This window comes from Danio rerio, chromosome 5, assembly GCF_052040795.2.
Source record: "Danio rerio strain M-AB ecotype USA chromosome 5, GRCz13ab, whole genome shotgun sequence".
Lineage (NCBI taxonomy): Eukaryota > Metazoa > Chordata > Actinopteri > Cypriniformes > Danionidae > Danio > Danio rerio.
This window is the reverse complement of record NC_141025.1, coordinates 71,462,944-71,535,032: the sequence shown is the minus strand read 5'-3', so window position 1 is coordinate 71,535,032 and position 72,089 is coordinate 71,462,944. Positions and strand designations below refer to the sequence as shown.

Sequence of the window (72,089 nt, the reverse complement as noted above, 5' to 3'; positions counted from 1 at the left end):
TACTCTGAGTGCTGCATCCATCCTAAGGAAAACAGACAGGCACAGATAACAAGCTCGTGATATGCAGACACTTCTGCCACGTCTCCTCCTCTGCTGTGTGTCATGCCGGATTTGCCAGACAGTAAGTGGTGCACTGCAGTATTTCTCCTTGAGGATGGCATACCCTACATAAGTGTGTTGGCACTGCCTCTGCTTCCTGTACATGTGGGAGCTTGAACATCCCACTGCTTTTTCTGTGTAAGTGCACGAGAATTAATGACGGCACAATAGCGATCACACTTGCCTCCCTTCCTCTTTATCTGTGCTTCAAGCGTCTGGCTTAATCTCAGGCTGCAAACCACCCTCGTCCTCCTGTTAAAAAAAAACATCAGCATTTAAATCAGCACTGCTAAATGTGGCATCCGAGCATTATGGGTAATTAGCATAAGGTTTTGCACTTCTGTATAATCTATCATGTTTTTTGCAGCATCTGGGAAATGTTGCATTTGAAAGTTAACTTGAACTAAAAAGTTGATCATTTGGTTTATTTATTTTTTTACTTAATTGGTGCAATGAAAAGTTTTTCGGCTCCATTTTATTTAAAGTGGCTTTAACTACTATGTACTTACATCAAAACATACTGTAAATACAATGTACTTACTGTGTTCATAATGTATTGCAGAACACGTGGTGGAATATAGGGTTAGGGACAGGTTTGGTGGTTTAAGAGTGGTTAAGGTCAATCCAGGCTCATTCTGAAAACATAGTCCTATATACATCTCTGGAGAGAGCAAAATACACCCCAAGAGCTAGGTTTTTCTCTTTTTTTTTGCAGCGAATCCACCAGAGGCCGTTGTGTACGTTTTTTCAGATCTCAAAATTCTCTCGCGAGTGCCATTCGCAGCTGCTGTTCTTATGTAAATCCACCAGAGGCCGCTGTCGACTGACCCCCACCCTTCTCCTTCCCTAAACCCAAACCAATAGCGTTTAAAAAAGCCCAGATTGACCAGCCCACGCCTTCCCTAACCACAGTGTTTTGAAAAGCAATCTAGAAAAAGAAAAGCCCCCTGATTTTTACCACCTTTTCAGATTTTTCCACATTCTCACCCTGTTATCTACTTGTTTATTTTATTTTCCGGCTTTTGTCAAACCTAATTTTGTCTTTTTTTTTCCAGACTCAAACCTCATCATCATGTTCAACTCCGCTCCAGGTCACAAGTCTGCTCATGTACATGGTGAGCCACTGGACAAACTGATAACAGTGGAAAAGCCATCCATATGAAATGCAGCCATACGGAACTACGTTACTTTAAAATTGTTTATGGTGTAATGTTTTCAAAATAAGCCTGTGTTGAAAATAAAGCAGCTAAATATATTTTTAAAAATGCATGGCCCTATACAGGGTGCATATAGAGTGGATTACTGGTCATGCAACATTAATCTCAACGCATATTCAGTAAAAGCCTGTTTGAACAAAGCTACAATATACATTCTTTGTATTGATCAATACAACAAGGTGGTTTTTCTAAGGCTATTGTTGAAATTATTTCTTTTAGAGTTGTTTATTTTCAAAAAGTGGTGTGCACTCAAAAAAAGATTATGCCTTTAGTTGGTCTAAAAAAAGTAAGTACGTTTTAGTGAAGTTTATGTATAAACAAATTTCGAGAGGATCACGTGCTTATGATTGCTAGCAGCTGACCCGCATTATCCAATTCACTACGATCCAATCAGATGACTCATAAACTACTATAAATACCCTGGGGTTTATTCCATTGCTATCTTCGTTTTGAAGAGTCCCCCCTTCCTCCCCTACTCCTCCTTCTTAGACGTGTGACACTGTGGCCCAGTGCCTAGCACTGTCGCCTCACAGCAAGAATGTCTCTGGTTCCTGGCTTTACCAAAACTAGCAGACATTTCTGTGCGGAGTTTTGCACTTCTCCCCGTGCTCACGTGGGTTTCCCCCGGGTTCCCCGGTTTCCTCCGCCTAAAAACATGCAATTAAGTCAATTGAACAATCCAAATTGTCAACATAGACACGCTTCTAGTTAGTAATTAATTTCAAGAGCATTCACTTGCTACAGCAGGGGAGTTCTCGAGATCTACCTGAGCTCAAACTCCCCTCCCGCTTTGCAACGGGAGGGAGCCCTGGGCTCGAGGATCTCATGAGCTCAGGGCTCTCTCCCGGGACAGCATGCCAAACAAGCTTTATAATTAATCATCAGCTAAGTGTGAACTCTTGAAATAAAAAAAATTCACGAAAGTAAAGGTGGTTATCATTTTAAAGAAAACCCTTTGAATTTTCATAAACCACTATTGAAAGTGTTTAAAATAACTGTATATGTTGTCTGTGTTATAATAAACACCTTTAAAAAGAGGCGCTTTTTGTATTTTTTTTTAACTAAAATTTGAAAGTGTACCTTTTAGGTTCTGTGTGGTCTAGGCTGCTGTAATTAATTTTGGTGGTTCCTTGACCAGAAAAATGTCTCTACCATAATCTATGCAAAAGTTACTGTATTCCAACTGATGAGAGGTGCTGTACAAGCCACAGGGACCAATCATTGTTTTCATATTTCACTATTCTTTTGTTTGATCAAACATAATTCACTGTGTTTGGACCACGTCAGACATGTAAAAGGATTACTTATGCACATCACCTCAAAAACCGAGGAGAAATGGCCCTGAAGCACACAGCATAAGGTAAGAGATGACAGCTGTTTGTGCTATCTGGGGCTGCTTAGTGATCATAACTGTATTGTTTTCACTTCTGCACCATAGAAACACCGCGATTCATTCAGAAACTGTTTGATATGTGAATATATTTCAGTAAAAAGAATGCTAGAACCGTATGAGCACCGGCAAGAGCTTTCATTTGAGCTATAACTTGTACATGTGTCATATGAAAAATATATAAATGAACCAATGTTCAATACCCAGCTCGGGTATACAAAATACTGTGTATTTAAGTGTAAACAACTTTTGTACAGTAGAATAAAAACCAAAGTGATGCATATGTGCATAAAATATAGATTCTACACTTTCAAACGAAACCACTTACAGAGGTCTGGTGCAATGCTAGCCCTTTAAATCTTAAAGCGAAAGTCGATGACAGTACCCACTACCGGGTCCGCAGAGTTTAACTGATTTTAACAGTAATTAAAAAAGTTTGTACAGTATACATACTGACTTATATTTTCCATACAACAACAAACTAATTTATTCTTTGTTTCTTTTCTTTTTAAATACTTTTTTTTTTTTTTTTTTTTTAAATTAGTTTTTTTTTGCAATTTCAGTTTTACATTTACAGTACAAGGCATCGAACTGAGTGGAGTTGGCTGCTTGATTGTGTTTGACTCAGGATCGGCATGGGGTTTGTGAAAGCTGCCAGCTGCACATGTGATAATCAGCACACTGATGTGATAATCAGGTTCTGCCACTGCTAACATAATACCTTCTTTATAGAACCTGATTATAAATATCAATTCCTTATATATCCTGCTAGTAACCCCCATATTCACTAAATGCATCTGCAATCTGATTACAGCCTTTATAATGTAAATGTAACAGAATCTTTTTTTATACGTGTATGTGTGTGTACATTAGAGCATGCCCAGTTTTTTCAGCACATTGGGCACGTAGGCTGTGTTTCAACCTTAAATATGTGAAAATCAAACATAAAGACAAAAGCACGAGATGGTGCACTTAATGAAACTAGAAAAGTAAAGTTTGTAGACAAACCTTATGGTGTCTTGAGAAAGCCTCGTCTGAAAGTTTGAAGTAGTTTTAAAAGTTGAAATAATTAAAGTAGTTTAAAGGACGTTTAAAACAGTTGGCATAGAGATTGGTGTGTTTCTCACTAGGCGGATGATAGGAAGTTCTGAGTGGTTGCTAAGGCGTTGCTATGTTGTTCTGAGTTGTTGCTAGGCGGATGCTAAGGTGTTGCTAGTTAGTTGCTAAAGTGTTCCAGGTAGTTGTTAAGGTGTAGCTAGGGTATTCTGAGTGGTTGCTAGGCGGTTGCTATGCAGTTGCTAGGGTGTTCTGAGTAGATCATTTAACAAATGTGATCTAATGTTATTGAAAACAGCTGCTGTGAGGTATTTTCCCCTCGTTGTCAGACGGCATCTTCTGCTGTTTAAATGAAGCTTTGTCATCGCTAAGTTAACAGTTTCTCTTTCTTTCAAATATATAACCAATCCAACAGCTCACACGTAGCCTACTGTACTGTCTCACAAACACACTGATTTATGTGACAAAGTGAAAATAAGGTGACATTTTGAAATGACAGAAATACAAAAACCGTGGTGAATACAACACACTAATGAAACATAAACGGCTCGCGATTAGAATCAACAGCAAATCAGCCAGCAGTGTGTCAGTAAAACTTTTATTGGTCATTTTTGTATATTGAATGACTTACATAACGTTACCTGTTAAGTTTCATGCAAGTAATCTGGTTTGCTCTATAATGCAGTATCCGCTTGTTAAAGTACGTCATGCGAAGCGGCTTCCGGGTCCAAGCGCTCTATTCAACTGAATTGGGAGACCCATGAAATGGTAATAAAGAACGTCTACAAAGCGATTTAATACTTTCGAAAATCACAATCGCAATATATATGTCCATGCCTAATATCCAAGGGCTAGAAAGTGATTCATTTTTTAATAAATTAAAAAAAATGTTGGTAGCCTATTTGTTATGCAGCAGGCCCAGAGATTGTTGTGTACACTGTCTTTATGTAAAATTAACTTTAATGTGTGATATAAATAAAAAGTGAGCATAAACGAGTGATTTCTCAACTCAAATGAATGGTGGCTTTGACGTGGAAACAGTATTACACACGTCACCACTTAACAAGCGGATTGCGTGCGTGCGTGTGTTAGAGCCGGTGAGCTAACAGCTGACAAGCCGGGGAAACACAAACTGCATGTCTGACGCAGACACGTGAACTAGGAGAATGTTTTTGTCTCACGATTAAATCACATCTGACAGATTATAACGGCGTTAACACACACTTGTCACAAAAACACTACGTAATCCATGCAAAACGATATACTTTCGGAGCGCAAATTACCAGTTGAAAACGCTGTAAACAAAAGTTCTAAACATTCTACCTGAAGACGCTGGTCGCTAGTGCTCTCCATGCAGCTGCCAAGAAAAAGGTCTATATATGTCTGCGTTTCTTGTATTTGTCATGCTGTTGGGACCAAATTTGGCCACAACCATAGCTATAGTCATCATTTATTAACTTGTTGTGGGAACATTTTTGGGTCCCCACGAAAAAAAAAGGGTTATTTTAAAAATGAAAAGCTGCTGATTGTTTCCTGTGAAGATTAATTATAATATAAATCATAATAAATAATTATATCTATGGAAAAGTAATATCCATTCATTTATTGTCCTTCGGCTTAGTTTCTTTATTTATCAGGGGTCACCACAGCAAAATGAACCGGCAACTAGTGTACGGGTGTTTCCCAGTACTGAGTTGCAGCTGGAAGAACACCCGCTGCGTAAAACATGCCGTAATAGTAGGCGGTTCACTCTGCTGTGGTGACCCCTGATATATAAGAAACTAAGAAGAAGGAAAATGAATGAATGAATGTAACATTTTCAGCACCCTGGCTCACAGTAGCCCTGGATTTAAAATGCTGGCTATAAGTTCTTTTAAAAAATCCAATTCCCTGTGGAGAAAATGAATCGAGTTTTTACTTCTGGAAGCCAGCTGGTGCACTAGTAATATATCATCATCATTACAGGTCTTCCATTACTTACTGTTTGCAGGACTCAAACCAGTGGAGCACAGCCTGAGTTTTCCTGAAGAGGGCGCTGTGCTGTAGGCCACAGAGAGAGCTGGATCTATGCCAGGGAAATGTGTACGCGTGGAGCCGCTGGCTGTTCACTCTACTACAAATTTCATTAATAGAGGAGACAGACATACATTTGCAGTCTGTAAATCTACCACAGACTATGAGTCTATACCCTACAAACAGGCTAAGAACAATGACGGAATTGTGTGGTGATGGGTTATCTAATAAACACACGCTTAGCACATTGATTTTGCAAGGTAATTCAAATAGTATAGGTCTAGTAACACTTCTGAATTTCGAATAAAACGTTGTAATTTAGATTTGTTTTGTGACAATATTTTTATTTCATGTATAATAGGCTACATGTATGACTATGGTTCATTTATTGAACAATGCACAGCTTTGTTTGCTGGTTAACTGTTACTTCAGCCCAGCACACAGTCACATATCTAAAATAAGCATCACACGCTATATTTCTATCACAAATTATGTAACGTCTCAGTGAGGTCCTAGTCCTCTTTGTGTTTCTCATCTGTAATCCTATTTTTTTTTTGCAGGGCACTCCACTTTGGTTTGGAGTTTGGGCCCCTCAGATGTTCTGTCCGGGAGGCTGTTGGTGCCTGTGAGCCACTTTTTGGTGTGTGATTCTCAGCCAGGCCGTCTCATCATCATCCATGTGTGTGTCTGAAGCTCTGGCTGTCTTCCTGAGAGCCTCCACTTCTGTTTCTGTGAGCCGCCAGAGTGTTTTCAGGCTAATCTGCCAGCTTCAGCACCCGTCTGAAACCCGCCACACCTGCTCACATCTGCTGGATCACAAGCGCAACAGATGTGTCTGAATCAAAGGACACACAGATTACAGCTGAGAAGAAGGAATCAAGCATAGAAATCACACATAGCACTGTGGTGATACTAAAAGTGATCTACATTAACTGAAATACAGCTAAATTACCTTCAACACTGAAACTCTTTTTTAAAATGAGTTGAATTAACTCTGTCATCTACAGGTCATCTATGGAGACTACGGAGTTCATTTGCCCATCCCAAAACTCAACATTTATAATAATAGTCGCTGACATTATCTTTGGCAGATAACGCATAAAAACCAGCATAGACTCATTCTGAAAACGTAGCCCTGTATACATTTCTGGAGAGCGCAAATTATGTAGCCAGAGCTACGTATGGTTGTATTTCATATTTAAAATTAATGCTACATGGCGGTATGATGCAGTTCTTTTTTGCACTTAACAGCTGACTGCTTACATCCATATGGATGGCTTTCCTGCTTTTACCAGTTTATCCAGCCTGATCTCACGAGAAAACATAAGTACTTTACTTTTTGCCAGTTTAGTGGCTAATTCGTACGAATTTGTACGAGTTCAGTCGTATGAAATTGTATGATTTTAAAAAGGAGGCGTGGCACCTTACCCCACCCCTAAACCCAACCGTCATTGGGGGATGAGCAAGTCGTACTAAATTGTTCGAATTAGATCGTATGAATTCATACGAATTAGCCACTAAATCAAAAAGTTATGAATTGCAGTGAGATTGTGTTGACCGGTAGCTCGACATGTACATCAACAGACTTGAAACGCTGAGTGGAGTTGACTGCGACAACAAGGTATTTAATAAAGAACAGTTCCAGAAAGCAGGTAACACAAAAACAGAAGCCAACAAATAAAATAAACAAGTCAATAACAGAGTGAGAATGTGGTAAAATCTGAAAATGTGGTAAAAATCAGGCGAGGGTTTTTCTTTTTTGCTTTTTAAAACACCGTGTTGGATTTAGGGAAGGGGGTGGGTGGGTCAATCGTGCTTTTTAAAACACTATTGGTTGAGTTTAGGGAAGGAGGCGGGTAGGGGGATCAGTCGGTTGCGGCCTCTGGTGGATTTACATGCACGAATGACACTCGTGAGAGAAATTTGAGATGTGAAAAAGTGTACACAGCGGCCTCTGATGGATTTCACAAAAACTGCAAACTAGCTCCTGGGACGTATTTTGCTCTCTCCAGAAATGTATATAGGAGTACGTAATCAGAATGAACTGGCGTTGCACAAAACTCTACTGACAGAAGGATGCTTTTCACTCACGTCTGTCTATGCTAATAAGGGAGAGATCGTCAGTAATGGGCAGGACTTTCCCCATCCGATGACATATACAAAGAGAGAATGTCAGTAAGTGTTTCTGCAGACTCTTTTTATGAAGTGTGATTATAAAAAATAGAATTTTTACCATTAGAGGATTGTTATATGCCTCACAACTGTGTTTAAACCTCTTATAACCCTGCTGAAAACTCCAGCTTAAACCAGCCTAGGATGGTTGGCTGGTTTTAGCTGGTTAACCAGCCTGGTTTTAGAGGGGTTTCCAGCCATTTCCAGCCTGATCTTAGCTGGTCAGGCTGGAAAATGACCAGCTAAATCCAGCTAAAACCAGCTTGACCAGCCTGGTTTAAGCTGGACATAGCTGGTTTTGGCTGGACTCTCAGCCTGGCTAGGTTGGTCAAGCTCGTTTTAGCTGGTCATCTCCTAGCCTGACCAGCTAAGACCAGGCTGGAAATGGCTGGAAACCAGCCTGCAAATGGCCAAAACTCCTCTAAAACCAGGCTGGTCGACCAGCCAACCAGCCTTGGCTGGTTAAAGCTGGATTTTTCTGTAGGGGAAAGTTTTTATTTTTTATTTAACATCAACGGTGATTTTCTCAGTAGATTTTTTTAAACCCTCAGATTCCAGCTTATCAAATTCTATCTCTGCCAAATATCCTTCTGCCCTAACAAAATATACATGAACAGAAAGTGTCTTCATGCTGTATAAATCTCTGTTTCCAAAAATGGACATTTATGAGTAGTTTAGTGGTTCAGGGATGTTAAATCAGCACAAATGGGTGTGGTATCTCAAGTCCACATTTCTTCAGCATGTACAGTACAGCGCCTAAATCAGGATTGCTGACTCAATCCTGCCCTCTTGAGGCTTTAAGGAGGAACATTTGGCTCTGCAGCAAAACTCACACTGCCACACTTTTGCTTCTGTCTAGGAAAGACAGGCAATTATTCCTCAGTTGTGTCAGCCACATGAGCACATCTCTTCCGCTCCACGGACGCGCCACTGTCCTGTGTAAGTGCACATTTATATTGCATTACTATAACAGCATTTAAGGTGCTCATGCTTGAGTTCTTCATTTGTCTAGGTAAGAACATTCGCTTTTTCCAGACAACATTCATTTACATACCTGGTGCTCCTGTTGCTGTTCTTTCGTGGCCCTGTGGAGCGCTTGCATTTGCTTCTCAAGTACTTCATGCATATTTCTTTGCCTCTCACTGCTTCTTTACTCATTTCCTGCACCTTTTTCCATGTCTCAGTGTTCTGCTGATGCATATTCACACGTTTTGGATTATTGCACTGTTAACAATTTCCTGTAGAATTTACAGTAACTTTCACAGCATTGGGTTGAAGCTGGAAGGGTATCCGCTGCATAAAACATATGCTGGAATAGTTGATGGTTCATTCCGCTGTGGTGACCTCTAAAATAGAGACTAAGCTAAAGGAACATGAAGGAATTTACAGTAACTTGCAGTATTTACAATAACTACAGTAAATATAGTCAATTTACTGTAAATCAAACTTATAGAAAAGAGACTGTGTTAATATTTACTATACAATTTATCTTGCTGTACATGCATTACAGTACTGTATCCTTACTGTAAATATACAGTATTTATTTAGTGTTTTCACCTTCTCAATTAAGTTTTCATAAAAAAAGCATTTAATCCATTGTTAGTTTATCTATTTACTGTAAAGCAATTCAAACTGTAAGTTACCGTATTTCCAATGATTGGCCAGGTTTCAATGTCTTTTTATTTTTTACTGTCTTTTGATTCACAACATATCAAAACTAATGTTTTAATGATGCCCAAGAGGATATTTTCCAGAATGCAACTTTACAGTAACATATTGCATAGCTGTGATAGAGTTAAATTGCATGTAATTTACAAAAATCCTTAACAGTGTACAATTAATCTTGCTGTATAGCATTTACGGTACTGTATACTTACTGTAAATATAAAGTATTTTTAGTCTTCTCACCTTCTCAATATATTTCCATAAAACAAATTCTCTTTAAAATTATTTATACATTTACTGTAGAGCAGTCCAAACGGTAAATTATTGTATTTCCTATATGATTGACCAGGTTTCATGCTCTTTTTGTTTATTTTTTTACTGTCTTTCGATTTACAACAAATGTTTAATAACTAATGTTTTACTGATGCCCAAGAGCATATTTTCCAGAAAACAACTTTACAGTAACAAGTTGCATAGCTGTGATAGAGTAAATCCAATTTATATTACAGATAAATTGTGTGTAATTTTCTCAAATTTTTAACAGTGTACTGTTCGATTCATTTTTCCTACAGTACCATTTATCTTGCTGTACATGAATTACGGTATTGTATACTTACTGTAAATATACAGTATTTTAGTCTTCTCACATACTTAATATATTTTCATAAAATAAGTTCTCTTTAAAATAAATTATCGTTCATTTATATATTTACTGTAAAGCAGTGCAAACGGTAAATTACTGTATTGCCTATATGATTGGATAGGTTTCATGCTCTTTTAACTTTGTTACTGTCTTTAGATTTACAACAAATTTTTAATAACTAATGTTTTAATAATGCTCTAGAGGATATTTTTCAGAAAACAACTTTACAGTAACACATCACATAACTGTGATAGAGTAAAACCAATTCATATTATTGTTAAATTGTGTGCAATTTACAACAATTCTTAACAGTGTACTGTTCGATTAGTTTTTCCTACAGTACCTTTTATCTTGCTGTCCATGCATTACGGTATTGTATACTTACTGTAAATATACAGTATTGTTAGTCTTCTCACCATCTCAATATATTTTCATGAAATAAGTTCTCTTTAAAATAAATTATTGTTCATTTATATATTCACTGTAAAGCAGTACAAACGGTAAATTGCTGTATTTACTATATGATTGGCTAGGTTTCATGCTCTTTTTATTTTTTTACTGTCTTTCGATTTACAACAATTGTTTAATAATTAATGTTTTAATGACGCCAAAGATTATATTTTTTAGAATGCAACTTTACAATGACACATCGCATAGCTGTGATACAGTAAAACCATTTCATATTACAGATAAATTGTGTGTAATTTACTAAATTTCTTAACATTTTACTATTTGATTAATTTGTCCTACAGTACAATTTATCTTGCTGTACATGCATTTACGGTATTGTATGCTTACTGTAAATATACAGTAAAATTCCTTTCATATTAGAGCTAAATTCTGTTGTTAACAGTGTACTGTTTGATTTTCTTTAGCTGAAACCTTTAGTCTTGTTGTCTTTGCGATGATTTGAAGCTCTTTTGAGGCCACGTTTGTTGAAGTCTTAGATTAATGATGATTTTGGTGTGTCAATGGAGCTGATTTGACCATGAACTCTTAGGGAATCTAGCTGAGACTGAGCTCTTTATGTTTTCTGAATTGATTTTGACACTGTTCAACATTTGGCTGAGTATGTAAAACAATGCATGTTTGATCTATAAAGAAAATGCATGTGCGAGAGCTATACAAAAGTGCAAAGATGCTAAATATGATTTAAGCATGCATAAGATGCTGAGTTCGACTCACTCTGTGCAAGTAAATTAGGCCTCTATCCTTAGTGCTGATGCTTTCAACCAGTAAAAAAAGAAGGCAGTACATCGTGAGTTCAAAATTAGTTTCAGAAGCCCCTGGGCATTCCTCCAGGCGGATATGTACATCCAATGCTCAGCTGCGAGGTTAGGGAAAAAAAAGCAAAAAGGTAAAGATATGAGCACAACTCACACTTTTTTGTAGTGCTTTGAGAGCAGAGTAAAAAGTGAACAGTTGGATCACCTTTAAATGATTTGTTAACGCTTTAGATTAGGCCACTTAATAAACTTTAAATAACTGCTTAAACCTTTATAACTATGTCATGTCATGTTTTGAATATAAATGAGAATTTCTGCAGTTTCAGGACAAAATGTTATTAGTTCAGTTATGTCATTATAAATGCAAAGCTGATGTTTGAGATGTCTTTGTTATGAGAACTTGACGTTAACAAGACAACACAACGTCATAAATCTGTCATAAACATGAATGTCGGCCATTTTGATTGTGTCCTGAATTTTATAACAACGTCACTAATATTTTTCATGACCTCAACTACAGTGGTACTAGATGAAATATGTCATTAAATGTCCTATTATGTCATAAATATCAACGATGCTGTTGTAAAATAATTTGACAGGGTATTGATGCTTTAACTGTGAATTTTTAATGATAAATTTTGTTCTATTGAAAAAAGTGATCAGAAAAATATTCATGACACAATTATAGCATGTATTATCCTATTCAATTCACCTTTATTTGTAAAGCGCCTGCACAATGTAGATTGTGTCAAGGCAGCTTCATATAGACGATCATAGTAAATTGAAACTGTCAGTTCAGTTTTCAGGTTAGATTGTAGCGAGACAGAAGGTTGGTTAGATAAACAGGAGCTAGATTATTTAAAGCTTTATAGGTAAGAAGCAATATTTTAAATTTACTACTTAACTTAACAGGCAGCCAGTGTAAGGAGGATACAATCGGGGTGATATGATCATATTTTCTAGACCTGGTAAGAACTCTGGCAGCTGCATTTAGCTGAAGTTTATTAATAGAGAATGCTGGGCAGCCAGCAAACAGAGCATTTCAGTAATCCAGCCTTGAAGTCATGAAAGCATGGACTAGTTTTTCTGCATCTGAGATGGATAGCATACTTTGTAACTTAGCGATATTTCTCATGAAAGAAGGCAGTTTTTGTGACGTGATATATGATTTTCAAAAGTTAAATTGCTGTCTAGTCTGACACCACGTCTTTTATAGTAGAGCGAACACTAACTTTGTATCCCTCTAATTGCAGGTTGAGTTGTGAGATCTGCTGTGTACAGGATTTAGGTCCAATAAGTAATAATTCTGTTTTGTCGGAGTTTAAGAGAAGAAAATTGTTGGTCATCCAGTCATAACATCTTTAATACACTCAGTTAGCTTAGGCAGTTCAGATGTCTCATCAGGTTTAGTTAAAGTATACATATTAGCCCGGGTGTATTTTAAAGAGCGTTGAACATCTTAAAGACATTATTCGTTTTTTAATGTCCGAAAGGAGACGTCCAATGGACATACTGCAGATGAGCAAATTCTCTAATAAACACAAACATCAAATTTCTCCACAATCTGTATCTGTTCTATCAGTATGTTTTTATCTATTTTCACGATAGTAACACTATATGGAACTGCATGCCATTATTTTTGATACTAGATATTTTATAAACTGACAATTAACAGGCTTTTGAGAGCATAAGTGTTATGTGCTGCCAGTTTGGGGTTTTACCGAACCACAACACAAAATGTCTAGTTGAATCACGGCGCCATCTTGTGGTCTGATTGAGCACATTTTGGTTGGAAGCTAATATTTCAATTAAGATAATCCCACACCTTCATCGCACTGTTAAAGGGATAGTTCACCTCTAATTGTCATTATTTACTCACCTTTCAGTTGTCACACTCAAAGGAAGATATTTTGAAAAATGTTGGAAACTGGTAATCATGGTCTTCCATATAGTTTTTGTTTTTCCTAATGTCAATGGTTACCGGTTTCTAACATTCTTCAAAATATAAATCATTATTGAGTTCTTAAAAACGTAATGTATTTTAAATGTACAAAGCTAAATTGTAACTTCTTAATTGCTAATCTATAATCACAAATATGTTATTATATTACATTCATTCATTCATATTCCTTTAGTGTAGTCCCTTTATTTGTCAGGGGTCACCACAGCAGAATGAACTGCCAATTTATCCAGCATATGTTTTACACAGCGGATGCCTTTCCAGCTGCAACCCAGTAATGGGAAACATCTATAGACACTCATACACAAACACACTACGGCGAATTTAGTTCACCTAATTCACCTATAGCACATGTCTTCGAACTGTGGGGGAAACCCAACATGAGAAGAACATGCAAACTCGGAAACTGTGTCGCCCAACTTTTTAATTGCTAATCGATAAAACAAATAGGTTATTATATTACATTTAAGCATATTTTAGTTATCATAAATGCATTCGACAGTATGCTTTTCCAAAAGAATGAACACATAAATACATAAAACTCTGATCTTAGAGCAAACAAGCACTTTGAAGTGCAAACACTCTAAAATACAGCTAAGTGCATTTATCAAAATAAATGAAACTGTCCTAAAACATTCAGTTCTTGAGTATAATGTTTTGTAGTACATTTCTTCTTTTACATCAGGTCACGAAAAATAATCTTACAATATTAGAATAGATGTCTTTGAAAGTCATCAGCTGTAGTAACCCTATCGCCTTTTTAAGTGAGGTTTTAATGTTTGATTGAATTGCTCTGTTACGTAAGCCATTTAATAGGCCAAGGTGCCTTGAAACCTCAGAGACATTTTTATATTACATTCTGGGTCAGGAAGCATTATATTAAATCGTTTCCTCGTGAGTTCCACCCCGGAGATCTGATCTTGAATAGCCTGTGTTTGGTGAAAAAAGAGCTTTCAGGGTTTTTCCTCACAGCCAATCTGATTACTCCACCCGCTCCCGCTGATGCTTTTGCTTCTAAGAGAGATTACATCAAATTACATTTTAATTTAATTTAATTTAACGCACACTTGTAAAGTTTCAAGTCAACTAAATGACATCTGGTCCTCTATCTTTTTTTTTCCCTATGATTTGTAATTGCCTTTGTTTACTAAACTTTTATATTAAAAGGTTTGTCCTGTATATCTTATATAGTGCACTGATTGAGGGAACAGCCGTTTCAAGTATACAGGAATCAGATTCAACATTGTTTAAGACTGTTTTAACACTCTTTCCATACATCATACATTTAGAGCTCCTCCCCACTTCAGGTTTCAACAGGTAACACTGGCGACATTTTGACTTACAGTATATTTACTAAATACAGATGTAAGAAGGGTGACACAATGGCTCAGTGGTTAGAACTGTCGCCTCAAAACAAGAAGATCCCCAGTTCAAGTCCTGGCTGGGCCAGTTGGCATTTCTGTGTGGAACATTCTCCCCATGTTTTCCTCCAGGTGCTTTGGTTTCCTCCAGTTCAAAGACATGCGCTATAGGTGAATTGGATGAGCAAAATTGGCTGTGGTGTATGAGTTTGAAAGTGGGACTGCGTGGGTGTTTCACAGTACTGGATTGCAGCTGGAAGGGCATCTGCTGTGTAAAATATATGCCTGATATTTTGGCTGTTCATTCCGCTGTGGCAACCCCTGATGAATAAAAAGACTAATGCGAAGGAAAATTAATGCTTGTAAGAAACTAATCTTAAACAAAAAGATTATTCATATAGGCCCACTGAATAAAAATGCTTATTAGCAGGTGTTTACTCTAGTTACTGCAGTAAACAAAGCTACATTAAGTCAAGTCTAGCAGGATTTTCGATTTCATAAACTAAACAGCATCCCAATGTTTGCAGATGAAATTTTTTCAGATTAAACTAGCATATTGATACAAACATTAATAGCTTGTAAACTAGCATTTAAAACAACTTTTAAGGGCCTTAAATTAAATTTAATTGACTTACTTTTAATAATCCTCTTAAATTAAAATAAAACATGTGGACGTTAGTTTCAGATTGTTAGTTTTAAGGATATCTATACTTTGTTCCACTCAAAGAATGAATAAGATATTCAAGATACAATTATAGCGCATATTAGCATATTAGGGTGGGCAAACTCAGTCATGGAGGGCTAGTGTCCTGCATAGTTTAGCTCCAGCACTAATCAAACACACCTGAACATGCTAATCAGTGTTTTCAAGATTACTAGAAATCAATAAGCAGGTGTGCTTGATTAGAGTTGGAGCTAAACTCTGCAAGACACCGGCCCTCCAATACCGAGTTGGAACATCCTTGTCCTAAAGACATATTCGAAACATCTATTCAATGATCAAAAGGAGACGTCCAATATACATATATAGACAAGCATAAAGTTGGAAATTACTTTGATGTCCGACTGATGTTATACACTAATATCAGAAATGAACGACAAAACGGCATTGGAAATGAAAATCCATTTGACGTCAAAACCGAATTTCAGGCCAACATCAATGTCCAACATCCATCCTAAAATTAAACAAATGTAAACGGCTAATGATGTTACAGCTTGATGTTGTGTGGATGTTGGCATTGCATTTTGGTCACCTGACATCACAACTTAAATCTAACCTAATATCGTCTTATGACATTGTGCTGCTGGGTTTATTCAGGATGATAATGTGTAATATTAAGTAAATTATTTCTTCTTACAGTGACAACAATCAGTTTTTTTTATTTGATTCAAACGTTCAAAAACAGATAAGAGACAGTTGTTGTTCATTGGTGATCCCAAATAGGCTGGAAATCAGCCTGGAAGTGGCCAAAACCCCTCTAAAACCAGCTGGTTCATCAGCTAAAACCAACCAACCAGCCTAGGCTGGTTTAAGCAGTTTTTTTCAGCATATAATTTAATCGTGAGCTTGGCAAATGATGTCAATGAAGTCTCCTATTCAAAGAGATCTTGTTACTTGCACTTACATGCCCAAGTGCAAAGATGACCACAGACTTGTCTTAAATGGACTTTGGTCCAAGTTACACTCAATGGCTAGAAAATACCTATAATGCAGTGTTCGTGCGTTGAATGAAGTTCTGCGTCTGACCACAAGATGGCGGCCACAGCGGAATCCTGTCAGTGCATTTGAAAATAAATTATGATTAAATTAAAGTAACGTTTGTATACATAATAAATCAAATTAATTTGTTTCATTACTTAGAGACAGCTCGCTAACTGATAACTTCTGTATCACAAGGTCTGACCAAGAAACATTTAATCAGTTTGAGGGATTTAGCAACCAAAGCATAAAACGTCATCTCTTTAGTGCACTCGTTTTCATTTACTCTTAAGTAGACTATATTAGTGGAATAGGGAATATTGGATAAGGCAATAGGGGGCGATTTCGGATGCAGCATCACTTCATGTTGGATCTTCTTCATTCAACAGCACACAAGCTAGCGATTCTAATTTTGGAGAAAGAGTGTCATCTTGTGGAAACTTTCGGGAATGATTCACAGCCTGAGGACGTTGAAGTGTCTTTGATGCGTGGCATATGGATTTGTTTGATAAATGCTCTGTGCAAAATCCTTTTCGCACAGATATATTTGGATCAACTATATTTAAAGAGTCCAGGAGGAAAGCACATCCTGAATGCACAGCAGATGAGTCACACTCTGACGTGAGGCTAAGTGCACTGGAAATGAGATTTAAACACGTTTTACCCTCAGCTGACAGAAAAGTATGATTATTTAAATGCTAAGCTAATAATAATGATAATGATAATAATAATGATGAATTAATTATTACTTGGTGACACAGTGGTTCATTGGTTAGCATTTTCTCCTCTCAAGAAGGTCACTGGTTTGAGTCCCAGCAGGGTCAGTTGGCATTTCTGTGTGGAGTTTGCATGTTCTCCCTGTGTTCGTGTAGGTTTCCTCCAGGTGCTCCAAAACACTATAACTCAGCTGAATACACTAAATTGGCTGTAGTGTGCTCGAATTAATGTGTATGGGCGTTTCCCAGTACTGCGTTGCAGCTAAAAGGGTATAAAAATATATGCTGCATAATTTCCCTGCTGAAAAAAACAGCTTAAACCAGCCTAGGCTGGTTGGCTGGTTTTAGCTGGTCGACCAGGCTGGTTTGAGAGGGGTTTTGGCCATTTCCAGGCTGGTTTTCAGCCATTTCCAGACTGGTCTTAGCTGGTCAGGCTGGGAGATGACCAGCTAAAACCAGCTTGACCAGATTAGCCAGGCTAGGAGCCCAGCCAAAACCAGCTATGTCAAGCTTAAACCAGGCTGGTCAAGCTGATTTTAGCTGGATTTAGCTGGTCATTTTCCAGCCTGACCAGCTAAGACCAGGCTGGAAATATCTGGAAACCAGCCTGGAAATGGCCCAAACCCCTCTAAAACCAGCCTGGTCAACCAGCTAAAACCAGCCAACCAGCCTAGGCTGGTTTAAGCTGGATTTTTCAGCAGGGTTGGCAGTTCATTTCACTGTGGCAACCCCAGATGAATAAAGGGACTAAGCTAAAGGAAAATTAAATTAGTATTACTTATCCTTCAAGATAAGGGAAGAGGCAGATGTACAACAAAAGCATTTAACTTAATTTCAGGACGTCCAATTTTAATTGAAATTATGATAATGCTTATTGGACAAAGTGTTTTAAAGATATGTTTTCATGAGGTTCAATTTACCCCAGGTTAGAAGTAAATTGATCCGAGGCAGTGGGGAAATCTCATGTCAAACAATAAATATAATTTACTTTTTAAAAACACACAATTAATTATATATTTTTTCTTTTAAACTAATTAACCCTTATATTGACCAAACCAGAAATTATTTTCCAAATACTTGTTTATTGACCAAATATTGTCCTATTCTAAAAAACAAAAAAAACAAAAACACATCAATGGAGAGCTTGTTTATTCCCCTTTAAGATTATGTATATACACTTTATTAGGTGCACCTGTCCAACTGTTTGTTAATGCAAATTTCTAATCAGCCAATCACATGGCAGCAACTTAATACATTTAGGCATGTAGACAACTGAGCATCAGAATGTGGAAGAAAGGTGATTTAAGTGACTTTGAATATGGCATGGTTGTTGGTGCCAGAAGGGCTGGTCTGAGCATTTCAGAAACTGCTTATATACAGAGATTTTCATGCACAACCATCTCTAGGGTTTACTGAGAATATACCAAAAAAGAGAAAATATAGAAAATACCTTGTTGATGCCAGAGCTCAGAGGAGGATGGCCAGAATGGTTCGAGCTGGTAGAAAGGCAACAGTTACTCAAATAACCACTCGTTACAACTGAATGCAGAAGAGCATCTCTGAATGCACAACACATCCAACCTTGAGGCAGATGGGCTACAGCAGCAGAAGACCACACTGGGTGCCACTCCTGTCAGCTAAGAACAGGAATCTGAGGCTACAATTCACATAGGATCACCAAAATTGGACAATAAAAGACTGGAAAAATGTTGTCTGGTCTGACGAGTGTAGATTTCTGCTGTGACATTCGGATGGTAGGGTCAGAATTTGGCATCAACAACATGAAAACATGGATCTATCCTGCCTTGTATCAAGGGTTCAGGCTGCTGGTGGTGGTGTAATGGTGTGGGTGATATTTTCTTGGCACACTTTGGGCCCATTAGTACCAATTAAGCATTGTGTCAACTAGACATGGGACAATAACCGTTTTCAAGGTATACCGCGATTTGGAAAAGTCAAGATTTTAAAACCACCGCAATTTTCTGTAAAACCGTTCCTAAGGTATGTGTAATTTTTTTTTACATTTTGTCTGTTTTTTAGGAGAACAGTGTCTTCAGCAGAAGAAATATCCAAAGATGTTGTTTTAAATTGTAAAGAAATCTGTGTTTTTGAAACTAATGAAGACAGCAGAAGTCAATGATTCATTTGAATTATTTTGCCTGACATGTTTACTGCTCCAAAATATTATAAATCTTTCACAAAATAAAATATGTTGAGCTCAAAATGAAAAAAAGTTTTTGTTTTTTTGACATTTAAAAAGAATATATTTTAGAGCAGTAATCTCAATACCGTGATATCTTTATCCAAGGTTATCATACTGTGAGAATCTCGGGTAGGCAACACCACAGCCTACCCGAGTATTGTTGCTGACCATGTTTATCCCTTTATGACCACAGTGTACCCATCTTCTGATGGCTACTTCCAGCAGAATAACACACCATGTCATAAAGCGTGAATCATCTCAGACTGGTTTCTTGAACATGACAATGAGTTCACTGTACTCAAATGGCCTCCAAAGTGATCAGATCTCAATCCAATAGAGCACCTTTGGGATGTGGAACAGGAGATTTGCATCATGAATGTGCAGCCAACAAATCTGCATCAACTGTGTGATGCTATCATGTCAATATGGACCAAAACCTCTGGGGAATGTTTCCAGTACCTTGTTGAATCTATGCCATAAAGCACAGGTGACAAACTCAGTTCCAAAAGGGCCGCAGCTCTGCACAGTTTAGTTCCAACCCTAATTAAACACACCTGAACAAACTAATTGAGTCATTCAGGCTTGTTTGAAACCTACAGGTGAGTGTGTTGGAGCAGGGTTGGAACTAAACGGTGCAGGGCTTCGGCCCTCCAGGAATTGCGTTTGACACCCCTGCCATAAAGCATTAAGGCAGATCTAAAGGCCAAAACGGGGTCCAACCGGGTTCTAGTAAGGTGTACCTAATAAAGTGGCCGGTGAGTGTATGTATCTCAATTTCCAAATATTTGACTGGTTTTGTGGTCCTGGGTCTCAATTTAGCCAGAGATGGCATAAAGTGATTTATTAACCCTAAAATCCTTTCATATGCTTGATGTGCAGTGATAATAACGGGGGCGCAGGTGCACAAGCACAGGCGTCCTGCTGGGTGCTTCAACAAGCATTTGTTCTACCCCTTACAGGGGGAACATTCTATATTAGCACACAATCTATTTTCATAGAAGGCCAAGTAACACCGGCTTCCTGATTTTGAACCCAGAGAACGCTGTTAAATAGATGATGCACTTGTTTGCTCGATGATGCAACACAGATGCTTCACCATATATTGTCTGTTCAAACAGGAAAGCTTGAATGTGTGAATGGAGAGCTACAGCCGGTCGGACAGGTACTGTATGGCTCAATGACTTTGTTCACAAAAGCTGATGGATTTTCCTGTTTGGCAGAGCACTTACCTAATGGAGGGTTGAAAAGCTTCCTTCTGGCAGTGCATTTAAGTGAGGGTGATGTTTGCTCTCACTCCAGTGGTGCGTCAAAAGACCGTAAAGACCTTGTTGGCTTAACGGCAACATGTGGTCTTACAAATATATATTTTATGAGAGCCAAATTACCGGAAGGGCATTTTATGAGCAGGTCCCACTTGACGCATGTAGAACTTCTATAGAAAATCTAATTAAATTAGTTATGGAAAGAAATCAATAGCATCTAAAATAAAAGTTTGTTTTGACATTATACATGTGCAATATAGGCTCATTCTGAAAAAGTAGCCCGATATAAAATTTTGGAGATTGTGAAATATCTGCAGAAGTACGCATGGCTGCATTTCGTCTTTAAAATGAACACTAAAGACGGTATGACACAGTTTCTTTTCGCACTTTCCAGCTGACCGCTTACCTCTGTATGGACGTCTTTTCCGCAGTTACCAATTTGTCCAGAGAGGAGTTGACCACAACAATGAGGTTAAAGTGCGGTGAAGAACGGATCCAGAAAGCAGGTAAGACAAAAAAAAAGCAAAAAAAATAAATAAATAAAATAAAAAGGTAAATAACAGGGTAAGAATGGGGTAAAAACGTAGTAAAAATCAGGCGAGGGCTTTTCTTTTTCTGGATTGCTTTTTAAAACACTGTTAGTTTAGGGAAGTGGGTGGGCGCTGGTCAGTCAGTGCTTTTAAAACACTATGGGTTGGGTTTAGGGAATCATTGGGAGGGGTATTGGTTGGTTGGTCAGTTAACAGCAGTGGCTGGTGGATTCATGCGAGAACAGCAGGTGTGAATTGCACTCGCAAGAGAAATTCAAGATCTGAAAAAGCATACACAGCGGCCTCTGGTGGACTCTTAACAAAAACAGCACAAAAACATACCTCCTGGGACGTATTTGGTGCTCTCCAGAAATGTAAATAGAGGTACGTTTTCAGAATGAGCCTGGGTTATACATGTGTGTGTACTATATTTATTATGTATATGTAATAGATATTTCAATATATGTATTATTTGTATCATATACACATATGTGTATTTATATATACATAATGCTTGAAAATGATGGTTGGGTTTAGGGGCAGGGTTGGGTGACATGCTTCATTTTAAAAATTGTAAATTTGCATAGGAAGGAGTTCACATGAATTTGTTTGAGTTAGCTACTAAACAGACAAAAACTAAAATAGTTTTTTTTCCTTGAGTGATCAGGGTGGGCATCAGGCACGCAGCTGGTCACCACAGGCCCTCTGACAGCCCTTTGCAGACTAAGTGGGAACCGGGGGGGGGGTTGATTGGGGTTTTGGGTTGGAGGTTTGGGTTTAAGGGGTGAGGTTGCGAACGTAAGTGAAGAACGGGATGGGGGTGTTGGTTTGTTGCGGATGTAAGGGAAGAGCAAAGGGGGGTGGGTGGCGGTGTGTCATGGACGTAAGTGAAGAGCTTGGTGGGGGTAGGTGCCATGGTTGTTGCGGACCTAAGTGAGGAGAATCATCCTAACTTTCCCCCCCTTAGCGGCTCCCCTGCTGGGCATACATACCATTCCAACTCAGGCTCATTATTGATACGTATCCCAGTATACATTTCTGGAGAGCGCGAAATATGTCCCAAAAGGTACTTTTATTTGCAGTTTTGTTTTCGCAAATCCACCAGAGGCCGCTGTGTATGCTTTTTCAGATCTCAAATTTCTCTTGTGAGTGCCAGTCGCTCCTGCTGTTCTTCCGTATATCCACCAGAGGCTGCTGTGTACACTTTTTAAGATCTCAGATTTCTCTTGTGCTGTTCTCACGTGAATTCACCAGAGACCGTTGTCGATTGACTGACTGATCGAATGATAAACCCACCCACCCCCTTCCCTAAACCCAACCAATAGTGTTTTCAAAAGCACCGATTAATCCGCCCACCGACTTCCCTAAATACATTCAACAGTATTTTCAAAAGCAAACCAGAAAAAGAAAAGCCCTCGCGGCCGCCTGATTTATCCCATGTTTTCACCTCTACCACGTTCTCACACTGTTATTTACTTGTTTATTTTATTTATTTTTTCATTTGTTTTTGTTTTACTTGCTTTCTGGAACGGTTCTTCACCAGACTCAAACCACGTTGTCAAGGTCAATGCGTCTCACATCCACTGACAAACATGGCAAGCCACTGAGCAAACTGCTAACAGCGGAAAATCCGTCCACACAGAGGTAATCATTCAGCTGGTAGCATAAAAAAAAAACAGAAGCCATCGTTTTAAAGACGACATGCAGTCATATGTAGCTCTGGCTACATAATTCGCACTCTCCAGAAATGTATACGAGGGCACATTTTCACGATGAGCCTATGTTGTACAGGTGGAGCTGGAAGAAATCTCTGATAAATGTACGCACATGTGAACTCTGTAAATGAATACCCAGCTACAGCACATGTAATATGGTGAACTGAAGAGCAGTGGAAAGCACTGGTGAACTGGACTTGCTCTAGTAGTTGCCTGCTGGCTGGCACATGGAGCTGGGCTGGAGGGAATCTCAAGAAAGACTGCTCTATTCGCCTTGGGGAATTCTAAATGGAGTGGCATTCATCCATTCATTTCAGGCGAAGGGCCCCAGGCAACATTATGTTGCTTTGGTTTATCCCAGAATCATTGGTTATTGGCTCCTCCTTATGGTAGCTTCCAAGCAACCCCCTCCTCCTGGTGCTCTGCCGACAGTGGCTCGCCATCGCTTCAAAGAAAGACATGAAAATGACAGATACATCGGTGATCTTGGCCACTGTGTACTGGTATAACTGTGCTCTAGTTTCCCTGACTGTGGAAAGAGAGAGGCAACTGATCCCCCAGGAGGCGATGAATAGAACTGAACAATGCAGGAATGCAAGCCAGTGTGTGTGTGTGTGTGTGTGTGTGCACCAGACAGTGTGTGTTCTTGTTGGTGTGTGTATGTCTGTGTTTGAGTGAACAACGGGAGCGAGATTTGGAAGCCGATTTCCAGTTCCTATAGCAACCATGATGTAAGCGGAGAGGGGCAACTGCGCCCCATTTCTCTCTATCTCTCCCCCCCTCACTCTCCCTTTCTCTCCCCCTCGAAAAACAGACAACCCTGCACATTGGAAACCTGGGTGTGGAACATAGGGAAGTCATCCTCATTTATGCTGGAATATAAGCCATTTTTTAACATACATTTATTTAGATTTTTCTGTTAGAGAAGATTTGGAAGATATTCAATTACATGCATGTTTCAGTCTTGGGAGAGTAAGGTCCGCTTGTCATGTCTGCCAAGAAAACCATTTAGTGCCAGAGGCTGTGGCAATTGGTGTATGGCGGATCTAAGATGAAGTCCCCGTAGACAGCGCCTTTGTGAACTTTATGGTTTTTGGATTTTATTTGAAAAGGATAAAACTGTAAGTCAAACTTTTGTCATTTCTAAAATATTCGTTGATTAAATGTTGCAATATATCAAATGTTTAGTGTGATGTTAAATGTCTGTTTGTTTTTAATTCCTTTTATTTACTTTTTTAAGATTAGTGATAACTGACAGAAGGAACAAAGTGATATAAAATGTTTGTTCTTTTGTTTAAAATGTTCACTCATTCCAACTTTGCTGAAATGCATGCCTCATGCTATTTTAAAGCCTGCTTTTAAAAGTTTGTAATGTGCGTCAAGTTTGCATGATTGGTCTCACTTTATTTTAAACAAACACGCCACCTCTTGTGCTCATTTTGCAACTCCCATAGAGTTAAACAGTTTTTTAATCTATTCAGACGATCTCTGGGTCTGGCGAGAGCACTTTTAGCTTAGCTTAGCATACATAATTGAATCGTATTAGACCGTTAGCATCTCTCTCAAAAAAAATGACCAAAAGGTTTCAATATTTTTCCAATTAGAAGCTTGACTGTTCTGTGATAACTTCAAGAACTAAGACTGAAAATGAAAAGTGTCTATATAGTTCAATTCAATGCATGTATATTTATATTAGCGCTTTTACAATGTAGATTGTGTTAAAGCAGCTTAACATAGAAGTTGTAGTAAACTTAAACTGTGTCAGTCCAGTTTTCAGAGTTCAGTTTAGTTCAGTTCATTCATTAATTTTCTTTTCGGCTTAGTCTCTTTATTAATCCGGGATCGCCACAGTGGAATGAACCGCCAACTTATCCAGCACATGTTTTCGAACTTCCAGCTGCAACCCATCTCTGGGAAACATCCATACACTACGGACAATTTAGCCAACACAATTTATCTGTACCGCATGTCATTGGATTGTGGTTGAAACCCACGTGAATGCAGGGAGAACATGCAAACTCCACACAGAAATGCCAACTGACCCAGCCGAGGCTCGAACCAGCGACCTTCTTGCTGTAAGGCATACGTGCGACCCACTGCACCACCGCGTTGCCTAGTTCAGTTTAGAAAACTGTAGATAATAGTTTGCTGAAAGTCCAAACACTAAAGGGCAAATCCATAGATGCGCAGCTCCACAAGTCCCAAACCAAGCAAGCTGGTGGAAACAGTGGAGAGGAACAAACTTCACCGACTGACAAAAGTGAATGAAAAAAATATATAGGAACTATACTCTCATTTAAGCATAATAATCAAGGAACTTTGCAGCCATACCGTGTCTGCAGCAGGTGCAAGGTTATGAGAGACAATTCAGAACTATTTTGAGACACTGAAATCAGATGAATTTATTAAAAAATGGTCAAACTGTTAACTCTAAGAGAGCTGTAAAATGAGCATATTGGCAAAATAGTGGAGTGATCCTTTAAGGTTCCCTTTTAATAAACCATTAGCTAAGACTTTAACTCAATAAACTACAAATGCTTATTAAAAGTAAAGGTAGTAATTGTGTTTAGGTGTATAGAATAAGATCAGACTTTATAAGTACTATTCATTTATTAATTTTCCTTCAGCTCAGTCTCCATTTTAGAGGTCGCCCCAGTGGAATGAACCGCCAACTATTCCGTCATATGTTTTACGCAGTGGATGCTCTTCTAGCCGCAACCCAGTACTGGGAAATACCCCTGCACCCCCACATTCACACACATTCATAAACTACGGCCAATTTAGTTCATCCAATTCACCTATAGCGCATGTCTTTGGACTGTGGGGGAAACTGAAGCACCTGAAGTAAATCCACACGAACACGGGGAGAACATGCAAACTCCACACAGAAATGCCAACTGGCCCAGCCAGGACTCGAACCAGCGACGTTCTTGCTGTGGGCAACAGTGTTAACCACTGAGCCACTGTGCAGCCCTTTTTAAAACTAATATACAGCTAATATTTTGACAATAGGCAGGAAATAAGCTGGAGGTTAAAGTAGGAATTAAAGCAACTTAAAGGGATGGTTCACCCAAAAAAATTAATTTGGTCATCATTTACCCTTTTATTTGTTACCCTTTTACTTGTCCAACCCTTTATGAGTTTCCTTCTTCTGTTACACACAAAAGAAGATACTTTGAACAATGATGAAAACCTGTAACCACTAGCTTCAATAGTATTTGCTTTTCCAACTATGGAAGTCAATGGTTACAGGTTTTTAGCTTTCTTCAAAATATTTATTTTGTGATCAACATAAATTGAAAAAAAAAAAAAAACTCATTAAGGTTTATAACCATTTGAGGGTGAGTAAATAGTGAGTAGATTTTCATTTTTGGGTGAACTATTTCTTTAAACAAAAATTTCTGAATGATAAATGTTCCTCTGTTCATTCATCGTCGCAACAAGGCTAAATCTTCTGCTCTGTATTCCTTTCAAGGTTAAGTCCCAGTCACCTCTAATGAGGTCTGCCCTTTCACTGTGCTCAGAGACCCCAGAAGCAGCGGCATGGAGAACCGGCGCTGCCAGCACCCTCAGCAGCCCAATGCTCAGGCCCAAGAGGCCTCGTCTGGGCCCCAGTCCTCCATGCCTCAGTCCCCTTTATTGTCTGGATCCTCATCCCTCATCTCCCTCACCCAGACAGAGGAGTTCTTTGACCTGATAGCCAGTTCACAGAGCCGCAGACTGGACGACCAGAGAGCCAGTATAGGAGACCGGCTGGGCATCAGGATAGCACAGAACAATGTGGGACACTTGTGCGAAGCATGTAGCCCACAGGAACCTAGTGACGAGTTTTTCAACATGCTCATAAAGTATCAGGTAACATAATGTGATACTGAATGTAAGATGTATACAGTGGGTAAAATAAGTATTAGAAATGTCATAATTTGTTTTCTGGTAAATCCTTTTTAAAATATAAAGTATATAAGAAGTGGTTGATATGAAATTGACTGAGATTTTGGTAAAAAACCCAATCAATCCAAGCATTTAAATAAAAACAAAGTTATTATGTGTAATAACATGGAACAACACAAGGAGGAAGTGCTGAACTACTGAAATGTAATTAATACTTGGTATAAAAGGGTATTTTGGTAATGACAGCTTCAAGATGTCTCTTGTATGAAGAATAGAGTCAAATGCAATGTTCAGGAGTGATATTTCCCCAGACTTCAACAGAGTTTTCAAATCTTGACTACTCTGTAGGTCTCGTCTATTCTCAGATTTTAATTCTAATTTTCCATTGGGTACAGATCAGGAGATTGGCTGAGCCATTCTTTATTTTCTTTTCTGAAACCAATTGATATCAATTTTGGATCATTGTCTTGTTAAAATGTGGTTTCTCTCTGGTTTCATCTAATGTTGGTGTTAAAACTGATGCAGCTATTATTAATTTACAATGACGAGATGCAGGGTTGCTAAATAAAATCCTGAGAGTTTTCTAATATACTGTATGCTCATTCTGAAAACATAGCCTTAATTACGTTTCTGGAAACGGCAAATACAACCCAGGCTTATTCTGAAAACGTAGTACCGTGGACGTTTCTGGAGACCACGAAATACGTCCCGGGAGGTACGTATTTTGGCAGTTTTTGTTTTCGCAAATCCAATTTATCAATTGACCCGCCTGCCCGCTTACTTCTTTAAACCCAGCTGACAGTTTACAAAAGCCGTCCAGAAAAAAAAGCCCTCGTCTGATTTTTACCACGTTTTCAGATTTTACCACATTCTCACCCTTTTGTTTACTCGTTTGTTTGTTTGTTTGCCGAATTTGAACCCCTCGACCAGGTCAACTCCTCTCTGTGTCTCAAGTCCGCCAATGTACACAACAAGCTAACTGGACAAACTGGTTGTGGTGGGAAAGCCCTCCACACAGAGGTAAGTGATCAGCCGGTAAGCGCCAAAAGGAACAGCGTCATACCGCCCCATAGCTTCTCTAGAAACGTCCGCGGGACTAGGTTTTCAGAATGAGCCTGTGTTGGCAAATTATGTAGCCAGAGCTACGTATGACAGCATTTTGTCTTTAAAATTAACGCTACGGGGTGGTATGATGCCGTTTCTTGTCTCGACGCGTATGTTGGCAGACTAAATAATTAAGTAACAGGGTGAAAGTGTGTTAATTCTGAAAATGTGATAAAACTCAGGGGGCCTTTATTTTTTTCGATTGCTTTTCAAAACACTGCGTTTGGGTTAAGTGAAAGGGATAGATGGGTCTATCGGTGCTTTTTAACATTTTATTGGTTGGGTTAGGAATGAGGGAAGGTGGGGGGATTGGTTAGTTGGTCAGTCAGTTAGCCAACAGCGTGCTCTGGTGGATTTACGTGAGAACAGCAGGCACGAAGGGCACTTACGATATAAATTTAGGATCTGAAAAAGTGTACACAGCGGTCTCTGATGGATCCGCGAAAACAAAAGCTTAAAAAAAAACTTGGCTCGAGGGATGTATTTTTCTCTCTCCAAACATGTATATAGGGGTACATAATCAGAATGAGCCTGGGTTGGAGATTTCAGCTGCTGTCTGAGCTTTCCATGCTTTTTTTACACCTTCGTTTCTTCATGTGCTCAATACTTTTTCTTTTTGTCATTTAATTTTATTACACATAACCTAAACTAAATAGTCTTGTTTCCCTTATGTATATGTATTATTTTGGTTCTTACCAACATCTGGTGAAGTTTTCAAGTCAAATCACTTTTAGAAATATATTTTCTTTGATAAATGGTCATGTGTTCAATACTTATTTTACCTGGTGTAAATGTTTGCATATACGTGTAATAACCTCTCTCCTCCACTCCAGTCCTCCAGAATCAATGATCAGCGGTGCTCTTTGCCTCCAGCGCCTGACCCAGATGAAGACTTCTTCAGCCTAATTCAGAAAGTGCAATCCAAACGCATGGATGAACAGCGGGTTTCTTTTGGCTCTGATGAAAAGGATGAAACAGACTTAAATCATAAGTCCAAAACCTCAGAAGGCTCCAGCTAGAGACTGTGAAACTTCCACAAATTTCTTCTGCAAACTCTCGAACTCTCTGGATGCACATTTTGAGAGGTCTTCCAGTAGGCTGTGGTTTAGTGGGGGAGTAATATAGGTTTATTTTAATTGGTAGGATTATATGATGTTCAATTGTTTCATATTTTTGCAGTCAAGTTATATTCTGAGGTGAGTCCAAATACAACAGATCTGATTCAGAGGGTATAGAAACACTCTAATTGCAAAACAGGCTCATTGGAAATACATGCTGCAGCCTACATTTTTATGAAAATACAAAAACGTACATTATCATACATTTCACTGCAGAAAGTCAAATGAATGCTATTACGGAAAATTATGCCAACAACTTTTGTTCTATTTCAGACCAATTATATTTACAATCCATGCTCATTCTGAATACGTACCCTTACATTTCCAGAGAGCGCTAAATACGTCTCAGGAGGTACGTTTGTTTTATGCAGTTTGTGTTTTCGTAAATCTACCAAGGGCTGCAGTCGTTTGACTGTCTAACCGATTGACTGACCCACCCTCCTCCTCTCCTAAACCCAACCAATAGTGTTTTCAAAAGCACCAATTGACCAGCGCCCACCCACTTGCCTAAAACCCAACCGAGTTTTCAAAAGCAATCCAGAAAAAGAAAGGCCCTATTTTTTGCCGTTTGTTTTTGTCCAACGTGTTTTCTGGAACCATCAAACCCTGTCATCGCGATCAACTCTGCTCCAAGTCACAAGTCTGCCGACATACATGGTGAGCCACCAGACAAACTGGTAACAGCTGAAAAGCCGTCTATATTGAGGTAAGGGGTCAGCTTACTGCCTCGTAGTGTTTGTTTTAAAGATGAAATCCAGCCATACGTATCTCTGGCTGCATTATTTGTGATCTCCAGTAATTTATAAAGGGCTACGTTTTCAGAATGAGTCTATGTTGGATATTTACAGGGACATATTATGACCATTTAAGTATTACACTGTGCAGGTCTTTGCACAACAACAAATAATTATCAAAAAATAACTTAAAAGTATCTATGATTTATAATCGAATTAATTTCCTCCACTTGTCTATGTCCATATGGATAACTTTTCTGCACTGGCCAGTTTTCTTGGTAGTACAGTTTTGTACTTGAGTACTTGGGTTCAAATTTGGTGGAGGTCGGATGCACAAACCAGGTAAAAGCAATGCAATTCAATGTAAATTCAAAGTAAAACTCAACCCGGGTTCATTGTGGAAATGTAGCCCCGCGGATGTTTCTGCAGACCGCGAGATACGTCCCCGGGAGGTACGTATTTGAAAGGTTTTTGTTTTCGCGGATCCTTTCGTTCGTACCCGCGCTGTCTTCGCGCGAAAAGCCGCCAGATCGGCCGCCCCGGCCGCCCTCCTCTTCCTCCTCCTCCTCTTCCTTTCCTAAACCCAAGCGACGGTTTGCAAAAGCCGTCCAGAAAAAAAAAAAAAAGCAAAAGCCCTCATCTTCGATTTCGATCGCGTTTTCAGATCCTGCCGCATTCTCGCCCTCATTTTTCGGATTCTGTTTTTCATCTTACCTGATTTCCGGAACCACTGTTCTGGGCCTCCGCTCTGCCGACGCAACGCTGTGAGCTAAGCGGACAAACTGGTTGCATCGGGAAAGCCCTCCACTTGGAGACGAGCCGTCGGCCGGCAAGCGCGAAGAGGAGGAGCGGAGCGACGCCACACTGCCCCGCAGCGTTCGCTCGAAAAAAACTAACGTGACCTCCGGCCACGTAAATCGCGGTCTCCAGAAACGTGCTTGGGTTGGTAAAACTACAATGCAGTTTTCTCTTACGTTTGCTTTTGAAAGCACGATTGATTAGGTTTAGGGAAAGATTTGGGTCAGTCAATTACAAGGTGATTTGTATGACAAGCCCCGACTTCTTATGGAGGTGTACAAACGTGTTAATGACACATACTGTATAACTAAAACACTAAAACACACCATAAGTACATTTTTTACATTTGCATAAATGTCAACACAGGCTCATTCTAAAACGTTGCCCTATATACATTTCTGGAGATTGCGAATTATGTAGCCAGAGCTACATATGGCTGCATTTAGTTTTTAAAACGGACACTACAGGGCGGTTTGACACCGTTCCTTTTCCGCGCTTACTAGCTAACCGCTTACCTACAAATGGAAGGCTTTCCCGCTGTTACCAGTTTGTTCAGTAGTTCGCCATGTCCGTCGGCGAACTTGAGATGACCATGACGACAGGGTTTAAGTCTGAGAAAGAACGGTTCCAGATAGCGAGTAAGACATAAATATAAGCCAAAAAACGAAATAAACAAGTGAATAACAGAGTGTTAAAATCTGAAAATGTGGTATAAATCAGGTGAGGGCTTTTCGCTTTTTTGGATTGCTTTTAAAAACTGTTGGTTGGGTTTAGGGAAGTGGGTGGGTGCTAGTCAATTTGTGCTTTTGAAAACACTATTTGTTGGGTTTAGGGAAGGAGGAGTGTGGGTCAGTCGATTGGCCAGTCATTTAGTCAGTCAACAGTGGCCTCTGGTGGATTTGCGCGAAAACAGCAAGAGCAAATGGCACTCGCAAGAGAAATTTGAGATCTCAAAAAGCCTACACAGTGACCTCTGCAAAAAAAACGTACCTACTGGGATGCATTTGGCGCTCTCCAGAAATGTATATAGCAGTACATTTTCAGAATGAGCCTGGGTTGATAAATGTACACAGCACCCTCTAATGGATATGTCATCTGAAGTCTACAACGAACCATACTAGGAGGAACGTATTTTGCTTTTTTGCAACAATCTAGGCTGAGGCACGTATTTGCAATGAGCCTGGGTTAAATAATGATTCTTTCAGAAAAGTGTTGTGCAGATTTCAAGTAAAACAACACCATGGAAAACGATTAACATACTGATGCTTTCCAAGGATAATATTACTAACTGCTGTCAAATGAAACAGTATAGATCGGTGTGACAAACAACAGCGCATAATCTCTAAGCAGGTGCGTGCTCGTTTAACTCGAGTGGAAAGTGTTTCAGCATATGCTGAATATGAATTCACTGATTCCCAACAGATGGGAGCAATTTCATTTGGCATGACACTGAAGTTACATGACTTATATGCATCAGTTCATGTGGTGGTCTAATCTGCTGATAAGTAATATGAGGGTCCCCCTTTATATCAGGCAGCCTTAACTATTATGTGCCTGCGTATAAAAATAAATATGATGTACTTGCTGTGTTCATAATGTATTGCAGAACTTGTGGTGCTCTTAAGTTGGGACAGGGGTAGGATAAGGGACATGTTTAGTGGTATAGGTAAGTTTGAGAGTGGGTTAAGGTGTAAGCGATGGTCAACGATGGTCAACGATGGTCAAAAGTTAATTACAGATGTAATACCATTGATGTATTTAATCAATCATAAGTACAATGTAAAAACATGTATTTACACAATAATTATACAGTAACAAATTATAAATCTCAGTGTAAGTACATATTAATTAGGGCCACCTAATGTAAAGCGGGACCAATATGAGTAATATTAATAGTAACAGTTTTAGGACAGGGTAAATACATTCCTAGCATTAATTAGTGCATATTGGTAGACTGTGAAAGTGGATAGAATCATTTAAGGTGCACTGTTTAACATTGCTCTTTTTTCATTGGAATAAAAGTGATGTTTTACTATGATTTCAGTATGTCTTTTGTTGTATGATCAATCTGGTATCCCGGTTATTTTCAATGCATTAAAATCCTAATGAATTGATATGGGATTTTCTTCAAAAAGTGACAAAAAAAATGAGGTGTTTTACGTTAGTTGATTAGTATAGAGAGCTTTAAATGTTAGGTTGAGGTTGTCTTAAATATATTATTGTATATGAATATATAGACAAGTAAGATTTCTTAATTTAGACAAAACTATGAGCTTTCCGCAGAACTGGATGCCAATATCTAGCCAGATATCCTACCATGAGAAAACATGATTATTTTATGTACTAGTGAAGATATTTGTTCAAAAAGGTATGAATTGGATTGGTAAAATAAAATCACTGCGAGACTGCCATTTCCCTATTTCAATTGTTTTGTATTGTTCCTTGTTTTAATTTAAACTGTGGATTTTAAAAGGGATTTTAAGTACTGAATGTATACATTTTTTTCTTTAGTATTGCCAAAGAGTGAAAATCTTGAAATGAAAAACAACAAAGATGAGACCTTCCTCAACTTCCTTAAATAACAATGAAAACCCAAGACTGATTTTTAAAAGAGCGAGTATGTTTTTGTGTGAAAAAATCAAAATAATGTGACTTGTGATGATGTGACTACGTCTCACAAGACTCCATTCTTTAACACATGCAAAAAATGCTTATGCTCATGATTAGTGTTTTTGTTTTAATAAATTTTACCTCAAACACAGCAAAATAGTGTCCGACTTAAGTCTTACGAATCCTTACTGATGCCAAAAGACTCTTGAAACAAGTCCACAAGGCAATTATTCGTGATTTTTGTTTTAATAAAATATTGTGTCAAACTGTAAAATAGGTTTAGGCTTGATCAAATTAATAGCTTAGTATATTTAACCTCAAACACACAGCAAAAGTATAGTGTCACTGACGTAACGTTATCTTCCAAGTCCTTAATGATACCAAAAGATACTTGAAAGTAGTCGCAATTTGATTAGTATTTTTCTTTATAAAATATCGTGGCTAACTGTAACATATAGGTGAGGCTAAATTCGATCAAATTAAGTAGCTTACAAACAGTCACCTCAAGCACATAACAAAAATATAGTGCCACTGACGTACAAATCCTTACCAAAACCAAAATATACTCGAGACAAGTCGATTATTCGTGATTACGCGTGGCTGAGGGTCACTTTGAACTCGGCATTCATGAGCGTGACTAACAACTGTTGAATAGAAACATCGCCTGGAGGTCATCGGCGTCAAAACAGCGGAGAAACAAGCCAATGTGATGGTGTACGACAGCAGCTGCTCTGAGGGTGAAACGCAACAGTTGAGCGCGCACACACACACGCACACGCACACGCACACACAGCTGCTGCTCCACTGACTTACAAACACTGCTCTGGACTGGAGAAGCCAAAAGAATGAACACAAACGACGCCAAGGATTACCTCTCCAAACGACAGATCCCACACCTTTTTGAGGTAAGAATCAGCCTTTTCCATCCGTACATAAACCGTGTAGCATTAATGTATCCGAGAAAGGAATGACACATCTGTAAACATCTGGTATTACACGGGCTGTGTTTTCAAGGTGAGCACATGCTTTATTATTATGCACCTACCAGTTTACTTCTCAGAGTTTAAAACAATACAATTTTCTGCTGTTAATAGTCTTTAAGGATCTATATATGCACATCAGATGTGAGCTCACTGCATGAATCCATCAGAAAGTCTGCATCTATTTAGCATGCACAATTACATGGTAAATTAGATACTTGAAGGTGTCTCTATGGTGATCCTCAAGAAGGCTGCTGTGATGGCAAAGCGAGGGTCTTGAGCTTGTCAGATTGTCCTCAGACAGCATCAACAAGTGCTTGTGCTTGTGCAGTGGCATACAAAACACCGTGGACGGACATGGCACACACTTCTGAGCTGCTTTCCATCTCCAGATTGACCTAAATATAGGTGCACTTCATCAATATGTGTTAGACACAGCTGCTCACATTGTAAACATGAGTTTCGGCACATCAACGCTTTGGCTGTCACCAAGGCAACAGCTTTGTACTTTATATTTACTTTATGTGACTCATCTTAGGAAATGTGGGCAATGGAGAAGGGGGTAGATGAGGACTGAAACAGTCATATCCTTCTTGCATGTGCCCGAACACGCAGTTTTCTGGGGAATGCAAACATGCAGGTTTAGGTTCATAACTCTAGATATACATCTTTAAAACTCACCCATTGGTGGCTGTACTAAAAATAACCCTGTGCTTTTTTAAAATAAAGAGGTTTTGACAGAGAATAGTCATTTTAATAAAGCTTTCAATGGACAAATAATAAAGCAAGATACTTTTTTGTGAATTGAAAAATCTTAGGGAAACTTTTTCCACTGTAAAAAAAAAAAAAAAAAAAAACTTAAAGGTCATTTGTGTTTAGTGTGTTTCTGCTTTGTGTTCTTTCTATGTGTTTCAAGATTGATTGGTGGTAAAGCTTGTTTGGCATGCTGTCCCGAGAGAGAGCCCTAAACTCATAAGATCCTCGAGCTAGGTGCTCCCTCCCGTTTGCAGGGCGAGAGGGGAGTTTGAGCTCAGGTAGATCTTGAGAACTCCCCCCGCTGCTTAGGATTGCTATGAGGGTATGCTGCTGGTGAAATACGTCTATGGTACTGATTTGGTTTAGTCGATTTACTTATGTCTCATGTTTTGGACTGTGAAACCGGAGAAAACCCACGTGAGCACTAGGAGAACATGAACTCCACATAGAAATGTCAGCTGGCTGGGTAAAGACCCGAACCAGAGACATTCTTGCTGTTGTAACCCCGCCAGTCCTTTAACACCCAACCCGCTCCGAGTGGTATCGAACCGGTGACGTTCCACATGGGAGTCGGTTGCTCTAACAAGGAGGCTAAAGACCATGGCCTCTAGCGTCTGTCGCTAGAGCACCTTTAGAGGTCAGAGGAGTGAGATTTACCAGCACAGCACTTACTAGCTGGCCTCTGTTACACTCACCCCCATAGACATTTCGCCGAGCGGCGCTTGGTGTGCGACCTGCCTTAGAGGTCAGAGGAGTGATATTTACCTGCACAGCACTCACTAGCTGGCCTCCGTTACACTGTGAGACAACAGTGCTAGCCACTGGGCTGCCGTGCTGCCCTATAGAGGAAAAAGAGGAGGAGAGGGGGTGGAAGGGGGGATTCTTCAAGACGAAGATGTCTAAGGAAAGGTGCTTTGGTTGTTTATACTAAGTCAGGAATCGTCGGATTGGCGAATCATACGCTGCGTGGCCAGCCAAGTCACTCATAAGTATGTGATCCTCTCGAAATTAGTTTATAAATTAACTTCACTTAGTGTATGTCAGTCTCAGTGGTCACCATTAAACATTATTTAAAAAGAATTAAATAATCAGAATTTACCATGTTATAAAATATAGCCGGAAAAAAATCAGTAAATGAAAGTGTTTATGCAACATTTAATCAAGATCTAAAACTATTTTCTGCATATGTGTTTTTTTAGGTTCATATATTTTCCTTTTTTGTCCCTTTAACTACCCCACAGAGAAAATTTTTGTTTGGATTGCATTTCTTAACCACTGGGTAACACGCAGGGGTGATAGCGTTCCGGCACCACGCCGGATTTCCGGCGTACTGTGGCTGCGGGGAAAAAAAAAATCAGGTTCACAGATATTGATCTGTCATTTCTCTAGATTCACAGAATTCACTCACTGCTGAAAGCGCCGGATTGGTTTTTATTAAGTGCCATTTTGTGTGCTCGTGAATCATCTTTTGAGTGTATGACGCCATGTAAATAAAAGATTCATTGTGTAATTTAGAGAGCTTTATAAATTATAACGGATCTTTGTGAGATCTCTATGAACTATGATTAGTGACGCTTTTTAGTGATAATAAGAGGAGCGTGCTTTGCACTTTCCAGGCTATAATCCATTCAGAATTTGTATGAAACTTTCGTTTTCGGCACATATACGCTGATATGTTTTGGGAATGACATCTGCATATTTACGCTGGGTTTATTCTCGAAATAACGGTGAAGCAATAGACGGGACAAAAATATATTTCCCCCTTCTCCTTAAACAACTTAGTGTTTCAGCTATGAAATAGTTCAGTTTTGTATGTAGCCTAATGGCAAAGTGTTTATATTTAGTTTCGTTTTTTATTCAGCTTATTTAGAAAAACGTTTGGAGCATTTTTTATTCGTTAAAATTAAGGTTTTTTAACGAACAGCGCCCAGCGGAAGACCATCATTGTCTGTTTGATCAGTTTGCCTTCTCAGATCATCACGACTTGGCTAAAATAAAAGATATAAAACAGTTCAAGTATAAAACAATGGTAGCTTATACGTTAAAGAATGTGTGCTATTAGGCGCATAGTTTGCTTATAAAAAGCTTGCAGGACATTGAGGCGCCAGAGCAATCACTTGCATTTTTTCAGTGGGAGCAATTTAAAGTTATCCGTCATTTTTGCTCACTAAGTACGAGTAATACATCTAAAAACGTTACAGCGATTTTTATAACATAAAGAAAACCAAAACTATGCGCTTTCTGTCGTCTGGTTTTTGAACAGGAGCGCTTAACAAAATGAAGCAAAATGTATATGCCTCACAGACATAATAAATATATTTATAGAAAGCTTTAAATTATTACTTAACGAAATAAAACAAATCGAAAACAAAAAAAGTCCTTCATGTAATCCGTAAAGATGAATTTCTAAAGGCGAGTCCAAGAGGAGATTGCCAGTCAGGATCTTTGTGACACTGACTCAGAATAAGTTTATTAATAAATAATTAAGATATGTCCTTACACTTTCCTCGACACATTCATTGTTATTTGTTTTTGCGGGTGCTTGGGGCGAATTTTAGCTTATTGTGTGCGCTTGAACGCGGATTCACAGTAGCAGTTTTAACATGGAGTGACACGACATCTGACGTACAGATGACACTGGCACATTCCGGTGGCACGTCCGGTTTTCCACTGTCATGTGTCACTCGCTAGTGGCATGTGTAGTGACCTGTGTTTCTCAGAGTGTCGCGCTGCATGTCACTGCAGTGACATCGACACCCGGCGAAGCTTATGACATTAATTAACACGAGCAAAACCATATTTAATCATTACGCGACTTTTAACCTAATTTATCGCGTCGCAAGTTAGTTTATTTGCTGAGCTACTCCACGATGTTTTAATTTAAAAGCATTTATTTTATGTATTCGTAGTCATATAAAAGTCAAGATTAATGTGCTTATAACGTGCTTATACTGACACCTACTGGCACATGTCACAAGATCACTGACACTGGCATGTGTCACTGACATTACTGGCATGTGTCTAAAAAGAGCCACTTGACAATAATGATGATCAGGGTTACACATAGGCTGTTAATATATTTGGGCCCAGGGGCCCACAAGTTATGTGTTAAAAGTGCGTTGCATACCCACCCCTACTCACCTCAGGGGCAAGGAAAAAAAGTTCAGGCTCAGGAATTTTTTCCACTATCAGCCCTGAACACGATCGCCTCACAGCAAGAAGGTTGCTGGTTCGAGCCCCGGCCGGGTCAGTTAGCATTTCTGGGTGGAGTTTGTTCACCCTGTGTTGGCGTGGGTTTCCTCCAGGTGCTACGGTTTCCCCCACAGTCCAAAGACATGCACTATAGGTGAATTGAATAAGCTAAATTGGCCGTAGTGTATGTGTGTGAAAGAGTGTGTATAGGTGTTAGGATTTATTTTTCCACTGTAAAGAAAGTTTCTTTTTTTAAATCACCGATGCCAAAAAAAGAAAAAAAAAAAAAGCTTTTTTATAAGTGATACAGATGATGGATGGTTTTCACATGATTTCAAATTATATCCATATTTTTATGTGGTCATCAGATCATTGTTAACAATATTTACTTTTTTAAATCTACACTATGTAAAACAAATAGATCCATATGTGTTTTGTGTACAGTGCTCAGCATAATTGAGTACACCCCATTTTGAAAATGAATATTTTGATCCATTTCTCATTGAATATAGGCGATGTATTTTGGGTGCATTTAAACAAAACCGGTTTATTAAACAGATATACTTATTTAGAAATTGAAAGATAAAATTAAATTAAAATATTGCAAAAATAAATGACAATCTGCAAAATCTTAACAAATTATTTTTTTTTTTGCTTCTCTTGATTGTTCCCCTTTTTTAAAAATTGTATTTTATATTTTCTATAACATAAATTTGGGTGTACTTGTCTTTGGACAATTATCGTAAGTAATTTTGTAACATAAGCCCCAGATTTGGCTAGAGTACTGACCAATTTAATGTACATTCAAAATATAATATTGTATACAGTAGCTTTCTATTAAAAATATTAATTTAAAATATAGATTTGTAAGAGGTGTACTTATAAATGCTGAGCTGCAGTCTCTTTGGTCACCATTAAACATTAACTTTAACATTAACTTTAGCACTTAAAAATATTAACTATTTAAATAATCAGAATTGATCAAATTAAGCATGTCATATGATGTATGAAATGTTTTTTTGTCAAATATAGCTAATGGTGTTTAAATATAGAAATGTGGTTAAATCAGTTTTTGTAAAGGAAAGAGTTTATGCAACCTTTAGAAAAGCTCTAAAAGAAACTGCTGCATGTGTATTTTTTGTTGAGTATCATATCAATATATCAGGCTTTTATGGCTCATATAATATGATATATGAGAATAGGGAGTTCATACCTGAGAAGAAAGGCTGAGTGGATGCTATTTGGTGCACAGCTTTTATTGCAGACATAGCAGACTACTTACAGTAGAGTAGATAAAATTGATATAGATTTTGTCACAACATTTTCCAAAAAAAACCCTATTAAGCCGATGCTTTATAACCAGCTCGGTAGTTTTACTTGTCGGATTTTATGATATATTTTATGATATTTTATACACACTGCACTTTTTAATTATTATTTCTTTTTATTTAGGTTATATTTATTTATATCTTATGTAAGTTATTTTTACATTGACTTAATAAAAATCAATAAACATTTCAAAGGAAAACACTTATGACCTGAAGGTGACCTTTTTCAGAATGACACTGAAAGCCTTTTTTTCTTGCTAAAAGCATGCAAACTATGTTTTAGATGACAGGAGGTGTGTACCAGATGGTGTACAACAAAACCCATGAACCATTTTGATACGTTGGATGATTAGCAAAAAGTATAGCTTCATAGAGTTCATTTAAAATTAATAGATTTTATTTTGAGAGAATATGATTCAATATTAATAGGTCGCTGTAATATATCAGGATATAGCAGCAAAATTCCTGAAATACCAATGCAATCTCACAGCAATTCGAAACTTTTTGATTTAGTGGCTAATTCGTATGAATTCGGACGATCTAATTCATACAATTTAGTACGATTTGCTCACCACCCAATGACGGTTGGGGTTTGGGGTTGGGTTGGTTGCCACGCCTTCTTTTTAAAATCGTACATTTCACTGAACTCGTACGAATTCGTACAATTAGCCACTAAACTGAAAAAAACGTAAAATACGTTTCCTCGTGAGATCAGGCTGGATATAAATTTTGGTCAAAGGTATGTTTAGTAAATATTAATTTAAGGGGGGAAAATAGCTAGTTCTGTATAGTACACAGCCAAAAAAAAAAAAATGTTGCCTTAATTGTTTTATTTCATTTTTCTAGTCATCGCATTTGACATCAATTCTACTGACTACAATGATTCATTAAATATGAATACAAAATATAAAAAATATTAATTGAACATAAAATGTGTTGAAACATGGTTAACTAAATAAATTAAATTATATAAATTATAATATATATATATATATATATATATATATATATATATATATATATATATATATATATATATATATATATATATATGCAACCGTTCTCTGTAAAAAATCATATTGTACCGTTGTCCTTCCACGGTTCAGCCCTGTGATCCGCGGTTCAGAAAATGCATTATAAATATTGGTTTGCAAAAAATGTCCACCTTTGTGCTTTTGATTACTTTTCACATGCATTGCATGTGTGAGGACCTGTCCAATCACCTCTTAGTATGTAAATCACTTATTGACATCCTTTTTCCTTATGTGTTGGTGTCAGTGTTGCCAGACTTACAAAATTTCAACCTCTGTACGATCATTAATGTAAAAAATCCTATAATGTAAGATAATTTCAGAATTTTATGGTATTTGAAATGAATTTCAGTGTAATCTTAGGACTTCTATACTTATATCTTTTGTCTACTGTCTGTGAGGAGAATGTGGAGTGTGAGTGTGTTTTTCCAAAGTTAATCTCATCAAAACAAAGTCACGAAATCGGCTCATGATAGATACCCTGAATGGGCTCGTGCACACCTCAGTGTGTGTTAAAAATTCGGGAGGGTGCACTGCTTTCAAGCCAACCACCACTATGTTGCAGTCCGTAATGGCATCCAATTTGTACCGCAAAATGAATCCGGCTGACAATACATGCAGGACAGAGTCTCAGAGGTGGAGTTTGAACCTTCCCACTAAGGTACACCTAACGTTAGTTTTGTTTTTTGTTATTTACGTATTGTGGTGATTTGCACATTGTGTCAAAACGCTATTTGTCTAGATAAAAGCTGTATACTCTCCGTTTGAGTCGTGTACGGTGATTTTCTTCTAAATATGATAATTTTGAGGTTCTGGTATGATAATTTGAAATTTACAATCTGGCAACACTGGCCAGTGTGTGTATTGAGTTTCTGAGAGTTAAGCATGGTAAATGAAGTAGATAAAGCCAAAAGCGCAGGTGAGGCCAAAACACAGCAGATTGCCTCAGTTTTTAAACAAGCGCTCAATGTAAGTTTATACAGAGACAAAAAAATAACGAATGCTGATTTTTTTTTGTTGTTGCAAAGATAGCGTAGATCAGTGGCTCTAACAGGCGGATCGGGGTCTGTGTCAAGACCCAGAAGCATCCTATATAGACCCGGACATACAGACTGTGGATTTTGCGCAGCTCTGTTACTTCAGTTGCGCTTCTGCTGGGTGTTCTGAAATCGTGACCCTAAAACCGTGATACATACCGAACTTTGAGTAGATTGAATCATTGTACCCCTAATATATATATATATATATATATATATATATATATATGTGATTTTTTTTTACATTTTACAAGTAAACTGTATTGGTATCGGAACTGTCAAAAAGTTTTTTTGTTAAAAACAATATTGGCCAAAAAAAAAACAACCTTTCGGTGCATCCCTTCTTAAAATCTGCGAGCATTTTCTAAATGCCTAAATTACTTGTCTAAATTAAAATCACTTTTAGAACTTGACCATTGCGAGTTTGGCTATGAAAACTAGGGCTGCTTGATATTGAAAAAAACGTACATTGCGATATTTTATGTATTGCAATTTTTCACAAGATAACTTGACAACTTGTAGAATGCAGAAAATATAATTAAAAAAAATACAGGCAGAGAGAAAATAAAGTAGAGCAAAAATACAAATAAAGGAGTCTAAAAGTATACAGGTACAGAAATAAAATAATCAAATGTAAATGCCAAAAGCTGTATATTCTTTATTAAGTGAATAACTAAATACGATTAATCTTTGTTAAAGATACAAAGGTAATAATTCCTTGAGCCCAAATGCTTTAAACTCGCTTAAAATGTTTACACAGGACTTAAAAACACGAGTAATTGATAAACTTTCACTTTATTAAGGTTAAACTGAATTGACTGCAAAGTTCTCATGTGTGTTGAACTGTTGTACCTGATCAGCTATAGTCCTGATTCCACATTGCATGACTATTATGTATTTTGCGATATCGATGCTGAGACGTTATATGTGTAGGCCTAATGAAAACCTTTGTGGTCATCACTGACATCTGATTTTATCAACCAAAAAAATTACACTCTACATCTTTAAGGGAACAGTAGCAGACAGTGTTTTTAATGCTATTTCTCTGCATTAATCCTCGAAAATGCTGTGGTCTACAAATAAACTGAACCCTGTAGCAAATCCAGGCCTTTGTTTTGTTTCTCTTCGGACACTGTTCCTTTATTCTGCAGCTGAATGTGTCTTTAGCTGTTTGATACCCGTGAGGATTGAGATGTAAATTCTCAAGCAGATTTATTTGCATCAAAAGAAGAAAACAGCTGATTATTTAGGGCTCCGGTTTTCCATTCCACGTCCCTCTAAAAAGGCCCGGAGTATGAACTGCTAACACGTGTGGGATGAATAGAACAACAATTTGCAATTATTATTCTCTCCCCCTTGATGTTATTCACTTTCTTTTGCCATCCAGAAATCTCTCGGTTTGACTATTAAATGAAATGTGCTCTTGAGGCAAATAAACAGGAAAAAAAAATAATATTTCAGAAGTCAGAGGTTTCACAGTTTACATGGCTCAGCGGTTAGCACTTTCGTCATTTTCGGTTAGACCTTCTTACAGCAAGAAGGTCTCTGGTTCGAGTCCTTAATGGGCAGGTTGGCATTTCTGTGTGGAGTTTTCATGTTCTCCCCATGTTGGCGTGGGTTTCCTCCGAGTGCTCCGGTTTACTCCACAGTCCAAAGACATACAGGTGCTACTGTATAGGTAAATTGGGTAAACAAAATTGCCCATAGAGTATGAGTGTGTGTGAATGCTAGAGTGTATGGGTGTTTCCCAGTACTGGGTTGTGGCTGGAAGAGCATCCGCTGTGTAAAACATGCTGGAATAGTTGGCGGTAGGGCTGCAAGATATTGGAAAAATGCGATGTGCATAGCTATTTGGTAAGAATTCAGGTACATTCGTTTTCCTTCGGCTTAGTCCCTTATTTATCAGGGGTCTCCACGGTGGAATGAACCTTTATCAATAGTTTTGGAAGAAATGCTTACCTTAAACATAAACTTTTTAGGACAACATGGCAAGAAAATGATAATATTCACTCATCGGCCACTAAATTAGTTACACCTTACTAGTACTGGGTTGGACCCCCTTTTGCTGCAGATTTGTCGGCAGGATAGATCCATGCTTTCTTGTTGTTGACGCCAAATTCGGACCCTACCATCTTAATGTCGCAGCAAAAATCAAAACTCATCAGACCAGGCAACGTTTTTCCAATCTTCTATTGTCAAATTTTGGTGAGCCTGTGTGAATTTTAGCCTCAGTTTCCTGTTCTTATCTGACAGAAGTAGCATCCGGTGTGGTGTCTGCTGCTGTAGCCCATCTGCCTCAAGGTTCGATGTGTTGTGCATTCAGAGATGCTCTTTGAGTGGTTATTTAAGTTACTGTTGCCTCTCTATCAGCTCAAGCCAGTCTAGACATTCTCCTCTGACCTAACAACGCGTTTGCACCCACAGAACTGCCACTAGATATTTTTTCTTTTTCTGACCATTCTTTGTCAAACCTAGAGATGGTTGTGCTTGAAAATCCCAGTAAATCAGCAGTTTCTGAAATACTCAGACCAGCCCGTCTGGCACTAACAACCATGCTACATTAAATAACCTTTCCTCCCCATTCTGATGCTCGGTTTGAACTGCAGCAGATCATCTTGACCATGTCTACAAGCCTAAATGCATTGTGTTGCTGCCATGTGATTGGCTGATTAGAAATTTGCGCTAATGAGCAGTTGGAAAGGTGTACCTAATAAACTGGCTGGTGAGTGTACATATTTTTGGTCACACGTTATTCAATCTATTTCAATTCACCTTTATTTGTATAGCGCTTTTACAGTGTAGAAAAGCAGCTTCACATAAAAGATCATAGTCAATTGAAACAGCGTAGTTCAGTTTGTAGAGTTTAAGTTCAGTTCAATTTAGCTCAGTTCAATTAGTTGCATTTAGTTAATGTTGTAATCTACATGAATTAAAAATAAACAATAATTGTACATTTATTAATCAATGTTCAACATTCATAAAGCATTATTAAAACCAACATGCTTAACAAGTTAATAAGAACTTACAATGAATTACTTTTTTTTCCATTAATCCTAACAAAGATGAATGAATACTGTAATAAATGTATTCATTGTTTGTTTGTATTATTAAATACATTTAAGGTGACCTTTTTTTTTTTTTACAAGATATAAAGTAAGTCTCTGATGTGCCTAGAGTGTGTATTTGAAGTTTCAGCTCAAAATACTCTACAAATAATGTGTTAAAACATTTTGGTGACTGTCACTTTAAATTGAAATGAGATTGTGTTTTTTTTTCAAAAGAGGGCGGAGCTACAAATGCCTGTGTGTCAGCATTGTGGCAGATTTAAAAACAAGACTAACAGCATATGCTAATGAGGGGAAGATGTCACTAACGGGTGGGGCTTTCTCCTACTGATGACACGTACAAAAGGAAAAATGTCAACCAAAGTGTATCTTCTGACTGTTTTTATCAAATGTGATTATTAAAAATAGAATTAATACATTTTTACTATTTGATCTGGTTATATTGACAGACTGTTGCCACACAACTGTGTTTAAACCCCTTATAAAAGTAATTTTTACATAATAGGTCCTCTTTAACTTACATTATCTAGGGTTCTATTTTAACAATCTTGGCGCAAAGTCCAGAGCGCAAAAGCATTTAGGGCATGTCCGAATCCACTTTTGCTATTTTAAGGATGGAAAAATCCACTTTGCGCCGCGGCGCATGGTCTAACAGGGTTGAGCTTATTCTCCTAATGAGTTATACTGTAGGTGTGTTTTGAGAATAAACCAATCAGTCTCGTCTCTCATTCCCTTTAAGAGTCAGTTACGTCACGCCATAGCGCATTTGCTATTTAGATGGCAGACTTTGTAAGTGGAAAAACTGGACGCTTCACTAGCAAGAAAACAGTTAAACAGAGCATCTACAGCGTGAGAATGAGAGATGAGCCTCCTCATTCTTTACTTTCACTCTCTTCTGTGGATAAGGAAACATGTTGTACGCACAGACATCCATTAGCCTACATAATCAATTTTGTATGTTAATCACAAAGATTTGTTTCAAAACTAATTTTAAATTCAGTTCTAATTTTCAGCAAACAAATAAATGAACAATAATAATGAAGTGTGGTCAAAAACTGATTTATATCCAAACACACATGCTGTGCCTAATATGGTCCAAAACCTGACAGGTGGACAAATCTAAGCTTGTTTTTAATTAAACAAATATAAATAAGCATACAATAAATAATACTACTATTAATAATAATATTATACAAAAGCAAGTCCTGAATAAACTGAAAAAAGCCCCCGAGATGAAGAAGGCATGGAGGCAGTGATTTTTATATTTATGTAGAAAATAATAATTTTTGTATTATTTTATTTCTTTAATTGTTTTTTCATTTGTAATGATATTTCCATATTGCTGTAAATCCTGTGTGTATTAAGCAATGTTTAAGTGAGGCACACAACCAGGGCCGGAGCAAGCTGAACTGCCGCTCTAGGCTGAGGACGATCACGCCGCCCTCAACCCCAATGTGAAAACGAAAGTGACCAGTTATGAAAATAAAATGAGGTGTCGCGGACCTCTATTCTGCCGCCCTATGCGCAGATATAACTGAGGACGCGCGGGTGTTGCGGACCTCTATTCTGCCGCCCTATGCGCAGATATAACTGAGGACGCGCGGGTGTTGCGGACCTCTATTCTGCCGCCCTATGCGCAGATATAACTGAGGACGCGCGGGTGTTGCGGACCTCTATTCTGCCGCCCTATGCGCAGATATAACTGAGGACGCGCGGGTGTTGCGGACCTCTATTCTGCCGCCCTATGCGCAGATATAACTGAGGACGTGCGGGTGTTGCGGACCTCTATTCTGCCGCCCTATGCGCAGATATAACTGAGGACGCGCGGGTGCTAAGGGAGGGAGGGAGGTGTCGCCGACGCTGCTCTCTCTATTCTGCCGCCCTATGCGCGGAAATAACTGAGGACGCGCGGGTGTCGCGGACCTCTATTCTGCCGCCCTATGCGCAGATATAACTGAGGACGCGCGGGTGTTGCGGACCTCTATTCTGCCGCCCTATGCGCAGATATAACTGAGGACGCGCGGGTGCTAAGGGAGGGAGGGAGGTGTCGCCGACGCTGCTCTCTCTATTCTGCCGCCCTATGCGCGGAAATAACTGAGGACGCGCGGGTGTCGCGGACCTCTATTCTGCCGCCCTATGCGGGGAAATAACTGAGGACGCGCGGGTGTTGCGGACCTCTATTCTGCCGCACTATGCCCGGATATAACTGAGGACGCGCGGGTGTCGCGGACCTCTATTCTGCCGCCCTATGCGCAGATATAACTGAGGACAAGCAGGCGCTGATGGAGGTGTCGCTCACTGACGCTGCCCTCTCTATTCTGTCGCCTATGCGCGAATATATCTGAGGACGTGGGTGGTGAGAGAGGTGTCGCAGACATAACTGAGGACGCGGGTGGTAAGGGGGGTGTTGCGAATGCCGCCCTCTCTATACTGCCACCCTAGGTGGCCGCCTAAGTCGCCTCTATGGACGCGCCGGCCCTGCGCACAACTAATGCGCTTTAGACCTCCTCTAAGCTAGTCTATTGAACAGTGTATTTTAGATCCCCAAAATAGCAATGCGCATTAACACACCTTTTTTTTAGACCTATGGGCGCACATATGAGCGCAAATGCATTTGCTATTTAAACAGCGCAGTGCAACACGTCAAAAAACGCTTGCTTCAAGCTTAAAAACTAGCAAACAACATTTGCGTTATGCCTTGTGCCGCATTGCGCCGGGTGTATGATAGGGCTTCTAATCTTCAACTTATAATTGTGTAATATTCTATAAAACATTGACATGTGATGCAGGAACTAATTTACATAGCTGTACTGTAATTATAACACTCGTAATACAAGTAATCTGTGTATCTTATCAGCATTATATGCATTTCATAACAAAAATTGTCTCATGTTACAGAGCATGTTAACAGGACTGATGTACCACAAACCCGAGGACCCTTTAGCATTCTTGGAGATTTGCCTGCAGAAAACACGAGACCTCGGGGGTCCTGAATGTGTGGTCTGGGATACTTTCATTACACCTGATCGAAAACCTCTTCCGCCAATCACTCCGGCACAGGGGAAGAAAGCTCCCTGCAAACTCGGTAACTAAGCCTGTGCGAAAGTACTTCATCTTAGCTTGCTAAAAAAAAAAAAATTATAAATAAATTGTTAGTTGTGTGTGATTTATAAGGGTCAAAGATAAAAAGGTTTAAATATATTTAAACAATAAAAGTCTAATACAGCTTCAATTAAAGGGAAAAAAGGGAATTTACTCATTATTTATTCTCCCTCAAGTGGTTGCAAACATCAATGAGTTTCTTTTTCTGTCGAAGAGAAAAGAAGATATTCTGGAAAATGTTGGAAACCTGTAACCATTGACTTCCATAGTAGCAAAATCAAATACTCTGGAAGTCAATGGTTACAGGTTTCCAGCTTTCTTCAACATTTCTTCTTTTTGTGTTCAACACAAAATCTCTTTAAGTCTTATTTAGTTATTTTTATTTATTTAGTTTTATATTGAATCATCTAACTATCATATACAGTTGAAGTCAGATTTATTAGTCCCATGAAATATTAGCCCTCAGTTTGTTTCTTCCTCCAATTTCTGTTTAATGGAGAGAAGATTGTTTCAACACATTTCTAAACATAATAGATTTAATAACTCATCTCTTTTTTTTATTTATTTTTTTATTTATTTTATCTTTGCCATGATGACAGTAAATAATATTTTACTAGATATTTTTCAAGACACTTCTATACAACTTAAACTGACATTTAAAGACTTAACTAGGTTAATTAGGTTAAGGTTGGGGTAATTAGGCAAGTTATTGTATAGCGATGGTTTGTTCTGTAGACTTAAAAAAAAATGGCTTAAAGGGGCTAATGATTTTGTCTTTAAAAGGGTTTTAAAAAAAAACTGCTTTTATTCTTGCCGAAATAAAACAAACAAGACAATCTCCAGAAGAAAAAATATTATCAGATATACTGTGAAAATGTCCTTCCTCTGTTAAACATCATTTGGGAAATATAAAAAAAAAATAAAATAAAATCAAAGCAGGGCTAATAATTCTGACTTCAACTGTATTTATATCACGAGAAACCAACTAAAATATCACAGTGTAACAAAAGTTTATATACAAAAAACAATAATGTCATGAATATTTAGAAAACTAGTTTTTGATGACAAATTAAGAGGTGATGTTAAGGACCACAGTCCAGCTCTAAAAAAACTAACAGTCATTTTTAATCTTTATACTTTATAAGCTAGATAATGATGTGTATGATGATGTACAAGAGGCATCATTGTGGAAAAAAAAACTGTCAGCTTTTATTTACCTTTGGACAAAAGGCGCCATGTCCAATATCATTCATACCCTTTTCACTAATCAATAGAAAAACATTTATTGGCTGTTACAGAACACTTCTTAAAAATGCTGACCCGTTTTTTGCATACTGTATCTTCACTGGTATTTTTGCCAATTTATCTTTAGCGATGAGCCTCCTTGACATCACCCTGATCCTTAACTCCCTCCACAGATCTCAACTGGATTTAAGTCAGGACTCTGGCTAGACCCTTAAGAAAAACCTAATATTTTTGTATATGTGTTTATATTTGTGTGTGTGTGTGTGTGTACATATTACAAACTATTAAAATTCATGAAAAGTAGCCATTCAGTATGCATTATACTTTATATTAATTTGTACATTTCCAATATGTGATAAATAATATAATTTACTGATTCTTTTTGTAGAAAAAATACTCTTCAGAAACAATTATTTGGGGTGTGAAATTAAGAGCTAATTATGATGGTTAAAGAGGGTTTGAGTATTTGAAAATGTCCCATAAATTTCAATAACGGAGGTTTAACTGTAACCATATAGTATTGTGTGGCTTACTATTAACCAAGAACTGATGAATGTAATCTGTCTTCCTCCTCAGATGGTGGTCCTGGTCCTGGACCCGGGCCTTACCGCCGATATGACCGACTGCCTCCAATCCAGGCTCAGTTCTCCATCGAAAGTGACTCAGACATGACTGAGTCCTCCGGGCTCATACAGGAGTACGACGTCTTTGACCCTTCGAAACCACGACCGCACATCATCTTCATTATAGGTGCACTTAACAATGCTTTTCTTGAAATGTTTAGTTAAAGTGTATATAAAGCATCAACAATAATCTGATTAGAATGGGCTATAAGCACGGCAGGTGTCTTTCAGCCACCATTAAACTTCCAGGGATAGGTTGATGTGACTATTTTCAATTTCATGAGGTTAATTTTACAGCATCAGTAAAGTAAATTCATTTAAATATTGTCTGTTAAATAGAATTAAGCATTCATTTAGTTGTTCAAATGTAAAACGAGATGAAAGTCTGTTTAAATCATTGATATTTAAAAAAGCAGATCTTAAAAGTGTCGGTTTTATAATGGTATGATGGTTCACTAGAAGTGCCTGAGCTGGCTTACTGAAAATTAAAAGTCCCTGTGCTCCATTATTGGGGTAATATGCCCTATTAAGAAAAACCTGATAACCCTGCTGAAAAATCCAGCTTAAACCTGCCTAAGCTGGTTGGCTGGTTTTAGCTGGTCGACCAGCCTGGTTTTAGAGGGCTTTTGGCCATTTCCAAGCTGGTTTCCAGCCATTTCCAGCCTAGTCTTAGCTGGTCAGGCTGGAAAATGACCAGCTAAAACCAACCAGCCTGGTTTAAGCTGGACATAGCTGGTTTTGGCTGGTCAAGCTAGTTATAGCTGGTCATCTTCCAGCCTGATCAGCTAAGACCAGGCTGCAAATGGCTAGAAAACAAGCCTGGAAATGGTCAAAACCCCTCAAAAACCAGGCTGGTCGACCAGCTAAAACCAGCCAACCATCGTAGGCTGGTTTAAGCTGGATTTTTAAGCAGGGTAAGAAATAAAATTCATTCATTTGTTTCCTTTCAACTTAGTCCCTTTATTAATTAGGGGTTGCCACAGCAGAATGAACCACCAACTTATCCAATATACAGTATGTTTCACGCAGTGGACACCCTTCCAGCTACAACCCAACACTGGCAAACACCCATACACACCCTTTAACTCACTACAGCCAATTTTAGTTTCATTCAATTCACATTTATGCTTTGGGGCATCTCTTTGAACTGTGGGGGAAACTGGAGCAGAATTAAAGTTGTACATTAAAACTAAGCAATAATGCTTCTAATCATAATATTTTATCAGTATTGCAATTTTAGCAATTTTATTAAAAATCGGATCAAAACAAGAGCATTTGATCCAAGATCTAATTAGTGAAATGGTATGCAGTTTTGTCTTTTTATAAGCATAAAAAGTACATGATATTAAGGAAAGACTGCAATATTTAAACATAACAAAATGTCCAAGATGAGCAATGTGCTGAAATAGTACAGAAAGTATTCAGACCCCCTTAAATTTTTCACTCTAAATACCTAGGATGGCCATGTAATATTTTCTTTTTTAATAAATCACCAAAAATGTCAACAATTCAGTTTTTTCTTGTTAATATGGGGTGCTCTGTGTACATTAATAAAGAAAAAAGCAGCTTAAATGAAGAGTATATTGCTCCCTCTGGTGGATTTATGCGAAAAGAGGATGCGCAAGAGAAATTTGTGATAATCAAAAAGAGTATACAGAGGCTTCTGGTGGATTTGCAAAAACAAAAACTGCAAGCAGACGTACCTAAGGTTATGTATTTTAAGTGTGGGTTGCAGCCATCACTTGTTTCTACATTGTAAAAAATTGCAGGGTTCCACACACACTGCAAAAACTGATTTTTCTTAGTTTTTTGTCTTGTTTCTAGTCCAAAATCTAAAAATTCTAAAATCAAGAAGAATTTTCAAGGCAAGCAAAAGATTTTGTCTCGTTTTCAGAAATAATATGGCAATATTAAGTGCAGTGTTTCCTTAAAACAAGCTAAATAATCTGCCAATGGGGTAAAAAAACTAATCTTTTGTCAAAAAGAAAAACAAGATTATTTTGCTTACCCCATTGGCAGATTATTTTGCTTGTTTTAAGGAAAAACCCACTTAATATTGCCATATTATTTCTGAAAACAAGACAATATCTTTTGCTTGCCTCGCAAATGCTTCTTGATATAAGAATTTTTAGGTATTTGGACTAGAAACAAGACAAAAAATCTAAGTAAGAAAAGCATTTTTGCAGTGCAATTTCTTGAACTCAAATTAAGTTAACCTAATTATTATTAATATTTTAATTTAAGTGGATTAAACATAAAACAGCTAGGTTGTCTCCCAATATCTTACAATTGTGATGATTCAGCTTGTTTTTAATAAGTAGTTTGAACAACTAGCAAACATTATTTTTGAGTGTAGTACAATGCAGCTGAAAACAAGATAAAATTTAATTGATTGAACTGATAAAGACCAAATTTTCAGAGACTAATTTGTTTTTATTTTTCATTTTTCCCAAAAAAACTGGTGCTGGTCAGTCTCAGGCATCTGATACTACTCTAAATTCATCATATTCTAAAACTCTTTGAGCTAAATGAAAGGAAATTCACTAGAGCCTGACCTTAATTAATTAGAAATTAGCATTTCGATTGTGCCGTTTCTGTGATGTAAAGTGGGATTTGCCATGATATTTTCCAGGTGGACCAGGCAGTGGGAAGGGCACTCAGACAGCTAAAATCGCACTGCGCTATGATTTCGAGCATGTGTCTGTTGGGGAGATTTTAAGGAATCAGTTGCTTCATCATGCGCCCAGTGACCGGAAATGGGAGCTGATTGCCCAAATCATTGCCAATGGAGAACTGGCACCTCAGGTTTGGCACTTTGACCAACAACTGTGTACATTTCACAGATATGGTGTATTTACAGCTGCTGAGTTATCAAGACTGACATCAGACATCAAATAAAACGCTGTTCTTTTGATCTTGCTATTCATCAAAGAATGCTATGGCTTCTATACAAATATTCAGCACAATTCAGCTTTGCCATCACAAGACTGCATTAAAGTTTTAAAGGGGGCCTATTATGCAAGAAAATCACTTTTTTAAGGTGTTAAAACACTGTTGTGTGGCAATAATCTGTGAATATAATCAGCTTCTAGTGGTAAAAATGCATTGATAAAAATTTTTTATCACACTTGATAAAAACAGTCAGAAGAAACACTGATTGACATCCCCCCTTTGTGCATTAGAGAACGTTTCGACCATTAGTGATGATCTCTACCTCATTTTAATAGGACGTTAGTCTTGTTTTTAAATCTGCCATAATGCTGACACATAGGCATTTGTAGCTCCACCCTCTTTTGAAAAGAACACGATCTCATTTGAATTTAAAGTGCCAGTCACCAAAATGGCACAATTAGGATCAAAGTCTAAAAGGAGCAGCTTCATCAAACTTTATTTGTGTTTTTTTTGGGATGCAGCTTACACATTCTATAGGGACACCGAAGACTTATTTAACATCTTGTAAAAAAAGGCATAATAGTTCACCTTTAAAGGTTTAGTTTATAAAAAAAAGAAAATTCTGTTATTAATCACTCACCCTGATGTCCTTCCAAACCCCTGAGGTTTGGTTCACTTTCAGAACACAAAAAAATTTATTTTAGATGAAATCCGAGAGCTCTCTGACCCTCTATAGACAATAATGTCCTAGAAAGGAACAAAAATAACATTGTCTAAACATTCCATGTGACGTGAGTAGTTCTACTGTAATCAAATGAAGCTCCAAGAACAAAAAAAAAGTTAAAAACTACTTTGTTTACTAATGTCTTCCATATTAGATCATGGTACGCATAGCACTGTTGATTAGGTTAATATATTAATTCATTCATTAATTTTCTGCCACCTTTCCGGGACCGGGGCAGCAGTGTTAGGAGAGAACCCCAGACTTCCCTCTTCCCAGACACTTCCTCCAGCTTCTCTGGAAGGATCCCGAGGCTTTCCCAGGCCAGCCGAGAGACATAGTCCCTCCAGCGTGTCCTGGTAGGTGTCCAGAAGGCATCCGAAACAGATGCCCGAGTCACCTCAGCTGACTTCATCTGACATCTGAGATCTTGTCCTTTCGGTTAAGACCCAAAGCTCACGACCATAGGTGAGAGTAGGAACATAGATTGACCGGTAAATCGAGAGCTTTGCCTTTCGACTCAGCTCAATTTAGTTTTAATACTATTTTTAAATTTGCCGTACATTTCATTGTAATTTTAGATAATTTCATCAATAGTTTAGTTTTTATTTTAGCAACACAATGAGTGCTTATTAATAAAAAACAAAACTATAATCATTTTTGCGAATTACTATTTAATTTCAGTTCATGTTTAAGTGATTGTTCAGTTTCAGCAAGTTTTAGTTTTTCATTTTAGGGATTTTTATTGTTTCATTTTAGTTAATGAAAATGTCTTTTGATCAATACTTTTACTTTTGGTCTAAGTAATAGTCTTAGTTTTCATTTTTATTCACTAAATTAACCTTAGCTGCTTACTCCAATGGCAATACATCATACTCCTTGTAGTACTGCACTAGGTAAACAGAGTATTTACAGCTTTTTTGGCACACCAATTATTATTATTATTTTTTTTAAGTTTATAAGTTGTTAGATGGAATGTTTCGACAATATTTTGATTCCTTTTCTGGACTTGTGACCACCAGACTTCAACTAAAATATATTTATTCATGTTCGGACGAAGAACGAAAGTCTCAGGGGATTAAAATAGCATGAGGATGAGTATAACAACATTTTTGGATGAACTAAACCTTTAAGACATTACAGAATTAAACTATATTTCTATATTATTAATAAAATATTTCACTTTATTAGTGTATTTTTGATAAATCTTTTATGCAGTTCACCTCTTGTTCGTTTTCATTGTCTTGTTCTGGCATGGTTTCCTGTAGGAGACGACTATTGAAGAGCTAAAACAACAGTTCATCAAGAAACAGGATGCTAAAGGATTCATTGTGGATGGTTTTCCTAGAGAGATCTCACAGGCGTTCACTTTTGAGGAGCAGGTCAGATTTCATCATGTTAAAGTCAGAATTATTCACCCCCTTTAATTTTTATTTTATTTTTTAAATATTTCACAAATTATGTTTAACAGAGCAAGGAAATTTTCACAGTATCTCTGATAATATTTATTCTTCTGGAGAAAGTCTTATTTGTTTTATTTCGGCTAGAATAAAAGTTTTTAATTTTTTAAAAACCATTTTAAGGACAAAATTATTAGCCCCTTTAAGCTAATTTTTTTCGACTGTCTACAGAACAAACCATCATTATACAATAACTTGCCTAATTACCCTAACCTGCCTAGTTAACCTAATTAACTTATTTAAGTCTTTAAATGTCACTTTAAACTGTATAGAAGTGTCTTGAAAAATATCTAGTAAAATATTATTTACTGTCATCATGGCAAAGATAAAAGAAATCAGTTATTAGAATTATGGGTTATTAAAACTATTATGATCAGAAATGTGTTGAAATCTTCTCTCTGTTAAACAGAAATTGGAGGAAAAATAAACAGGGGGTCTAATAATTCAGGGGGGCTAATAATTCTGACTTCAACTGTATTTTTGTATGTATGTATAGATATATTTATATCTGTGTTCGGTGTGTGTGTGTGTGTGTGTGTGTGTGTGTGTTCTTGTTCTTTACTGCATAGAATTCATTAAAATAAAAGTAAAATATCATGCATAACAAGTTGATTTTAAAAGGCACATAAATAGTATTTGTATTTGTAATTTTTTTTTTCTGGTTGAATAAAAGACTCCCTAAAATTGGTAAAAAATCTCGTCTCGTTCTCATGAACCCAATCTTGTGTCTCGTCTTGTGGAGTAGGTGTCTTGTCACACCTTTACTAACAATTAATTAAGGCAGCTGATAATAAATCAATCAGATTCCAAACTCTTCACCATGGCCAAGCCCAAAGTGCTGCTGGTATTAGTGACAGGATTGTAGAAGCTTTTTGGACGCCATCTTGTGGTCAGATGTAAAAATTAATTTGGCGCGCAAACTCTCGCATCGCATTTTGTGTATTTTCTAGCTGATGAGTGTACATTGGCTGTACAGTCATTGTCGGAGAGCATTATGAGATTGATTGAATGTTGTTCTGAATGCCCGCTATGGTTTTGGACACCACTTTAAATGTGTGCTCCCTCAAATATAAGCACAAGTTTGGATAGCCATTAGTGTTGTTTTGATATTTCCTCAGATTGGGTCTCCAGACTTGGTGATTTTGCTGGCCTGCTCCAATCAGCAGCTTCGGCAGCGTTTAGAGAAAAGAGCATCTCAGCAGGGCCGTCCTGACGACAATTCTCATGCTATTGAGAAGAGACTGGACACTTTCAAACACAATATCAATCTCATAGCCAAGTACTATCAGGAGAGAGGACTTATTGTACGGGTAAGAGTTTTTTAAATTTTAATTATTTTTTTATCTTAGTATGCTTGCTTCACCAATCATTATTACATTACTGGATCTTTATTTCTAACAAGGATGAGTCAATAACTGGTGTAGTAGCATGAAAATGTTTTTAAATTGTAATAAGATTGATTAAAGAAATAAATAAAGCATATTGCATTACCCTTTTGCACTTTGAAAGGATCGTTTGGGTCCGAGTTTACCATCAATATCATAATTAGCAACCTTCATTAGTACATTTGGCATCTGAGTCATATTTATGTGAATGTGCTCATAAAAAATCATAAATATTATCTAATTATTTAACTGCATTTTGCAACTCATGAAGTTTTTTTTTTTTTTTTTTTACAATTATTGGTTTTGCTTTATTTTACATTAACCCTTTGATGTACTACATGGGTTTAAAGTGACCCGTCTAAGTTTATTTTTTATATCTATTTTATAGCTTGTGTATCAAAGGGTTAAAAATGTAATAATAAAATAAATTGTTGTTAATTCTGTTCAATTTTATTTATTTATTTTTTAAAAAAACACTACAAAAAGTACCGATAAGAGAACCGTTAAAGTACTGAAACGATAAGTCGTATCGATAAAAATAGTAATACCGTTAAAACCTTAAGGATATCTATCATTACTTATTGAGGTTTTGAGTTTTTCTAAAGTGAACGGTCAAAACTATTTTACTTTCATTACACTACAAACACATTTACGAGCACATAACCCAGCTCCTTGCACTCAACCCATTAATTTGTCAATATAAAGCACAGGATATAGCGGACCAACATATTTTTGAAAGCACGCATTTTATAAAATCATTCATATTTTACAAATGCACACAAACTATTTGATAGAACGCATAATGAGAATGGCCAAAAGCATCAAAGAATATAAAACTGTTCTAAAAGGGATACCTAAAAATGTCACAAGGAGACATGTAGGGGTCCTGACCGAGTGTCATTATGTGACAAGTCAGAAGTTAGAATGTGTTGAAAAAAATCAATAATTGTATTGCTGGGAGTTTATTAACTAGATTCACCAAGTGACACTTATAATTTGATAGTGTACAGTAATTGCTTTGCAGTAAAGTGGTTTAAGCCGGTTTTGCTGATGATAGTGTTTTGTTTTTATGCATGTAGTAATTAATATTTAAAAAGTGCAGTAAAAAGCATCAATAAAGATGCATTGCACATGAGTCATTAGGTGCATTATTGTTGTTGTGCAGAAAAATATATTTAAAGGTGTTGTAAGTTTTTGGCGCTTCTAAAGTATAAAAATACCATAATGTGTTTGCAGATATTTACAACAACATGCTAAGTAAGCATTCTTTTTTTATCTGAAAAACAATGCTGAAGTCAGATTTTCTGCTTTAAAAATGTGTGTTATGTGCCGGAACAACTGTCTTTGTTTTTTTTTTTACCCAGCTTACTGCCAGTTTAGCCAATTATATTTCAGCTCTCGGGTTGCCTTGTTGGAAAACCACATTTTTCATTCAATCAGTCAGACAGGTTCTTAAAGTATGTGCCTGTGGCTGAAATGCGACCTCCGGTGGACAGTAGCAGACTCCAAAATGAGACGCAGATTCAGAGTTCCACATTTGTTTTTAAAATTAACAAATAATATAAATATTATGAGCGTAAACATTAGGTGAGCAGGTTACATTGTAACTCCGTGTCCTAACAACACGCTACATGTCGTGATTTGCAGTGATAAGAATTTTAGCTGTTTGCACCAGACGAAACATGACAGAAATCCAAATACAGTCTTTCAAAAGCACAGAGTAGTGCACCCACTGCACTCCAACGAAATTGTAAGGTTTATAATCCAATTAATACATATTAAACCTCTTTAACATTATTAAATGTAGATGCTGAATCACTAATATGTGTTTGGCTTCCACTAAGTCACAGTTTTGAAGTTCAGTTTCAAACGGTTGAATTTATTTACAAGATCAGAGGTGAACTATCTGCTGCTGCTTTCAGTAGCATGGCAATAAATTTCATGTTAAATGGCATCCAAACCCATATTAGTAGCATTTAACACCCAAAAAAAGCACATGAGCTGTACCTGAGGCAATCATTGTCAGTTTTCTGTTGTTCAGCTGCAAGAATTAGAAGCCGTTTCTAAAATATAAATTTCAGGTGTTGGTTAGGACAAAAACTCCTTTTAATATGGAAAATATTTCTTCTATCGCGCACCCTTGCTTTTATTTAGAACATGTCTTAAATCAGCCTTTAGGCTTGATAGTGAGAGCAGGGCACACTCCCGTTGGTGTCCTCAATCTGGCAACATGCGCTTGCATGATCATGAAGTGCAATACCTAGTTCAACCACTGGGTGTCAAACTTACACACTGCACCTTTACGTTATTACATACCTCAGTTCACTAGCGATCTTAAATGCTTAGAAAACATACATTTTTTATTATAACTTTCCATTCACACTTTACAATAAGGTTTCATGAGTTAATGTATTTACTAACATAAAATAAATAAGAACAATATATGTACATAATTTATTAATCATAGTTAAACATTTATTAAAATCCAAAGCCATGCACGTTAACATTAGTTAATGCACTGTGAGTTAACATGAACTAACGTGAACAAATACTGTAACAAATGTATTGTTCATGCATTAACTAACTAACTAACTAACTAACTAACTAACTAACTAACTAATACAACCTCATTATAAAGTGTTACCAATTGTCCTTGGTTATATATAAAAAAAGAGTGAGGAAAATGTATGTATAATTCATTAAGTGAATAAGGTATTGTGAAAGATGTTATGTGCTGACTAGTTCAATCGTTGAATTAAGCAAGTTTATATTACGTCTACTTTTATGTTATGAAACCCAATTCTTGCCTCACTCTGCCTGGTCAGGTCGATGCCGATCGAGAAGAGGATGACATTTTCACGGACATTAGTGCCATCGTGAAGGAGAGATTGTTCCCTAGCAGCACAAATGCAGTAGGTTTTGAATGAAAGTTGTACACATTGAGTTTCAGAAATCGGTTTTCACTTCATAAAGCTTATTTTCCTCCTACAGAGCGGCACTGAGGATCTTTAGATGGACGTGTTAACATCCAAACCAATGGCTGCTGCCGTTAAAATCAACATGATTTCAAATCAGCCTGCCAAATGTGTTTTCTTCATACATAAACTTCAGGGTCAAAGTCGAGGACCAAGGACACAGGGTGAAGGAAATGTACATCATTTAAACTTACGTTGTTGCCTATATTTGTATTGCACTGTGAATTTTCTCTGTAAAACTTTTCAAGTAATTTAATATAATTTTAATAACTTTTTTTTCCCCAAAATGAGCTGTTTCTGAATTTGAATGTCATTCCACTTTATTGTTGTTTCACTTTATTCATGTATATTTGGAGCTCAAGCCAGAAATAGTGCAAAAAAATAAAAAAGTATAATACAATATCAGTATCGAATACAATAAATGGATGTTTTAAAATAAATAACCTCACTATTCCTAAAAAAAAAAAAAAAAAAAAAAAAAAAAAAACATTAAATGGATTAAATGATTATCTTACAAAGACATTTTTTTTTCATCTTAAAGGGATAGTTCATCCAAAAAAAAATGAAAATTCTGTCATTTAAATTCCTGTTTTCCTTTCTTTCTTCAATTGAACACAAAAGAAGATACTTCGAATAATGTTGGAAACCTTTAACCATTGACTTCCAGTTGTTACAAGGCTTCCAATATTCTTCAAAATACCCAGCAAACAATTTTGTGTTTAATAGATGTCAGACATCTAAATGTAGACAGCTTGGCTAAAACAAGGCTGGCGGTCAGTGAAAATCTAATAGACATCTAAGATTAGCCCAAAACTAGTCATCAAATAGACAGATAAGACAGACTTTATATGTGCAGTCATTCATTTCTGTCTACTTGATGACTAGTCTAGGTTTGACATTTTCTTCATCTATTAGATGTTCACTGACAGCCCAAATTTAGCCTTGTTTTAGCCAAAGTGGCTATATTTAGACATCTATTAGACATCTTTTAAAACAAAAAATGCCTGCTGGGTATATTCTTTTGTATTTGGCAGAAGAAAGAAACTCATAAAGGTTATTACCATTTGAGATTTTCATTTTGGGGGTGAACTATCCCTTTAAGCATAGTGGAATGAGATAAAAAGGGACATCAGTGCCCTCAGGCTGTGTCTCATTAATACGTGTTCATTCCAGCTGTGGCACTTTCTCACACGTCAGTGAACTGGCGGCCATTGATGACCAATTACTCAAGTGCCAGTACACTGAAAAAAAGTACACTACATTTTTTTAAGGTAAGTGGTTGCACACTATTTATATGGGCTGAAGTTAAACAAACAAATGAAATGTTTTAACTTTGATTGTTTAATTTCAGCCCATATACTGTAAATTGTTTGCCACTAACCTATTTAGTAAAATATTTAGTAAATCCAATGAATCATTTATTGTACATAAGACGTTAATATTAGGTTAGATTTAGGTTGTGACGTCAGCTGACCAAAATTCAATGTCTAGCTAGTGTAAGGACAACGTTATTTTGACGTGCAATAATTACATCTAATGACATTGATATTTGGTTGATTTTAGGTTGTGTTAGAAAGTGACCAAAATCCAACGTTGAGTCAACATCTTAAACCAATGACATATTGACGTCAAATACTGACATTTATTCATCAGGTATGGCAACCAAAATTCAACGTCTGATAGACATCTTGGTGGTAACATCCACACAACCTCAAGCTGTAACATTATTAGACGTTGACATTTGGTTTATTTTAGGTTGGACACTGTACATGCACAGCACAAACAAAATGCATTGCCTCTTCGTCCTTGGGGTACAACGTCAGTCTGACTTCATTTTGACGTCCTGTGCCTGCGGGGTTGTTAAGAAATCATACACAATGCTTGACTAACCAAGGCATCATCACGCTGCAAAATAAATAAATAAATAAATATATATATATATATATATATATATATATATATATATATATATATATATATATATATATATATATATATATAATTTTTTAGTCCTTTAGTCTAAATATCTAAAATGGCATTAATTAAGAAGGATTTTCTACACCAGCGAAAAATATTGTTTTGTTTTCAGAAAAAAAAAATAAGTAAAAATTAAAAGGATTTTTCATTAATTCAAGCTAATCTGCCATTAGGTAGCAACATAAATATATCACAAAGCAGAAACGAGATTATTGAACACCACATTGGCAGATCCAGTTAAAGTCAAATTTTTCAAACACATTTCTAATCATAATAGTTTTAATAAGTCATTTATAATAACTGATTTATTTTATCTTTGTCATGATGACAGTAAATAATATTTGACAAGATATTTTTAAAGACACTTCTTTACTGCTCAAGGTGACATTTAAAGGCTTAAATAGGTTAATTAGGGTAACTAGGCAGGTTAGGGTAATCAGGCAAGTTATTGTATAATGATAGTTTGTTCTGTAGACTATGAAAAAAATTGCTTAAAGAGGCTAATAATTTTGAGCTTAAAATGGCTATTAAAAAATGTAAAACTGCTTTTATTCTAGCAGAAAGAAAACAAATAAGACTTTATCCAAAAGAAAAAATATTATCAGACATACTTGCTCTGTTAAACATTATTAAGGAAGTATTTCAAAAAATAAATAAATAAATAAATAAATGCAAAAGGGGTAAATAATTCTGACTTTACTTTATCTTTACCTTGTTTTAAGGGAAAATTGCTTTTGTTTTGGACTGTTTAATTATTTCTGAAAGCAGAACAAGTTTTACTTGTCTAGAAATGCTTCCTAATTTGATTATATGTATATTCTGACTAGAAACAAAACCACTGTAAGTAAGAAAATCTTTTTTTTTTCAACGAATATTGCATATCCTCTGGTGATTTCACTTGATTCTAATGGCTTTATTTCTGTCCTCAGTCAAGCTGAAACATCTTGAGACCCAGAACTTGACAAATGGCAAGCACACCTTTAAACAAATCTGTTAATTACCAGTTTTTAGATTCACAAGTGTTTTTCATTTATTTACAGTTGTGAATTGCATTATGGGAATTTGATCTCTTTTGATTTGGAACTCTACAGATTAAAAAAGTAATAAATAATATCATGTATAAGAAATAAAATATAGAAAAACTAGTGTAAAGTAACAGAAAATGTACTGGCAGTTTATTACAAGGCTTTTGTACTGTAATTTACAACACCAACGCAGACAATATCACTTTTAACTATTAAAAATGTTAATAAAAGTGACTTTTTTGAACTTTTCAAGGTTAAAAGTTGTTGGAAGACAAATCAAAGTCCCATGATGCAATTCAAAAGCATAAATAAACGGGAGAAAATATGTTAACAACATAAATACGGAAAAACTAAATACAGAAAACTGCAAATTTATAATTCTTTACAGTGTACTTTGGAAAATGTATTAATGGTTTCTATTTTATTTAATTTCTATAAGGCTGGGTCAGTCGGTATATTTCTGTGTGGAGTTTGCATGTTGTCCCCTTGTTTGCATGGGTTTTCTGCGGGTTCCACCACAGTCCAAAGACATGCGCTATAGGTGAATTTAATAACCTAAATTGGCCATATATAGTGCATGTTTGTGAATGCGAGCGTGTGTTTTTCAGGGATGGGTTGTGGCTGTAAGGGCATCCGCTACGTAAAACATGTTGGATAAGTTGGCGGATCCCTCATAAATAAAGGGACTAAGCCGAAGGAAAATGAATTATTGAATGAATGAAAATCTACTTTTACGTTGCTGTTTTTTTTTCACATTCAAAATACAAATTTGAGCCACAAGATGGCGGACTTTTACACCTTTAGAATCATAAAGTCAGTGCTTTGAAATAGTTATGTCATAGCCATCCACAAATGCACCCAGTTCTGCCGTTTTTACCAATAAACATTATGATTCTTGACGTGATTGATTCCTGACTGATTAAAGGGATAGTTCACTTAAAAATGAAAGCGTACTCCCTATTTACTCGCCCTCTTTCAAACCATTATGATATGCTTTCTTATGTTAAACACAAAATAATATGTTTTGAAGAAAGCTGAAAACCTGTACCCATGGACTTCCACTGTAGGAAAAACAAGTATGAAAGTCAAGTTACAGGGTTTCAACATACTTCAAAATATCTTCTTTTGTCTTCAACAACAACTAAAAGAAAGTCATAAAGCTTTGAAACGAGCACATGATGACAAATTTCTTTTTTTTTTTTTTGGTGAGCTATCTCTTTAATAATAACATATAAATTATTTTAAATAAACAATATAAAATGTGAGCTTTGAGTACATTTTAAACTTTACTAGTTGATAAGATTGTGGTATCTCTATTTTGTGCTAAGTGTGCTTAAAATACTGTGTTATAATCAGCGCGATGGTGACGGAGTGCTGGTATGTGCTGCCCTTAGAATAGATTCACTCTTATCACCTGTCTGGCAAATTACTAGCAGCTCTTAAAGGGATAGTTCACCCAAAAATGAAATATACTTAAAATGTATGAGCTTCTTTTTTTCTGTTGAATACAAAATAATATATTTGTAACGTAATTGGTACATGATAGCCATCGACATCCATGGACATATTATAGAAGAATTGCAACACGTTTCTTACATTTTTCAAAATATCTTCTTTTTGGCTCAACAAGTGGAGGGAGAGTAAAATATGAGACTTTTCATTTTATGGGTGAACTATCCCTTTAACCCATATTATAAATAAAAGAGTAAAAGATGTGACTTCATTTTATGGGTGAACTATTTCTTTAACTCATGAATGATTTTTTAAAATAGTTTGTTCTGCTCATGTAATTATTTCATTTGTGACATCTTTATTTTTAGGTGAACAATTAGTAAGGTCTAGTAGAGGCTACCACAATCTTTGTGTTCATTAAAAAAACACAAATAATCTACTCCAACAGGGTTTTATTTAAAACAACCGCACTTTTCCATGCCTTCATGTCTTTTCTCTTTTTATTTTTCAGTAACACCATAAATGGGTTTTTTCTCTTTTTTTCTGTTGTATCTTAGTGGTTCACGAAATGTCAGTGTTCAAAAGCCTCAATAACTCCAGTAACACTCCAGGATTATTCCAATGAATATTTCAAAGACTGTCCTATGAAGGGTTAAAGCATGAGCTTAAGTACCAATGCAACAAGTACTGAGGTTTGTGACTTGCGTGTGTAATATCAGTTGAGAAGTCTGACCTTTTACATATTCTCATTATTTAATGTTCTTCATTACATAACAGGAAGCTCACCCACTGAATATGTTCCTGAACAGACTAAAACAGTTGTTGATGTATGAATTAAAGGTATTTTTGTTTGAAAATAATGTTACATTTCTTGTACAGATTGATAGTTTGCCTCAGTGTATCATCATGTTCCACAGATATGTATGTTTTGTGTTTAAATGTTATAATGACTTTCAAATTTCAGGTATTTACTTGCACTTTCTAAACCGCCAGTCATTGATATTTTACTGATATATATATATATATATATATATATATATATATATATATATATATATATATATATATATATATATATATATATATATATATATATATATATATATGAGCAATATCACACGTGTAGCAGTGGGATATGGTTGTATGGAGTATCACAGTGCTTCGATATCACACTGCTACGAGTGTGATATTGCGTTTATACAACAGTTTGAAGGCATAATTGTGTATATAAAAACAAAATCAAACACAGAGTTTCAAAAACCCTTTTGTATGTGGAACTAATTTCTTTATTGGATTCAAATCATAAGCTGACAGTTAAACAGTTGAGCAATCATCTTTTAAACTTTAGATCTGTAGTGTCTGCTTTGTGTTTTATATATATATATATATATATATATATATATATATATATATATATATATATATATATATGCAAAACTGGATTACATATATATCTCCAAACTGGATTACTGCAACTCTCTACTAGCTGGGCTTCCAGCTAACTCTATCAAGCCTCTTCAACTGCTCCAGAACACAGCAGCACGAGTGGTCTTCAATGAACCTAAACGAGCACATGTCACTACGCTGCTAGTCCGTTTGCACTGGCTGCCAGTTGCTGCTCGCATCAAATTCAAAGCTCTGATGTTTGCCTACAAAGTGACTTCTGGCTTTGCTCCTTCTTATCTGCTCTCACTTCTGCAGATCTATGTGCCCTCCAGAAACTTGCGTTCTGTGAATGAACGTCGCCTCGTGGTTCCATCCCAAAGAGGGAAGAAATCACTTTCGCTCACGCTCACGCTCAATCTGCCCAGTTGGTGGAATGAACTCCCTAACTGCATCAGAACAGCAGAGTCACTCGCTATTTTCAATAAACGACTAAAAACGTAACTATTTAGTCTCCACTTCACTTCCTAATCTGCAATTGCCTCTCTGAATATCACACTAACTGTACCCAAAAAAAAAAAAAAAAATTCTAATACTTCTAATACTTCTCTTCTTAGACTTTACAGACCTGAAACTTGCCTATAGCACTTATTCATTGTTGTTCTTAGTTGTGTAAATTGCTTCCTTGTCCTCATTTGTAAGTCGCTTTGGATAAAAGCGTCTGCTAAATGACTAAATGTAAATGTATATATATATATATATATATATATATATATATATATATATATATATATATATATATATATATATATATATATATATATATATATATATGGATCTTGGATGGCCAGTGGGTAAAGGTGGGTAACCTAACAGCAAATTTAGCGCTAACAATTCCATTTATAATGCTTTATTGAAAACCTAATGAACAAGTTTTTCAACACAGGGCTATTTAAAGGGATAGTTCCCTTAAAAAAACAACATTCTGCCATCATTTACTCATCCTTTACTTGTCACACACCTGTTTGAGTTTCTTACTTTTGCTGAACTCAAATGTAGACATTGAAATGTTAAAAAAAACGATAACCATTGACTTCCAGAGTTTACAATATTCTTTAAAAAAATCTTCTTTCATGTTCAACAAAGAAAAGAAAGCCATGAAGGTTTGGAAGCACTTGAGGGAGAATTAATGTAAAATATGTCACAATGATAATTAATATAAAGATGTTTCTCGATATTTATTTATTTTTTACATTAATAAAGCTGTACAAACTTAGTATTATATCAGGGGATCTCCGAATTTTCAGCCTGCGACCCCTAAAATAGCAATGCTAGTGATTCGACACCCCCAAACTCTCCTGAGGTTGTTATATACAAATGTTGCGCACACAACAATAGGCCTATATAAACACGAGCATATTGACAACATAAAAGAATGCAATGATGTCAGTGCCAAAAGCCTAGTGTTTAAGTGTTCTGACATATAGCACCATGGTGCTCATCATGGCGACCTGAGTTTGATTCCCAGCTCAAGGTCCTTTCCCAACCCTTCCCCTCTCTCTACTCCCAATATTTTCCTGTCTGCAGCTTCTACTTTCCTTTCCAAATAAAGGTGAAAACAGTAATAAAGAAAAAAAAAACAGTCTAAAAGCCATATCATTTATATAGTCATTTATTAATTTGTTTATTTAATATTAACCTCAGCTAAAGAGACTGGTGGACACAATGTTTTCAGCACATGTCTATTCGTGGTTTAATTTTGGAGACCACCGATCAGAGATCAATGTCAATGTTTAGTTGTGGCCTGTATTTATTTTTATTGCCATAAAGCTATCAGAAAGTTTAGCCTGGTGCTATAAAATCAATCTGCTGCAGCTGACACTATTGCTGTGTTGTTAATCTAATGTAAACACACCAATCCTATGAAAGGCAAAAATCATTTAAGGGCTGACTGCTTTTCATTTGCATGTTGTTCATTCATTCATTTTCTTGTACGTTTAATAATCTGGCCACAGCGGAATGAACCACCAACTTATCCAGGACGTTTTTGCGCAGCGGATGCCCTTCCAGCCACAACCTATCACTGGAAAACATCCACAAACACTCATTCACACACACTCATACACTACGGACAATTTAGCCTACCCAGTTCACCTGTACTACATGTCTTTGGACTGTGGGGGAAACCGGAGCACCCAGAGGAAACCCATGTGAACGCAGGGAGAACATGCAAACTCCACACAGAAACACCAACATCGACCCAGCAACCTTCTTGCTGTGAGGTAACAGCACTACCTACTGCACCACTGCTTTGCCCCTTGCATGTTGTTGTTTCTTACTATTAAAAACAATTTTTTATGTTCTAGGGTTAACATATTGTAATTCTAATAGGCTGTGTCTGAAACCGCCCACTACTCAGTAGATACTACATTTGAATTTAAAAGTACTTCTTGGCTGTTAGAAAAGGACGTTCTATATAGTATGAATGTGAGCAGTATGAATGGAATTCGGACTTACTACATCCGCCATTTTGTCATGGTCACATGACCTACCTGTGTCAGTTGCGTCGCTTCACTCCCATTAATGAATTCTCTCTTGGGGCATCATGGGATAGTGCAGTGTGCGTGGGATGCACACTTCAGAATCTCGCCGGAAGTCATAGGGTACGTCTTGCATACTGACTTTCGAATTGCTTTCAGACATACTAATCGGCTCGCATACTAATTTTAGCGTACTGTATAGTATGGAAATATGCTGTTTTGGACGCAGCCATAGTTTAATAAAATTTATTAGATTTTTTTTAAATCACCAAGCAAACACCTGACATTGTCCTGCAAAACCCCCTTGCAACCCCTTTGGGAATCACGGTAATATATCATCAAATTACATAAAAATAAATTAAATTAGAGGCAGTGGTGCAGTAGGTAGTGCTGTCGCCTCACAGGTCGCTGGTTCGAACCTCGGCTCAGTTGGCGTTTCTGTGTGGAGTTTGCATTTTCTCCCTGCCTTCGCTTGGGTTTCTTCCGGGTGCTCCGGTTTCCCCCACAGTCTAAAGACATGCGGTACAGGTGAATAGGATAGGCTAAATTGTCCGTAGTGTATGAGTGTGTGTGTGAATGTGTGTGTGGATGTTTCCCAGAGATGGGTTGCAGCTGGAAGGGCATCCACTGCGTAAAAACTTGCTGGATAAATTGGCGGTTCATCCAAAGGGATCATTCAAAGGGACTAAGCTGACAAGAAAATGAATGAATAAATATAAGTTGCTTTGTCTATTGGTGGGAAAGCAAATGTGATGTCGTTCTCTCTTCTGTCTGCCGTTATAAGTCTCACACATTTTTTTGAAAACATGAAAACAATCTTAAAGTAGTTTATTTTTTATTTATTTTATATATTTTTAAGCAAATTGACGGTGGTTCATTCTGCTGTGGCGACTTCTGAAATAGAGAGCCGAGGGAAAATGAGAGCAAATTGGAATGCAAAACTGATTTGTTGTACTCTTCCGTTTACTGCACTCTAAGTTTCCCCAAATACAACAACATCCACTGCTAAGAAACCTGAAAATGTGATCACGGGTGGGTGAACCCATTTTTATTTGAGAATGTTTATGACGTTTGTTCATCATTGTTCACAAATTGGTGGTTGGTGGTTTTATCTACTGGACAGAATTAGCAGTTCATCATGGCATGAGCAGCACTCGAGTCTGTTCCAGTTCATTTCCTTATAAAGTCTGCCTCCGTTCTGATAACTCTTATCACGCATTCTGACATGTCAGTATATAAGCCCAACATGGGGGGCTCTTCCAACACACATCCCAGCCTTTTCCCATCAGCATCATGGCACCAAAAAAAGTGGAACCCAAGAAACCAGAGCCGAAAAAACCTGAGGCCAAAAAAGAAGAAGCCCCTGCTCCTGCACCAGTTCCAGAGACACCCAAAGAGCCCGAAGTGGACCTGAAAAGCGTCCCGCTGGATTTTAGCCCAGACCAGATTGAAGAGTTCAGGGATGCCTTTACTCTCTTTGATGAAACGCCAACAGGAGAGATGAAGATAAGGTATGCCCAGTGTGGAGATGTGATGAGGGCTCTGGGTCACAACCCTACCAATGCTGATGTATTGACGGTATTAGGGAAGCCCAAAGCTGAAGAAATGAACACCAAATACCTGGACTTTGAGACGTTCCTGCCAATGCTGCAGCATATCTCAAGAGCCAAGGACCAGGGGACGTTTGAGGACTTTGTTGAGGGTCTGAGAGTCTTTGACAAAGAGGGAAACGGAACAGTGATGGGTGCTGAGCTCCGTCACGTCTTGGCAACGCTTGGGGAGAAAATGACAGAGGATGAGGTGGACCGTCTGATGGCCGGACAAGAAGACGCCAACGGCTGCATTAACTACACGTCCTTCATCAAGCACATCCTCTCCGGGTGAGCCGACGCTGCAAAGATTGCCGAATGAAATTGGAACTCTAAATGGCAACTGTCAAAACACTGGAAAGCAAATACGTCTTGTCTGTATGTCTTGGAAAGCATCAAATAAAATCCATCCAAATGTTGTTTCGTCTGAGATTTTTTTTGTTCTCTTAATCTTGTTGTTGAGACGTCAAACTTAGATGTGTGTGGAGTTGGAAGGTACTGTCGGAAATCACCAATGTCTGTTCTACATTTTAAAGCATACATGTGTTTAGCTAATATCAATGACATTTAAGTAAAGTTTATATCATGATTATGCTTGAGATTAAAGTTTGTATAGTTGCCCAAGACCTCCGGATCCAATGGAAAATCAATTGCATGGATCTGCGATATGATTTTGCATACTTATACCACTTTCGCTGAGATTTTTTGTTCTCGTAATCTTGTTGTGATGTCAGACTCAGATGTGTGTAGAGTATGAAGATACTGCTTTAACTGTCGGAAAACACCAGTGACTCTTTCCATTTTAAAGCATACATACAGTTGAAGTCAGAATTATTAGCTTCCCTTTGAATTTATATTTCTTTTTCTAAATATTTCCCAAATGATGTTTAGCAGAGCAAGGAAATTTTCACAGTATGTCTGGTAATATTTTTTCCTCTGGAGAAAGTCTTATTTGTTTTATTTTGGCTAGAATAAAAGCAGTTTTTATTTTTTTTAAACACCATTTTAAGGACAAAATTATTAGCCCCTTAAAGATTTATATTTTTTGATAGTCTACAGAACAAACCATTGTTAAACAATAACTTGCCTAATTACCCAAACCTGCCTAGTTAACCTAATTAGCCAAGTTAAGCCTTTAAATGTCACTTTAAGCTGTATAGAAGTGTCTTGAAAAATCTAGTAAAACATTATTTACTGTCATTGTGGCTAAGATAAAATAAATCAGTTATTAGAAATAAGTTATTAAAACTATAAAGTAAAAAAAAAATTTTGAAAAAAATATTCTCTCTGTCAAACAGAAATTGGGGAATAAAATAAACGGGGCTAATAACTCAGGGGGGCTAATAATTCTGACTTCAACTGTACACCGGTTTAACTATTATTGATGACATTACAGTAAATTCAATATCACGATTATGCAGATTAGAATTTGTAGTTGCCCAATACCTCTGGATCCAATAGAAAATCAATTGCATGGATCTGCGATATGATATTGCATACTTACACCACTTTCGCTGAGATTGTTTGTTCTTGTTATCTTGTTGTTGAGATGTCAAACTTAGGTGGGTGTAGAGTATGAAGATACTGCTTTAACTTTTAGAAAACACCAGTGCCTCTATCCATTTCAAAGCATACATGTCTTTCGCTATTATCGATAACATTTCAATAAAGTTAATATCATCCCAGGTGGCAAAGAATTCTGGCCCTGATTTGGCATAAAGCTGGGACAGCAAGCATTTGTCTGGCACTGGCATACAGCATGTGGGACAAACATGGCCCAGACCTGGCAGAGGTGGCACAGACTTTAAGGTGGCAAATAAGACTTGGGCTAGATATTAAAAGTAGTATTTGGCCCAGACATTAAAAATGTATATGTGGGCCATGTATGATTGGCATATCGTGACCCACTTTTAAAATACAATTAAAATATTTTTGATTAAAAAAATAATTCTACTAATCAGGTCACTTCGAGAAAAAGCAGCCATAAAGCAAAATGCTGTATGGGTTTATCAATTTCCTTGCAGTCTTGACACACCAACATATCTGGCCCAGTTCAGACCCAGTTATGGGTTATTTCCTTGGTTGAGATTTGACCCAGATATGGTCCATGTTTGGTTCTTGTATGGAAGCCAGACTTGGTCCAATCATGTACCATAATTCACTACAGCATGATAGCCAAGCAAAAGCTGATAGTATGGGCCAGATTTGAGCCAGAAAAAGTTTGCCATGTAAGATTGGCCTATCTTGACCCTCTTTTTAAAATACAATTAAATTATTTTTAAGTAAAAATAATTCTACCAATCAAGTCACTTTGAGAAAAAAGCACAACCATATAGCGAAATTCTTCACAGGTTTACCAATCTCATTGCAGTCGTTCAAACCCAGTTATTGGTAAGTAAATGGTTGAGACTTGACCCAGATATGGTCCATGTTTGATTCTTGTATGGAAGCCAGGCTTGGTCCAATCATATACCATAATTCACTATGGCATGTGGGCCAAGCAAAAGCTGATTGTGTGGGCCAGATCTGGGCCAGAAAAATGTTGCAATGTGAGATGATTATGCTGAAGATTAGAATTTGTATTGTTGCCCAATACTTCGGGACTGTAAATGAATTCCATGGATCTGCGATATGATATTGTAGCCTCAACACATTCTCTCAGATTTTTTGTTCCCGTAATCTTGCTGTTGAGACGTCAAACTCAGATGTGTGTAGGAAGGTAATGCTTTAACTGTCAGAAAACATGATCTACAACAAGCTGTACTTTAGAAAATAAAAGTGCCAGCAGAGACCAAAGAGCAGTTTTGGAAGTGATGCCCTATCGGAAGTGTTTTTTTTTTCTTATATTTTTCTTAGTGCCATAAACAACCTTATGTAACTGTTCACTCTAATGTGATTGGCTGATGAGTGTTCCAAGTGCAATAATCTCAAGGCTGAGTTTTCACTGTAATACTGTGCCTTTTTGTTCTTTGGCAGATTATTATTTGTATAACCACAGTTTTACTTCAAATAACATGGTTAGTGTATCAATTGTCAATTTGTGGTTAACAGGCTTAAAATGGATAGTTCTCCCAAAAATTACAATTTAGTCACTATTTTCTCTCCATCAAGTGGTTTCAAATCTTTATGAGTGTTTCTTTATTCTCTAG

The 72,089-nt window shown here is 37.2% G+C and overlaps 4 protein-coding genes across 7 annotated transcripts; 3 read left to right on the top strand and 1 right to left on the bottom strand.

Annotated features, from left to right (window-relative positions):
• Positions 1 to 6,106: 6,106 nt before the first annotated feature.
• LOC137495529 (uncharacterized) lies at positions 6,107 to 16,764 on the bottom strand. 3 transcript variants are annotated; one of them, XM_087254662.1, is made up of 6 exons: positions 16,660 to 16,764; positions 16,506 to 16,575; positions 11,441 to 11,582; positions 9,002 to 9,138; positions 8,781 to 8,882; positions 6,107 to 6,581 (listed from the first exon to the last, which is right to left on the bottom strand). In XM_087254662.1, exons 3-6 carry the CDS (start codon positions 11,510 to 11,512, stop codon positions 6,545 to 6,547), a joined length of 348 nt encoding a protein of 115 aa, XP_087110788.1. In that variant the 5' UTR covers positions 11,513 to 11,582; positions 16,506 to 16,575; positions 16,660 to 16,764; the 3' UTR covers positions 6,107 to 6,544. The 3 variants fall into 3 exon arrangements, 2 of the variants coding, with proteins under 2 accessions (XP_087110788.1, XP_087110789.1); XM_087254663.1 differs by having other exon boundaries at positions 9,002 to 9,135; positions 16,660 to 16,727; XR_015492054.1 differs by lacking the exons at positions 11,441 to 11,582; positions 16,506 to 16,575; positions 16,660 to 16,764 and adding an exon at positions 13,361 to 13,453 and having other exon boundaries at positions 9,002 to 9,135.
• A 6,987-nt stretch (positions 16,765 to 23,751) lies between these two features.
• gpsm1a (G protein signaling modulator 1a) lies at positions 23,752 to 32,610 on the top strand. Of its 2 annotated transcripts, none has more exons than XM_087254652.1 (3): positions 23,752 to 24,048; positions 26,452 to 26,782; positions 28,756 to 32,610. In XM_087254652.1, exons 1-3 carry the CDS (start codon positions 24,014 to 24,016, stop codon positions 28,939 to 28,941), a joined length of 552 nt encoding a protein of 183 aa, XP_087110778.1. In that variant the 5' UTR covers positions 23,752 to 24,013; the 3' UTR covers positions 28,942 to 32,610. The 2 variants fall into 2 exon arrangements, with proteins under 2 accessions (XP_087110778.1, XP_087110779.1); XM_087254653.1 differs by having other exon boundaries at positions 26,403 to 26,782.
• Positions 32,611 to 33,760: 1,150 nt separating this feature from the next.
• On the top strand, positions 33,761 to 59,356 carry ak5l (adenylate kinase 5, like). Its single transcript, NM_001017540.2, has 8 exons — positions 33,761 to 34,087; positions 47,470 to 47,656; positions 49,495 to 49,668; positions 52,174 to 52,346; positions 54,423 to 54,536; positions 55,733 to 55,924; positions 58,825 to 58,911; positions 58,991 to 59,356. The coding sequence occupies exons 1-8, from the start codon at positions 34,028 to 34,030 to the stop codon at positions 59,009 to 59,011; spliced, it is 1,008 nt and encodes a 335-aa protein (NP_001017540.1). The 5' UTR covers positions 33,761 to 34,027; the 3' UTR covers positions 59,012 to 59,356.
• Positions 59,357 to 68,563: 9,207 nt separating this feature from the next.
• cmlc1 (cardiac myosin light chain-1) lies at positions 68,564 to 69,363 on the top strand. Its single transcript, NM_131692.2, has one exon. The coding sequence runs from the start codon at positions 68,645 to 68,647 to the stop codon at positions 69,233 to 69,235; it is 591 nt and encodes a 196-aa protein (NP_571767.2). The 5' UTR covers positions 68,564 to 68,644; the 3' UTR covers positions 69,236 to 69,363.
• The last annotated feature ends 2,726 nt before the right edge of the window (positions 69,364 to 72,089 follow it).

What these genes read in the sequence shown, in the direction of transcription:
- LOC137495529 (XM_087254662.1), bottom strand. Translation starts at nt 11,512, where the DNA reads ATGTACTGCCTTCTTTTTTTACTGGTTGAAAGCATCAGCACTAAGGAT. An exon ending in GCCTAATTTACTTGCACAGA is followed by an intron (nt 9,139 to 11,440) that starts GTGAGTCGAACT and finishes AATATGCATCAG; the next exon opens with CAGAACACTGAGACATGGAA. An exon ending in AACAGCAACAGGAGCACCAG is followed by an intron (nt 8,883 to 9,001) that starts GTATGTAAATGA and finishes GCACTTACACAG; the next exon opens with GACAGTGGCGCGTCCGTGGA.
- gpsm1a (XM_087254652.1), top strand. Translation starts at nt 24,014, where the DNA reads ATGGTTTTTGGATTTTATTTGAAAAGGATAAAACT. An exon ending in TATTTGAAAAGGATAAAACT is followed by an intron (nt 24,049 to 26,451) that starts GTAAGTCAAACT and finishes CACTGTGCTCAG; the next exon opens with AGACCCCAGAAGCAGCGGCA. An exon ending in ACATGCTCATAAAGTATCAG is followed by an intron (nt 26,783 to 28,755) that starts GTAACATAATGT and finishes CCTCCACTCCAG; the next exon opens with TCCTCCAGAATCAATGATCA.
- ak5l (NM_001017540.2), top strand. Translation starts at nt 34,028, where the DNA reads ATGAACACAAACGACGCCAAGGATTACCTCTCCAAACGACAGATCCCA. An exon ending in AGATCCCACACCTTTTTGAG is followed by an intron (nt 34,088 to 47,469) that starts GTAAGAATCAGC and finishes CTCATGTTACAG; the next exon opens with AGCATGTTAACAGGACTGAT. An exon ending in GCACATCATCTTCATTATAG is followed by an intron (nt 49,669 to 52,173) that starts GTGCACTTAACA and finishes GATATTTTCCAG; the next exon opens with GTGGACCAGGCAGTGGGAAG.
- cmlc1 (NM_131692.2), top strand. Translation starts at nt 68,645, where the DNA reads ATGGCACCAAAAAAAGTGGAACCCAAGAAACCAGAGCCGAAAAAACCT.